Source organism: Acomys russatus, chromosome 16 (assembly GCF_903995435.1).
Source record: "Acomys russatus chromosome 16, mAcoRus1.1, whole genome shotgun sequence".
Taxonomy (NCBI): domain Eukaryota; kingdom Metazoa; phylum Chordata; class Mammalia; order Rodentia; family Muridae; genus Acomys; species Acomys russatus.
This window is the reverse complement of record NC_067152.1, coordinates 24,862,796-24,933,629: the sequence shown is the minus strand read 5'-3', so window position 1 is coordinate 24,933,629 and position 70,834 is coordinate 24,862,796. Positions and strand designations below refer to the sequence as shown.

The 70,834-nt window shown below is 46.6% G+C and overlaps 1 protein-coding gene, 1 long non-coding RNA gene and 1 other non-coding gene across 3 annotated transcripts in view; all 3 read left to right on the top strand.

Moving 5' to 3' along the window:
- Window positions 1–5,224, top strand: part of LOC127200323 (uncharacterized) — a 28,093-nt gene extending 22,869 nt beyond the window's left edge. Inside the window, exons 2-3 of the long non-coding RNA XR_007832034.1 lie at window positions 2,629–2,682; window positions 5,118–5,224. This is a non-coding gene — a long non-coding RNA (uncharacterized LOC127200323). The remainder of the gene's footprint in view (window positions 1–2,628; window positions 2,683–5,117) is intronic.
- Window positions 5,225–35,668: 30,444 nt separating this feature from the next.
- Window positions 35,669–62,787, top strand: Ikzf3 (IKAROS family zinc finger 3). The gene is made up of 5 exons (XM_051158503.1): window positions 35,669–35,918; window positions 37,081–37,248; window positions 41,431–41,547; window positions 51,043–51,159; window positions 62,059–62,787. The coding sequence occupies exons 1-5, from the start codon at window positions 35,669–35,671 to the stop codon at window positions 62,760–62,762; spliced, it is 1,356 nt and encodes a 451-aa protein (XP_051014460.1). The 3' UTR covers window positions 62,763–62,787.
- On the top strand, window positions 54,557–54,749 carry LOC127200918 (U2 spliceosomal RNA). The gene has a single exon (XR_007832135.1). It is a non-coding gene; the product is annotated as a U2 spliceosomal RNA (small nuclear RNA).
- Window positions 62,788–70,834: the final 8,047 nt, after the last annotated feature.

The following is a 70,834-nucleotide window of genomic DNA, read 5'->3' as shown; positions in this document are numbered from 1 at the left end:
AATTTAACATGGTAGTTTTGTTTAAAATAGCCAGAACCAGAACTAGAAATGGCCGGATATGGTGGTACACACCTTTAATCCCACGAGGCAGAAGCAGGTGAATTTCTATGAGTTCAAGGTTAGCCTGGTGTATGTAGTAAGTTCCAAGCCAGCCAGGACTACATAGTGAGACCCAACAAACAAGAAAACAAACAATAGCAAATGATAAACCGTTTACATGTTTCTCAACAGGAAAGTAGAGGAGTGGTGGGTCCGTATAGCGGGTTACCACGGAGTAAGAAAAGAGCGAACTACTGGGAAGCTCCATCGAATGCACGGATCCCACAGCATTATGTTAAAAGAAGCCTTAGACAAAAGAATTTGTATTAGCCGGGCGTGGTGGCGCACGCCTTTAATCCCAGCACTCAGGAGGCAGAGGCAGGCGGATCCCTGCGAGTTCGAGGCCAGCCTGGTCTACAGAGTGAGTCCAGCACAGCCAACCTTGTCTTGAAAAACCAAAATAAATAAATAAATAAATAAAAAGAAAAAGAAAGAAAAGAATTTGTATCATCTGTCTATATGATTTCATTTTCACAAAGTTCTAGAATCAGCTAAACTAGCTACAATGCCAACAGAAGTTTCTGGAGCGCCCAAGTGAGTGAGGACTAGACATTGCTGGGAAACTGCATTGCTCAGGGCTATGGTTTTGTTTGTTTGTTTGTTTGCTTGCTTGCTTGCTTTTTGGTTTGTTTGTTTGTTTTTTTTCTGAGACAGAGTTTCTCTGTGTGGCCTTGCCTGTCCTGGACTCACCCTGTAGACCAGGCTGGCCTCGAACCCACAGAGATCCGCCTGCCTCTGAGATTAAAGGTGGGTGCCACCACACCCAGTGGAACACGCACTTTTAAAAAGTCGTTAAATGGCACTCTTAAAGTAGGGACTATTCTCTGCATATAAATTTTACCTTCTTATAAAAATATAGACTGTTAGTAATGTGTATGATAGCATGTTATAGGGGTGAAATGTACTGATATCCCTAACTTTTTTTTTTTTTTTTTGGAAATTTATGTGAATTGATGAATGAATAGAGTGATGAATATGAGGAGTGATGTGTGAGGAAATAAAAATAGTGTCACAAAATTATAGAATCCGGTTAACAGTTAATGAGTGCTCACCGTATAGTCTCTGCCCTCTCTCCCTTCCCTCCCCATTACCCCTCATTTCTCTTATAAACTCATTTATTTATTTATTTATTTATTTATTTATTTATTTATTATTGCCCTTCCATAAACTCCTTATTTTTAATCATGTAAATGTTTGCATCTCTGTATGGGTATACACACATGAGTGCAGGTGTTCTTGGAGGCCACAAGAGGGCACTAGATCCTCCAGAGCTGGAGTTATAGGTAGTTGTGAGCCACCTGACTTGGGTGCTGGGAACTGAACTCAGGTCCTCTGCAAGAGCAGCTGTGTTCTTAACCACTGAGCCATTTCTCTAGCCTTGTTGTTAGCTCTGTAGCCTTTTCTGACTAGAGCTCACTATGTAGCCCACGCTGGGCTCAAACCCACAGCAACCCGCTGCATCATCCTCCTCGGTGCTGAGGTTACAGCCGTGCCCCACTTTGCTATAGTTCCTTTTCTTTTGGAAATGGTCTGAATAAAATATTTGACGGAAAACTGGCCAAGAGGGCGTAGGTTTGTAATATAGCTCCCCAGGATTGTGAGGCAAGAAAACATTGAGTTTAGGACCAGCCCAAGTAACATAGCAAGAATCTCTCTCTCCATCCCTTTCTTTCTCTCTCCCAGCTTCCCTCCAGTCTCAGAAAGATCATGTAGACGGCATAAATTCTAATATTTATAATTTTTTTTTAGCCTTTTTCAACTGACTGGTTTTGATAAAAGATAACAACAACAAATAATGAATAATATAGCCTGGATTTGAAGAACATGGCTTCACTCTACAGCAGTGATCAGCAAAATTTTATATAGACGTATATAGTGAAAAGAATAAAGGATATCTAAAGTCCTTTCTGTAGCAACCTACTTTTAAATTTTATTTAGTGTAATTTTTTTAAAAACAGTGCCTCATTATGTTGCTGTGGCTGGTCTCGAACTCACTGAGATCCACTCTGCCTCCCCGAGTGCTGGAGTTAAAGGTGTGCTCTCTCATGCCTTTCAGGACCCACTTTCCTCACTGTTCTTTTCTTTTCTTTTTTTTTTTAAGACTTATTTATTTATTATATACACAGTGTTCTGCCTACATGTATGCCTGCGCACCAGAAGAGGGCCATGAGATCACATTATAGATGGTTGTGAGCCACCGTGTGGTTGCTGGGAGTTGAACTCAGGACCTATGGAAGAGCAGACAGTGCTCTTAACCTCTGAGCCATCTCTGCAGCCCCCCTCATTGTTCTTAGTATAAGCAGGTCCCTTAAAAAGTTCTTAGAGTGATGCCGCTGCCCAGATGATCCTTCCCATCCTCCTTGCAGCGCCATTAGGGGGAGCATGGAGGAACCTCGCTCTGCCCTGCATGAGGGATTCTGCTGCGGGGAGGTGGGGGCGGGGGAGGGGGGTGGTGTCCTCAGATTCACAACACTCAAACCTGTGGAAAGGTGTCCTGTGTAGCTAACACACATAACCCTTTCTTTTTAGATACACAGCCAAATGCGGAGCTGAAAAGCACGGAGGAGCGGCCTCTGCCCACAGGTAATGCTGGGTCTTTGCTGTAGAAGCTCCCTTTAAACCAAGAGCACCAAAGAAAAGGGAGGGTGCTCTTATGCAGGTTACAGTAAAAGGCAATGGGAAACTGAATACACTGCCTCTGCTGGTAAGATACCTTCTCCATTAACATCCTAAAGGTGCGATAGGGGGTAAAGTGCTTACACACGAGGGCCGAAAGCTGGAGCCCCAGCACTGTATAAAGCCAGCTGTGGGTGCGTGTGTCCAGAAGCCCCAGCGAACTCTGGGTTCAAGTGGAAGGCAATAAAGGAAGACACGGAAACTGATATCCGGCCTCCACACACTTAGGCACACACATGTAAGTGCACACACACACACACACACACACACACACTCACACACTCACACACACACTTCAGTACCACAGGGTCAAACTACATTCCAGCTAATGCTGATCGTTGGGTTTTTGTTCACTTGATTTATTTTTTTTTCAATTAATTGATTTTTATAAATACACTAGCTTGAATTTGAATTCTTTAGGTTTCACTTAACTTTATTATTATTATTATTACTTTTTTCAATATAGGGTTTCTCTGTGTAACAACCTGCTTTGTAGCTCAGGCTGACCTTGAACTCACAGAGATCTGCATGCACTGCCTGGCTAAGCTTCACTTTAACCCTTTTTAAAAATTTTATTTACCTTTACTTTATGTGCATTGATGCTTTGTCTGCATGCATAGACATGCATGTGAGAGTGTCAGATACAGTTGTGAGCTGCCATGCGGGTGCAGGGATTTGAACCCCGATCCTCTGGAAGAGCAGTCAGTGCTCTTAACCTCTGAGCCATCTCTCCAGGCCCTAAACATCATTTTAGATCAGTGGTCAGCAACAATTTCTGGAAAAGGGACAGAAATTCATTACATTATCTGTTTCCCAGGCCTTTTGTTGTTGTTTTTTATAAGCTTTGAAAATGTTGGAACCAAAAAATGAAAAGAATAAAGAAAATGTTGGAGCTTTTCTTGCCCCTGAACTCACACTAAGCAGGTATGATCTTCGACCATGGTTTGCTGATCCCTGTTCTAGACTTAGGCAGAAGGATCTTGACTTGCTTCAGGCTGGCATAGACTATAGAGTGAGTTTGAGTCTAGCCTGGGCTACATAGGGAAACCCAGTTACTAAAGCACGCACACATAAAAATGAATGAACCAACTTCCATTGTTTCTTGTATAGAATTATGATAAAAACAGGAGAAAATAGGTTTGGCACACAGAAATTTCTAGGTTTCCTTTTAGGAAATCATTTTTTCTCAAACTGTGTCCGGGCTCAGTATCTCTTGACACTACGACATGCCAGCCCAGGTCTGCATCTGCTCTCAGGGTGCGCAGACACCATGGTGCACTGGGCTGGACTTGAAGGCAGGAAGCTTAGCTGGGAGGGTGGGTTACGCAGGACCTTGGTCCCGCAGTGAGTTCGGGGAGAAAAAGCCTTCTCAGAGACGGTTCTCAGTAACAGCTCTCCTTTACTGGGGGTGGCATAAGGGTTATATAAACCTTGGGGAAGAGGGTAGGGGGTTTTGGGGTGAGCGTACATCATTGGCTGGGGCCTGAGGTGCTGGGAATGCTTCGTTTGCACGGAGAGGCATTCCAGGTGCGAGCTGGACATGTCCTCATAAGGAAATAGGAAGTTTTAACCTGAAACCTGGTCACCAAGCTACATGACTACCTCAAGGGTGGCAAAGGTGGGGGGGGGGCGGTTTACAAGGCTATGAGCGCCAGCACATGCAGGCCCAGGACAGGGGTGGGGGGAAGCAATCCTTACTTCCGCCAATGTCAAGATGAGATTTTCAGGTTTGGACACATCTGGACCTCAGTCTTGCTCTGGGCTGGCTCCCTCGGTCACATCAATACTTGTTAGGCATAAACAGCAATAGCATCCTACTGGATATTGTGAGATATATACCAATGAGGAAAGAATTTCTGTCTAGATCAGTGGTTCTCAACCTGTGGGTTAGAACCCCTTTGGGGGGGAGTGTCAAAGGGCCCTTTCCCAGGGGTCCCATATCAATTATCCTTCATATCAGACATTTATATTCTGATTCAGAAGAGCAGCAAAATTACAGTAGCAACACATTAATGTTGGGGTTGGGGGTTGGTATGAAGGACGGTATTAAAGGGTCGCAGCATTAAGAAGGCTGAGAACCACTGCTCTAGACAGAGTATGATTTCATTTTGACACGGGTGAAAGAAATATTCACAAGAGTGCAAATGGCCGACGGATGCGTGCGTCCCATTCACAGTCCTAGACTTTGAGAGTTTCCACATCCACTCCTTCTGGGTGAGGCCGAGCGCCACATGGGGGGAATCCCGGCTGCCGCTGATGGCCGTGAAATCGAACTCCATGCCTAGATTTTTGCGAAGCTCCTCAAGTTTGACGTCATCCTTAAGACTCCCTTTGCCTTTTAGAAAGCCCAGAAGCTCTGAGTGACTACAGTTTAACCAAACCCCATGAAATAGAAAATGTGGACAGTACAGAAGGCCCAGCCAACGAAGATGAAGACACAGGAGGTAAAACCACGCTGTACAGCTAAAGCCTCATGGTTACAGATAGAGTTAAGGTTGAGTGTGAAATCAGCTCAGATTCGTTCGCTTCGTATATATTTGCATTTAATATGTTGTTTCCCGATCGCACCGATATTGGGGTGGGGGAGATGACTCAGCAGTTAAGCACCCCTGCTGCTCTCCCAGAGGGTCCTAGGTTGGTTCCCACCACCCAAGTTGGGTGGCTCACTACAACCAGTAACTCCAGGTGACCTTACTGCCTTTGTGGGCAGGTGTGCACGTTTGGCATATATATACAGGCACTCACATGCGTATTACACCAATGTTTTGAGAATTTAAGATACTTATTCATTGTTCACGTTATAGCGACTTTTGTTTAAGACTATTAATTCGCCGGATTTGGTGGTTCATGTCTATGATCATAGTTCTTGTGTAGCTGAGGCAGGAGGATCATAATTTAAGGCCGTTCCGGGCTACATAGCCAAAGCAGTATATTGAGACCCTGTCTCAAACAGGCAAACTGAAACATGCTTGTTTTACCATTTCCCATTTGTAAAAGATAACACACGTTTCTAGTTTGTGGTATTTTCCAACAGCCAGTTCTCCAGACATTACTGATTGGCCAGCGGTCCGAATATTTTTAAATTTCTATTTTTGTTACTATTGTGGGTAGAGGTGTATATGAAAGTCAGAAGAACCTGGAGGAGTCAGTTCTCTCACCATCAAACTCAGGCTGTGAGGCTTTAGCTCTGAGCCAGCTTGCTGCAACCCACATCCCTGTCTGTCTGTCTGTCTGTCTGTCTGTCTCAGTCGCTGACACTAAAGGTGTGTAGCACCACTGCCAGCCCCCTATTTTTATTCTTGCTTCCAGCTTTTGAAACAGCGTCTCACTTCTCCCCCATAGAGCCCTTGAACTTGTGATCTTACTGCCTCAGCTTCCCACGCATTGTGCACACGCTCACAACACTGAAGCCATCCCGTTCCCTGATAAACTCCAGAAAACCAGGCTCTTGACTCTCACCCCCTGTTCCCTCTTTGCTTCAACCATCAAAGTTCCTTTTTAACTCAGCTTTTTTTTTCCTCTTTAATATACTCTGAATGTGTGTGTGCTTGAGTTATATGCATCACATGCATTTGGGTACCCGCAGAGGCCAGCAGAGGGCGTCGGTTCCTTTGGATCAGTTACAGGCAGCTGTGCCTCTGCTGATGTCGGTGCAGGGAGCTGACCCCGGGGGTCTCCTGCGAGCTCAGTAAGCACTCTTAACGGCACTATTTTTAAATAGCCATTAACAACTGCCTACCTTGATGAGATGAAATCATTTGGCCCTCCCTTCTGTCTTTCCTCATTTTCTTGTTAACTAATGGAACATTTTTGTTAGCAACTGTGAGACCTACGAGGGGAAGCTGAGGCAGCAAATTCAATGAAGCGCCTTGGACGGCTACTGTGGTTTTTTGTTTTTTGTTTTTTGTTTTTTTTTTTTTTTTGGTTTTTCGAGACAGGGTTTCTCTGTGTAGCCTTGGCCATCATGGACTCGCTTTGTAGACCAGGCTGGCCTCGAACTCACAGCGATCCGCCTGCCTCTGCCTCCCGAGTGCTGGGATTAAAGGCGTGCGCCACCACGCCCGGCTGCTACTGTGGTTTCTCAGCAGTGAAGATGTATGACTGTCCCCCGAGAAAGGGTTCCGTGTATCAGATGCATCTTCTTAGTCTCTGTGTTTCTGCTTGGTATCCGTTCATTGCATGGCCAGTTCAACTGCCTGTGTTTTCATATTTCCTGCGTCCTGGATGCTCTGGCATTAGGGGGCCTTACAGACTCAGGGAGAGACCAACCTTCTCAGGGCTAGGCAAGTCTGGGAAATTAAAATGGTATTAACTGGGAGTAATTTTTTTTTTTTTTTCATACTCCCAACTACTCCTGAGTCCACACCAACAATTACAGCCTTATTTCTAGCTCCTACGCTAAAGCCTTGAATAATCAACCCAAGGCCTCGGGTTAGACAACTAGAAAGCCTTCCTATGAGCCCAGCCCAAAAGGCATAGTCCAACCAGCCTAGCCTAAACGTCTTGCTCCTCTTTGCCTTGTCTTTCTCACGGACACTCCAGTGAAGAGTTTAACACTGTGCGTCTTAACACTAATGCGACATTCCTCGTGACGATGTGCAGAAAGACACTGGCCTCTGCCTTCCAATTCTCATCTTCAATTTCTCTGTTCATTTCAATGTACATGCTTTGGCATTTACTGTGGCCTGGTAATGGGCATTGTCAGCGGGTGCTGTGAGGTATACACGGTGAGGTATACCCCCTGTTTTATCTGGATCGTTTCCCCTTGGCATCTGTAAAGGGAGTTAGGCAGGTCAGTTAAACGGGCCTTACGGTGGCTCGTATCCCATCTTCCAGGCTGGTAGCTGCCTCAGGGATAATCCGTGACTGTTCACTGGTGAGCTCTGGGTCCTGCGCCAGCCCACATATGCCTGAGTACTGCGCAGCATCTGGACAGGAAGACTTGGGTGCTGGGGGGTGGGGAAGGGGGCCTTGGCTCCGGGTACAGTGTGTACTTATCACATGGAAGGTCCTGGCCTCCGTCCCCAACTGGAAAGGAAAAGAAGAATCAAAATACTACCCCTGACTAAGGCCAGAATCTGTTCTAGTGATCGGTTTTCAAGAAGTTAATGACACGGTCTTACAAAAAAAAAAAAAGGCCACTCTGTCCACGCTCTACTCTGGCATCATTTCTTGGTCTTGCCTTTCCATACCTGGACCACTTTCTTGGCATCCCAAGTGCGCTGGGATGTTTGCGTGCACGTGGGAACCCTGCATATGCAGAAGCACATTGGTTGATTGGAGGGCAGGGGTTGATATTGAGCGTTTTTATCGATTGCTCTACAGCTCAGATCCTGAGGCAGGTTCTCCCACTGAACCCAGAGCTTGCCCGTTTGCTAGTCTAGGTGGTCAGTTTGCTGGGGAGACGACCCCCCCATCTCTGCCTCCTGGTGAGAGGGTTACAGTTGGGCTACCACACCTGCCTGACATGTACATGGGGGCTGGAGATTTGAACTCCGGTCCTTTGCTTGTGCAGCGGGTGCTTTAGGCACTGATCTGTCTCCTTAGCCTGTGCCCAGATATGTCAGAAGTGGTATTTCGTTCCTGTGTAGTTTTTTTTTTTTTTTCCTTCTAAGGACAGCTTGGACTCTAGCATCCAAAGCTCAGGCCAGATGTGGTCTGAGCGTGGTCCAGCTTCAGGACCTGGTCCAATACATTCTTCTATGCCTATAACTTAGCTATTACAGATTCAGTCAAAGGGTTGTACATCTTACTCCTTGTCTTCTTAGTTTGCACTTCCTTGGACATCCCAGCTCCTTGAGAGTTGTGTCCATTGGTAGCTTTGACCTTTGGTAGCTGGTCAGGACAGCACCGCTGTGGCTCTGTGCCATGAGTAACAATATGGCCACTCAGGAATCAGGGTTTTGGTACTCTCCTCTCTTCCCTTGCTTTTCTTTTCTTCCTCTTCCCCAAGCCACGTGCTTCTGTGAACCCCAGCTGAGATGTCAAATCTGGCTCCTGACACCAGTTCTGGGGTGTTTTCCACACTTGACAACCAAAGACAGCGGTTCAGTTGTTGCGTGTCTATTTAGTTCTGGCATTAATTCCCCGGGTTTGGGCAGGCACCATGGGTTAAGGCTTCCGTCTTGTAAGGGGTCTCGTGTTTCACACATCAGCCGCAACACAGGGCTCCCCGGGCAGCCTGGACAAACGCACAGACACTGCCTGACTTACTGCTAATGGTTTACGATAAGTGATTTGACTCAGAAGCGGTCAGATGGAAGAGAGCACAGGACAAAGCAGGTGGGGCTTGCGTGCTTTCTCCAGGTGTGCCCTCCTCCCTGCGCCTCTGAGTGGTTCCCAGCCCGGAAGCTCTCAAGCTCGCTGTCTGAGATTTTATTGGGATCTCCAGTTCTTCAGGGCTTTTCCCAGAGATCAGTGGTGAGGCTGAAAGTTCTCACTGGTCTCTCTGTACCGAGGGGTCCCAAAGTAAGTCACCTCATTAGCATAAACTCATGAATATTGAAAGGGTTTTGTTGTGAATCACCACACTTAGTTATCACTAAGAGGACACAAGGAGTTGTGTGCCTAGAAAAAAGAACAAAGACCAAATACATCTTTGCACTGCACTGTAGTCTGTAAGGTTTGTGGAAACGGGAAGCAAAAAGAAAAATGTTCTAAACAAAACAAAAAACAAGGGAAAAAAATCTGTATTCCACTGTTCAAACATAATAGAATATGAACTTTAGGCCCTGTGTGTGTGTGTGTGGTATATGCTTGCTGACAATGCTCTCATAGAATGCTGGTGATTACGATGACAAATTTCATCTGCTGTTCTTTATGAATGTCACTCAGATATCATCTAAAATATCATTTCTTTAGAGAAGGTTTCCATGACCACCCAGTCAACGTTTTAACACAGTGCTGCCTCTCACTGTGCCGTGATGCCCGTCACAGATAACTCTTTACTTGTTCATTAATTGTCACCCTCCTTCCATTCTTTATTGGCTGGCATTTAGGGTATCTTTTTCATGAGTAGGTACTCACCCAGAGTAGATGTGCAATAAATGTTTGTTGTATGACTAAATGAAAGTCCTGGGGTAATTATCAGTGTGTCTGAATATTTCCCTGAAGGAAAATATTTTTATCTCAGACCCTGTTTCTTTTGCCTGATTGCTCAAGACCAAGAAATTGAGTTTCTTGTCTAAAAGTTCTGAGATTCAAATCACAGCTTTAGCTTATATCCCTGATCTGCCGAGCTATACATTAATTTGTGCCAGTTTTTAACCACAGAGTCAGCAAATGCTGCTGTGCAGGATGTGGTCATATGTGCTGAGGAAAGGCACATGGTGTCTCTGATTCGACAGCTTCTCGGTGGTGACATCCATCGAGTCACAGTCAGGATGAGGCAAAGCAGTAGCAACTGCGCCCGTGTTTTTCTAGGTTAGGGCTTCTGAGTTCAGGTAGTCACCGCACTAGGTCTGTGTTTGGGATAACAGCAACCTCTGTACAGCCACTGGGGTGGGAATTGATAATTCATGAAAATTCATGTTAGGTTTCCCTCTGGGTTCAGAAAGACCTCTGAGTTAGTATTCCCACATAAACAGGAAAACTGATAAACCCCATGCAACAATGAGAATTTAAAACACACCAGCACAGGCCTGTAATCCCAGGGCTCATAAGGCAGAGGCAGGAGGATCTATGTGAGTCCGAGGCTAGTTTCAGCTAATAGAGAGTTCTAGACCAGCCTGGGATATAGAGAGAGACTTTGTCTCAAAACACAGATAACAAAATAACCCACCCAAATGCTGTAAACAGTCAACTTTCCAAGTTGATGGCATCTGGAAATATGCAGTTCTGGTAGAGACTCAAAGATGTATCAGTTACTTTAAACAACTTAGGAACAGAGAAGAAACAAGGTAACCCTGCCCACCTCCCCGGTAAAACTGTCTTAGAAATAAATTAGTAACAAAACATCTATGTTGAAAGATTACTCCATTTGTTTATGGTTGACTTTCAAACTGACTAAGACACTATTAATGTCAATATCATGAATAATTTGCCTTAAAAATGTTTTGCAGGGCACACTGCTTTAAACAGGAAGGTGATCAGTGTGTTCAAATTATACGTGCCAAGTTATAAGAATTATAAAATAGAAAAGGAACATTAGCTGAACATGGTGGCATAGGCCTTAACCACAGAATTTAGGGAGTGCAGGGAGGATTAAGGCCAGCCTGGGCCACATGATACATGTCTCAAATTCATTGTTGCCGTCGTCGTCATCATCATCATCATCATCGTCATCAACAAAAACAGTGCATGACAGGCCAATGAGGCTAGAGTTAGGATTGCATTTATAAAGTTCAATTAGAGAGACGTAGCAGCTATAATGTAACGATTATAGAAAACATACCTTAGAGCATCCTTTATACTTAAGTGTAATGGAAACATTCTTTTAAATGTTCTTTGAAAGGTAGGAGAAGCTAAGACCTGTCTGGAGTGTATTAGATTCAGACCAATTAGAATTGTGCTTAATTTGGAATTTAAAAAATGAAAAGAAACATTCACCTTAGTGTACAACCTCACAGACACTTGTTTCTCACGTGACAAACAACACACATTTTTTTCAACAATATATTCTCAGGAACCTAGTGCAGAGGTTGGCAAAGTTTTTATCTGTAAAGGGCCAGATAATAAATATATAAATATCATAGGTTTTGTGGGCCATAAAGCCTCTGCTATAGACTTCTCAACTCTGCTGATACGGAGAAAGTCAATCAGAGAAGATAAATAAAGGAAGAGGCATGGGTGTGCAACCAATAAAACTTTATTTATAAAGACAGATTGTGGGTGGGATTTGACTGCAATCATAATCTATAAGAAACTTCATGTAAACATTTTAAAGCGATATCATAATGATTGTGAGTGTTATCATTTCTAAAATTAGAGAAATATACATTCCTAATAACTATAGCTCATGCCGCTGTAACTTCCTTAATTAAGCAGAAATAAAATCGCATGTAGATTAAATGTTATGTTAATACTTAGCTACTTCCTCCTTTATTCCCGAAGACATAAGTTTATCGGCTCATGCACTAGAGCTGTTTACACCAACTCAAGTTACTTCCCCTGTGAGGCCTTCTTACACTGCCCAGCTCTCCGCAGTGTGGGCTTAGAGCTGAGCTTTGTGGAGTGTGTTTGATTAGTAATTGTTTACACACCTAATTATGTTTTATCTGGAACTGTTTGACATATAGCAAAGCTTAACCCATCACATCATAGACAAAAAAAAAAAAAAAAAAAAAACCAAAAAACTGAGGCCTAGAGCCTAAGGAGATGATGGCTCAGTGGTTAAGAACATTGGCTGCTCTTCCAGAAGACCTGGGTTCCATTCCCAGTACTGGTGTGGTAAGTAGCTCATGACTTCCACGCTCACCTTCTAGCCTCCAAAGATACCAGGCATGCACGGGATACACAGGTGTACATGCAGGCAAAACACATAAAAAAAATTTTTTTTTAAAGAAGCTTAGTTTCCAAACTTACTTTTTTTTTTTTTTTTAAAAAAGATAGTGTCTCACTGTGTACCCCTGGCTAGCTCACAGAGATCCATCCACTTATGCTTCTTGAGTGCTGGAATTAAAGGTGTGTGCCACCATGTCCAGCCATTCAAATCCCTATGAAATGGTGTGATCCAACTGGGTTGAAACACACAAAGAATGAAAAGGCTCCGAGTTATTTTCGCAGCGTGGCCATTAGTACATGAGAATTGTTGTTGCCTCTCTCCTCCTGATGTCTAGTTGCAGCTGCCATCAAACTCAGCTTGGGCAGTAGAAACAGCCCTGGTTGGCATCCAATGAATATATCTTAGCCACCTCTCTGAACAAAACAGATATTAGGATGTTCCTTTTAGACCTGAAATGCCAGCAAGCTATTATGATGACATAGGGCCATGGTGGGTGTTCTTAATTAAGAATACACTGGGATGCCAGGCACGGTGACACACATCTTTAATCCCAGCACTCGGAAGGCAGAGGCAGGTAGATCGCTGTGGGCTCAAGGCCAGCCTGGTCTACAGAGTGAGTCCAGGACAACCAAGGCTACACAGAGAAACCCTGTCTCGAAAAACCAAAAAACAACAACAACAAAGAGAGAGAGAGAGAGAGAGAGAGAGAGAGAGAGAGAGAGAGAGAGATGAGAGAGCGGAGAGAGAGAGAGGGGAGCGGAGAGAGAGAGATGGGAGAGGCAAGAGAGAGAGAGAGAGAGAGAGAGAGAATACACTGGGAGGGGCCTAGAGAGTTGGTTCAGTGGTTAAGAGCACTGGCTGCTCTTCCAAGGGATCTAGGTTCAATTCCCAGTACTTATATGGCAGCTCACAACTGTCTGTATCTCCAGTTCCAGAGGATCTGACACCCTCTCACATATACAAACAGGCAGAACACCAGTGTACATAAAATAAATAATAGCCTGCAGCAGTGGTGCATGCCTTTAATCTCAGCCTTGGGAGGCAGAGGCAGGTGAATCTCTGTGAGTTTGAGGTTAGCCTGGTCTACAGAGTTCCAGGACAGACAGGATTATACAGAGAAACCCTGTCACGGAAAACCAAATAAATAAATAAATAATAAAACACACTGGGAGAGGCCTGCATAGCTCAATTGATAAGGCTTCAGATCTGAATCTGCAAGTCCAGGGCTCAGTTCGCCACTAGCTCTCTTTGCCAGGCCTGGCAGCTTCAATGTCAGCATTCAGGGAGGCAGAGGCAGGGGGATCACTATGAGTTTGAGGCCAGCCTGGTCTACAAAATGGGCCAAGGCTACAAAGAGAAACCCTGTGTCAAGAAAATCAAAAAGAAAACAAAAACAAAAGCAAAAACCACCACCACCACCACAACAACAAAAACCCCATCACCCTGGATTAGTGTGGCCCTAAGTCCCATGGCAGGTGTTTTTGAAAGAGGAGAGGAAGTGACATAGAAAAGAAAGTCATGTGACAAGAGGCAGAGATTGGAGTTGTGTGGCTATGATCAAGGAATGCCAAGGATTGCTGGAGCCTTCAGAGGGACCGTGGTCCTTCCAACACCTTCCGGTCTGTAACGGAGGACATTTCCGCTGTAATTTGGTACGAAAGCCCTGGGAATCGGACTCGAAGCATAAATGTGCAAGTGGGGCAGGGTGACTAGCTGTTGGGACAGGTGCTGAGGTCCATTGTGACTGTCCACTAGAGCAAATGACTAGTGTGTGCAGAAAGAGCTGTGTTAGTCAGCTCTCCGTCGCTGCGACAAAAGTATCCGAGAAAAACAACTTTAAAGGAGTTCTCTCTTTTAACCCCGCAGGTCCTTTGGGTTTGTATTATGGCTTCCAGTTGTGTGACTCCTAGGTGTGCAACCGAGTCCGTCTCTGCTTCTTGTGCCTTCTCTTGGGCTCTTTTCATTCTGTTTGTTTGTTCTGTCCTATTCTGATGTGTTCATTTTTAAGATGAATCTTATTAGATTTTATTATTATCCCTTTAAAAAGCTTGTTTGTGGTCTAGTGAGAGACAGAAAGGGGGTGGATCGAGATGAGAAGGGGATGCAGGGAGGAACTGGGAGGAGGAAAGGAGGGAAGACTGTGATCAGGATAGAGTAGGTGTGATTGAAGCATGTCTTTTCGCCAGGCGTGGTGTTGCACGCCTTTAATCCCAGCACTCAGGAGGCAGGGGCAGGCAGATCGCTGTGAGTTCGAGGCCAACCTGGTCTACAAAGCGAGTCCAGGACAGCCAAGACTAACACAGAGAGACCCTGTCTCAAAAAACCATATGTATATCTTTTCACCGAAAGAGGAAAAAGGAAAAGAAAAGAAAATTAAAAATAAAAAGAGGAAAAATAGTACATGCCTATAACCTCACCACTTAGGAGGCAGAACCAGGAGGATCGGGAGTTCAAGGCCAGCCTTGTCAACAAAATAAGTTTGAGGCCATCTGGCTAAATAAGACCCTGTGCCAAAAAAAAAAAAAAAAAAAAAAAAGAAGAAGAAGAAGAAGAAGAAGAAGAAGGAGGAGGAGGAGGAGGAACTGGGACCCCATTAAACCCTTCAAGGACTCCTCAGTGACCCACTTCCTCCAAGTAGGCCCCACGCCTTAAAGTTTCCACTACCTCCTAGTAATGCTGACAGGCTAGCAGAGAAAATTTAGCACCAGGTCTTTGGGGGGTACATTTTGCTTCCTAATCACAGCAGTGGCTGATAAAGACTGCAAAAACCAGGGGGCCAGTAAGACAGGAAATGCAGGACATTAGTGGCCTAACTCTGGCTCCCAAAATTTTCAAAGACAGGAATTGATTCTATTGGTAAGTGCACGTAGCATCATGTCCCCTAACATGCATGGCCGTGGCAGACTCCCTTCTGTTTCTTACTTGAGAACTGGTGAGGGTGAGAATCCAGTTTCTGATGAGGAATGCCTGAGGGAATTCTGTCTTGGCCTCTCCACCCTTCCTTCCAAATTTTTGTTTCTATGCAGCTTTGTTGGGAGGGCGCTCCATCACTTCATGGTCTCTGTCCGCTGGTGTCCCTGGGCATGCTGACATCAAATGTGTCCCTGTTCTAACCCGAGTTCTCAGAGACTTTTGTCGTTTGTGGTAGTCAGTTCTCTCCCTTCACCATGGGGATCCCGGGGATTGAACCCAGGTTCCTCAGCCTTGTCAGAAAGTGCCCTTGCCTGCTAAGCCAATTCTCCAGCCCTCCGTGTATTTATTTAGGTCTTGCCTGGTTCCAAGAGAAGAATCTGAATTTGATACTTTGTTGCAAGGCCTTAAATGGTCTCTATAGTGACACCTGGAGTGGAATAGTTTAAAATAAAGATTAGAACGAAGACAGTTTGCTGGGGGAAAACATAATCCTTTCTTCTGTAGAAAACATAGCTTCATGCCTCAGTAGCTTTCCATAGCGTAGTTTTCTGTTTGGAGGGGTGAAGGATTGGAAAAGGAGCTCTCATTGTAGTTCAGGCCAGCCTGTAGTTCACTGTGTAACAAAAGTTAGCTCTGTGCTTGTGGCAATCCTCCTGTCTCAGGCTCCTGAGTGCTGAGATTACAGGCCTACGGCACACACATCTGACACCAGTGCCACAGTCTTGACCCCCTTTGATAGCTACAACCATCTTGTGCTTATGCGAAGCATTAATACAAGCTGCTCTGTTGCTGCCAAAGAGAGAAAAAACAAGCCACCCTTGTGGCTTATGGATGCTAATTATACTGTGCTTAGATGTGTGGGAGGGGTTGGAGCAGCTGGGAGAGACCAAGGCAGCTTCGCCTCTGTTCACCAAACTCCAGCGGTATAGCTCAGTGGACACACATACCTGCTTGGAAAGGAAGTGCCACGTTTTATCAAAATATTACATCTCTTGAGCCCAGAACAAGTCCCACCGCTTATGGGATGCAGGAGTCATCTGACAACACCAGCAGTGAGCCACTGCAGACTTCACTCTTTCTGTTGTGATGGGCTGAGAGTCACAGCTTCCACCTTGTCAATTGGTGGTTGTTAGTGGTAAAACCAAGGTGTTTCTCCTTGAATCTTCTTGACAAAAGAAAAAAGAAAAAAAAAATCATCTCTGGGTTTTCTTTCTTTTTTTAGCCAACCCATGAAACACAGTGAAATTAAAGGGTAGGCAAGCATTTAGTGTCTGCAGAAGAACAGACAGTTGGAGCCGGGCAATGATGGCGCACGCCTTTAATCCTAGCGCTCGGGAGGCAGAGGCAGGTGGATCACTACAGTTTGAGGCCAGCCTGGTCTACAAAGTGAGTCCAGGACAGAGAAACCCTGTCCTGAAAAACAAAAACAAACAAACAAACAAAATCCCAGACAGTTGAAATGGTTTAAAGAATACAAGTCTGCCCACTGTTTCTAATGGCTTACTGAAAAGAATGCTGCCTCTTTTCACAGTGGTCTTTGTGGTGTGCCGGTGTTGGCATCTCTTCTTAGACAGCCTGATGGACACATGACACCCACATCACCCTGCATCACACAACAGCTGCTCCTGCCAAACGAATTCTGGACTCAGATGAAGTGGTGGCATTAACTAGGGCAACTGGGCCATGATGGTACCTGGTGCCGTTTGCTACCATGTGAGAACACCCTGCTGAGAGGCAGAGGGAATCCCAGTGGTGTGCCAGAGCCAGGATGTAAGTCACTCGTGAAATCTTCAGGAATTTTGTGAGCTGGCAGACTTGGCATTGGTAGCTTGAAACTGGCCGTGGTGGAGTGTTTATAGCGCTGAAATCATCCAGCTACAAGGAAGCCTTTCCCCGGCCCCTGTTAACTATTCAGAATCACTAGCTCATTACTAGACTAGACATTCACTCCTCTCTGCCTCACAAGGCTGTGTGTGTGTGTGTGTGTGTGTGTGTGTGTGTGTGTGTGTGTGTGTACGCAGTGGGGGGTGGGTGGAGTTAGTAATTCTTTTTTTTTTTTTTTTTTTTTTTTTTTTTTTTTTGGTTTTTCGAGGCAGGGTTTCTCTGTGTAGCCTTGGCTGTCCTGGACTCGGTTTGTAGACCAGGCTGGCCTCGAACTCACAGCGATCCTCCTGCCTCTGCCTCCCAAGTGCTGGGATTAAAGGCATGTGCCACCACGCCCGGCTGAGTTAGTCATTCTTAGTTATTGCCAGAGCCAGGCTGAAAGCATTGAGCACACCTAAAATCTTTATACCTCTTTTTATAATCTGTTGAATCAGACGGAACACCGTGAATTGAGGCCAGCCTGGGCTACATAGTGAGTTCCAGGACACTCAGGACTAAAGAGAGAGACTCTGCCTCAACAATAATACAAAATACAAAATTTAATCCATAGGGTTTTTTTTTGTTTTTGTTTTTTTTTTACATGTGGCACCTCATTGCAACAAAAAAATAAGTGAAAAAAATATTTTCTTATGTGACTTTAATGAAGAAGAAAACACAACAAGATGCTTATCATGTGTAGGGACAGCAATAGAAAATTACAGCATGTAAGAGCAGAATAGTAAGATAAGATCTTATAGGGAAAGCAAACTGGAAACAGAAGTTTATGGGAATTTCTATAATTTTTTTCCCCCAAGAGAAGGTTTCTCTGTGTAGCCCTGGCTGTACTGGAACTTACTCTTTAGACCAGGCTGGCCTCAAACTCAGAGATCCACCTGCCTCTGCCTCCTGGGTGCTGGGATTAAAGGTGTGCACCACTACTGTCTGGCTTCCTATAATTTTTTTAAAAGCTTATTTATATGCTTGTTAACTGATGGTGGGATGAATCTCATAATTCTGGTGCCTGTGAGATACCTTTTTACATCTATTTATTCTGATTAGTTTATTATGTCTGATCAGAAGTTAACTTGCTGAGGCTGACTCTTTCCACCTTGTGGGTCCCAAGGATTGAACTCAGATCCTCAACCTTGCTGACAATTCCCTTTCCACACTGAGCTGTTTCACTAGCCTGAATGCTTTGAAAAAAATGTAGTAACAGCTCCAGGTGTGTTCCATCTGTGGCCAATGGGCCACCTGTGCCCCTGGATAGCTGTGGGTGGGGCCCGACACAATGTTTACATAAACCGTTGAAACAGTTTTCAACTTTTTTTTCCCCCCGGTAGCCCAATTCTTTTAATTCTCAAATGTGAACTTTGTAGGTGACAAAATTGATACTCTCAGAACCACCAGTACTTAACAAAGAAATATTTCTGGTTTTGTTTAAGAACAAACTGGTATGAAAATTGTAAATGTCAACCTAGTACCCTCTTAATGTCTCAATGTGTAAGGCAGAAACATAATATTTTCAATTTCTTTTGTGGGCACTAGAGAAAAAAATTTGAAGCCAAACCACTGTTTGTACAAGGCACAATGTAGAGACGCCTTTCACTTAAGCCTGGTCTTGTTTAAAGGTCTAGGGCTGAAATTTGCAGCTTTATATCTCAAAGTTTGAAGAAAAAAAAACTCTGGGTAGCATGTTTGTTTCATGTTGATAAGTATGTGTACATTTTAAGAGGCCTACAGCTCAGAAAAGAGTAACAAGATTTGACCAAATTATGTAAAGTCTTAGGGCTCATTATTTTAAAATAAAAATGTGTGTGTGTGTGTGTGTGTGTGTGTGTGTGTGTGTGTGTTTTGTGGATGCCCATGGGTGCCAAAAGAGGACTCATATCCCCTAGAACTAGGGCTGCAGGCGACTGTGAGCCCCTAGTGTGGGTGCTGAGAACTGAACCCTGGACCTCAGCAAGTCTTGTTAATTTTTGAACCATCTCTCCAGGGCTCTTGACCTCAGTGTTTTACTTCAATTTTTAATGATGTTTTCTTGTTGTAATTCCAACATAAACAATCTTGGTTTCTGCTTAGAGAATAATATACGCTAATTGTAAAAAAATCACGAGATAGACTCAGATAGACCTATCCCTCTTTCTTGCTTCCCTCCCTGCACCCTCCCTCCCTCCCTCCCACCCTCCTTCCCTCCCTCTGTGTGTTTGTGACTGACCCCAGGTAGGCATTCTACCCCTGAGCGACATCCCCAGCCTGGCCCTTTTCTTCTAAAATCCCTGAGTCTTTCCCAGGACAAACTTCTAATTTGATCTCTCGCTGACCAAGACTGTACATTTTTCTTGATTTTGACGGAGGAATGCTTTGAGTGTTTTACCCATACCAAAATGGTGGCTGGAAATCTGGGGGAAAATTTTTTTTTTTTTTTTTTTTTTGTTTTTCCAAGACAGGGTCTCTCTGTGTAGCCTTGACTGTTCTGGACTTGCTTTGTAGATCAGGCTAGCCTCGAACTCAGCGATCTGCCTGCCTCTGCGTCCCAAGTGCTGGAATTAAAGGCGTGCGCCACCACTGCCTGGCTTGGAAAATAATTTTTAAGAGAATAGCTTTCCTGCCCTGGGTGTTTTGTTATGTGGCCTTTTCTAGCATTTAATCGACGGCCCAGCGACAGGTTGTCAGAGTGCGCCCACTCAGAGTTAGCAAAATTACACTTAGAAGTGAGTGACTTCTAGGGCTTTGGATTTTCAAGTCTCTCACACACAGCGGAGTGAATAAAGATGTCAGAGCCAGGCCTGAAGGAGGACCCTGGTAATCCAGCCCTTGGTGAATAACCTTCAAACACCAATAAACAAGATTAACTGGGTTTAACATGTGACCTTTCTCGGCTTGACTGGTAAGCACAGATGTTTTCTCATCTAGCTGCGTAGTTGGAATCTGCCCTCGCTGGTTGCAGTCGGAGCTGGATTTGAGGTTGCAGGAATGACAGTCTTGAAAATGGTACTTTTCAGCAAGTGACGCTGTCTAAACAGTAACATATGGAGACCCGCGGTTTAATAATTAAAAATAATGTGTGACCTTACCCATAATAAATGTGTTAATTATGTCAACTGAAGAAGTTAAAAAAAAAACGGGATCATGATAGATATTTCGCTATTTTCGTCGGTCTGGTGGCATTAAAGACAGTGACAAGATTTGTTAGAGCTAGCCCTTCCGCACCTGCGCCTGCAGGAAGCAGAAATCCCAGCCAAGCCTTTGTTACCCTTTGGTATTCCTCAAGGAAGTGTAGAGCAAGCCAGGAGAAAATAGGAAAGGCTGTGGTGAGCTTCTCCTAAGTCAGCCTTGGCTTTTGGCCATACTTTCTCCCCACCAAACTGTGGCGACAAGTGTGCGGTCCTTTATGACCTCTTTATTGTTTGAGTCCCAGAACCATCTCTGGCATTTTCCGGTGACCTGTTCCTTACCTGCTCAGCCAGCTCTTCGGGTCTTTCAGGCTGCGCAGGCTCCCCTTCTGAGGCCTTCCAGAAAAGATAACTCTATCTCCTTCTTCTGTCTTCTGAGGGCACTAAGCCAACATCCCTGGATGTGTGTGTGTCAGGACCTCCTCACATGGGTTTGTCTCTCTGCCGCCTCGGAGGCTGGGGCTCTCCATACAGTCTAGCAGAGCTGGTCATACAGTCTAGCAGAGCACACTAATTTATTAACGAGACAGAAAGCAAGCGAGGTGGAGAAGCTGTGTGTGCCTGTGGGCTCTGGCATAACTTAGAGGTTAAGCATCAGTCTAGAATCCATGATAACACAACTAAGGGGTGGAGAGTGTCCTGTCAACTATTTGGATAGATTGCTTCTGTCTATGGTCCTATTGCCAACGGAGGGGTGTGCTCTGTGGCTGTTAATGGGGGTATACAATTCATTTTATTGAAAAGGACAGGAAATCGACCCTATAGAAACAAAAGGTGTTATGGATGGTGTCCTGGGGACTTGTCATATGGGTCTGATCATAGCTCCAAAGAAAACAAAGTAAGACCTCCCGTCACGACGCTTCTTGTAAACATTGAGAAACTGAGCTTTTCTCCCCTTCTCAGCAGACATATCAAGGCAGCAAGCTTTCAGGTTAGCTTTCCTTAACCATAGAGATTTCTTACTTAATGTATTTGCTTATTCATTCTTGTGGGGAGGGGACATGCCACACCATGTGGAGGTCAAAGGGCAACTTTACCAAGCCAGGTCCCCACTCCCGCCTTTTCCAAGGTTCTGGGGTGGAATTCAGGCTGTCAGGTGTGTGCAGCCAGCACATTTACTGGGGGAGCTGTCATACTGGCCCAAGAGTTCTTTTTTTCAAGCAGTCTTAGTTTAGTTATAACTTATCTTCCTTTATGTGTTCAGTGGGTGTTCTTTCCGTGAGCCTAGAGTGTTACAACCACCGCCATGTTTATGGCTGTGTCTGCTGTCCTCAAAGGCTCCCTGTTTGCAGCCAATTGTCATTCTTGCGTGCAGCCCCAGGAAGCCACTAATCTGAACTTCATCTCCATAGCGTCACCATTTCTGGACTTCTCACACAAATAAAATAATACAAATTGTAGTCTTTTACCTCTGCCTTCTCCTTCTTTCTTTCTTTTCTGTTTTTTGTTTTGTTTTTTGAGACAGGGGTTCTCTGTGTAGCCCTGGCTGTCTCAGACTTGCTTTGTAGACCAGGCTGGCCTTAAACTCACAGAGATCTGCCTCCCACGTGCTGGGATTAAAGGCATGCGCCACTACACCCAGCTCTGCCTTCTATTTCTTTAAATAATGCTTTGGAAGTTCACTTGTGTTGTTGTATGTCCCATTGGTTGCTTCTTTTTAATTTAGTATTTTATCTTAGTCAAGCTAGCCTTGAATTTGTGATCTTCCTGTCCCAGACTCCTGAGTGCTGGGATTAGAGCCTTGTGACATCATTCCTGGCTTCATGCTTGCTTCTTTGTATATCTGAGTAGGATTCCATCACCGATAGAAAACATTTTGTTCGGTCCACAAACTGACGAACATCATGCTACTGTGACCAGTTTGATATAGGTCTTAGTGAGCATACGCTTCCACTTCAAGAAAATAATTAGGAGTGGAGTCCCAAGGCTGTTTGGTATATTTGTGTTTAATTTTACAAGCAACCGCCGTGTAAGAAGTTACCACAAACCTGATCAATTTGAAGACAGTGTGAATGGGTTGTCTCAGAAGTACAGACGTAGCATCTCTGGGTCCTCCCCTTCATAGTCTCTCCCAAGATCCTGATGGAGATGCTGACCTGGACTGTCATCTCCTCTGAAGACTTGACAAAGGAAGCGACAACCCCAAACTCACGAAATGGTGTGGTCAGGAGTCAATCTTAGGAGTTGTTAGACTGAAGGCCTCATTTTTCGCCCAGAGGTTGGCCGGGCACTGGCTCCACTTCCTTGCCACTTGAGCTATCCAGCTCCCTCACCACAGAAGCCCGAAACATCAGGAAGGGAGCTGAAGCGAGAACCGAGTCACCAAATTTTTATAACCGAATCACAGAAGTAACACCTCCAACCGCTTCTGCTCACTGGAAACAAACCATGTCGGTCCAACCCACATTAAGGGGAGAGTAGACTCCAAAGTTAGAGGTATTAGGAAGCAGAGATCACTGGGAACCACATGGGAGGCTGCTTGCCACAGTGCCCAGTGCTTCTCCCAATGGCTACACCACTTTGTATGTGTGCCCCCCCGACCCGTGCATGTGAGGATTATGCTTTCTTGTGGCCACGTGTGTCTTTTTCATCTTTCCAGCAGGTGTGAAGAGGCATCTGGTAGTTTTAACTGCATTTCTCTAATAAATGAGGATGAGGCCTGTGGTCATTGGCCCACCGTTCACTTGTACAGTCTCTTAAGTGAGATGTCAATGCAAATATCCCATGTGTTTTTTAAGAAAAATCTGCTCTGATAGTGTTAACAACGGAATCTAAGGTCTTGTACATGCCAGGACAGCACTGTATTACTCGAGCGATATTCCTACCCATTTGTGTACGTTCTACTGGGCTGTTTGTCTTATTGTTGAATTATGAGACACTTCTGTTTAGGAATCAGGATCTTAGTATCATGTCTAAGAAATCTTTGCCTGACTCAAGGCCATGAATATAACACAATCGGACTGTGCGATATCGTGATTAATCTCATTAACTGCAAAGACCCTGTGAGATGTAGCTATTATCTTTGCACAAATGAGAAAAAGGACAGAAGTCAAATTCCCATTAAAGTCATAAACTGGTTAAGGCGAGACGTCCGACATATTTTCTGTTGGGGAAAAGATATATAGATTCCATATTGTCCTTTTCCTGTAGCCGTTGGCGCCTGCTCGGTTCTGTGGGTATGAACAGTCGACACCATCTCTATTTGTGATCGTTAGGGATCTCCATAGGAACCAGGGGAGATGTGGACTCAGGCTGCTGGCTAGGCTCTGCTTTCCTTTCTTTCAGACTGCGTCCCCTCCCCAGTTTCTGGTTGAGCTGGGATGTAACTTTGCTTGCAGCCCTCTGGTGTGTGACTGGGCAGCTGTTAAGCAGTTGTACTTCCCCCCTCTGGGGATGAGCACGTTCCGGTGACAAGATAGCGTATTCCCTGGTGTGCTTTGATGGTGCGCGTTCACCTAGAAGACCATAGAGTCTCCCCGGTTCCTTATGCTCTCATCCCGTTATCTGAATGTCAGAAAGGGAAGGGGGAGCAAGAACGAGGGCTGAAAGTTCAAGTCATATGTTACATCTGGTCAACTTCATATTCTTTTTGTTGTTGTTACATCTCTTATTTTAATTAATTTAATGTTAAAAAGAAAAATAATCTCCGCAATTTTAATCTTTGTTCTCTCTCCCCTCCCCCGACCCCCCCACCCCGAGAGTTCTTCATATGCTTTGGGTCTGATTGCTGGTACCTTTACTTAGAAGCAATTTTATTGTTTCTACTCCCTGCTAATGTGCTAGCTTTAGGCAAAACTGCAATCTGTGCAATTTTTTAAAAAAAACACCATCAACCTTAATTTTGTACTTCAGGCGAAGAACGAAACAATCGTTCACCCTTCCTCCCTTCTCACCTCTTCCCTTGGCTGCTTTCTGTTGGCTTGGTAAGCAGCCGCAGATCTGCACCAAGCCCAGAATTCAGCGTTGGAGGTGCAAGGAGAGCAATACGCCTGTAACCCCAGCGCTCGGGAGGCTGAGCAGGAGGACAGCCTGAGCTGCGAGGCGAAAACCCTGTCAAGGGCTAGGAGTGCAGGAGAATGGGATCCAGCGGGCAGAATGCGTGCCCACGTGCGCAAAGCTCTAGGTTTGATTTCCCCAGCCCTACATGGACTGGATGGGTGTTACACCCCTAATAATCCCAGCACTGAGGAAGTAGGAGCAGGAGGATTAGAAGTTCAAGGTCAAAGAAAATGCAGAGTTGGAGAAGAAGAAGAAGAAGAAGAAGAAGAAGAAGAAGAAGAAGAAGAAGAAGAAGAGGAAGAAGAAGAAGAAGTTCAAGGTCATCCTGGCTACAGAGGGAGTCCAAAGCTGGTCTGGGATGAGATCTTTTAAAAAAAAAAAAGGAAGGGATAGCAGAGAATGGGATATATATATATGCAACAAGTAATACTATATAGAGGGAGAGAGGAGAGTTTAGGATGGGTAGAGCTGGAAGAAGGGGGAAGCTAATGCACTAGTCTGTTGAGTGTGAATTGAGTGTAGAAAAGCAGAAAGTGACTAACCGTGTCCCTGGGCTCAGCAGGGAGATGCACTAGCAGCAGACTTGGCAGCCAGCAGCAGTTGGCGGTTGAGTCCCGAGAGAATATAAAATAAAAAAGGAAAAAGTTTGGAAGACAGCCCTCTCCCCTCCTTGACCTGGCTGTTGTCAGCAGTTTGGTTCAAGTTGCTTGAGGGATTCACTGATTTGTGTAGTTCTTAGAGTGACTGAGGTCTGCGGGTTCAGGGACAGCCTCGACACCACCCCTAGTCTGTAAGAGAACAAATGTGTTATCCGTCCACACACACACTACACACACCAGGAGCTGTGGTGTGCTGTGTCATGGAAGACATTTTGGTCCACATGCAACCCTGAGTTTGCTATTGTGATGATCAGAAGGTTTTTAGCTAACTCAATTACATTTGGGTAACAACTTTTGAATTTTTCTAATAATTATATTTTAACATGCTTTACACTTTTGACACAAATGTTCTGTGTGTGTGTGTGTGTGTGTGTGTGTGTGTAGATGTTTGTATATGTCTGTCTGCATGTGTGTGGGGGAGGGTTTGACATATGTGTGTGCTTATGTCAGATGGCGTCTTCTATTGCTCGTCACCTTAGTTTGTGAGGCACGGTCCCTCACTGGGACCTGATGCAAACTGATTCAGCAAAACTGCCTGGCCTGGGAGCTCCAGGAATCCTTTCCCACCACCACCCCAGTGCAAGGATTATAGGTACCACCACCATACCCGGCCCTTCACTTGGATGCTAGGGGTCCCAGCTCCCACAGTAAGCATCTCACCAACAGAGCATCTCCATAGCCTCTACTAGCCTGGACTACACAAGACCCTGTCTCCATCCCAGCACTCAGGAGGCAGAGGCAGGTGGATCTCTGTGAGGCTAGCCTGGTCTACCTAGTGAGTTCCAGGACAACCAGAGCTACAAAGTAAGATCCTGTCTCAAAAAAGGGAGAGGGTGTCCCCTAATACTGGAGTTTTGGATGGTTGAGAGCCACCATGTGGGTGCTGGGGTTAAGCCCTGTCCTCTACAAGAGCAGCACGTGCTCCAAGCCACCGTGTCATCACTCCACGAGGCATTTTTCAGTCATTTTTATGCATGGCAGTTACCGATCAGAACTACACATGCCAAATAACATATAGATTAAAACATTGGATAAAAGTAATCTTTTTAGATTTACTTGCTTTATGTGTAGGGGTGTTTTGCCTATGTGTGTGTATATGTACCACCTTCATGCCTGGTGCCCTTGCAGGCCAGAAGAGGGCATCAGATGCCCTGGAACTTGAGTTACAAGAAGGCTGTGAACCACCTACCACGTGGGTGCTGGGAAGTGAACCCAGCTGCTCTGTAAACCCAAGACGTGCTCTGAATTGCCGTGCCAAGTGAAGACGATCTTTATGATGGGCAGAAATGAAACGATGTTTTAGACTTACAATGCTTTGTGGCTCAGAAGGAACCTCGGTGACTCTGCCCTGTCCCGTGATATCTGAAAAGCTTAGTCGAACCGGGTCACTGGAGCCTCACCTACTGTTGTTGGGTGCAGTGTATTCCTGATGTTGGAAATAGCCAGTCTCTTCTCTTTTACATGGGAAGCCAAGACATGTACTGAAATAGTTGAACAAAATTATTATTAAAATCATTATCAATATCATGTGGATGAACTGCATCAAAGGTTAGATAACGAGGAAAAAATTGATGCCGTTGGTGAAATTGAGGGGGGTCTCTTATAATTTTGGGGGAGATTGTCAATCCTCTAGCATCTGAAGTGGCATGCAGGAGTCACCCAGCCAGTGTATAGATTCTTTTTTTTTTTTTTAAGATTTACTTATTTATTATGTACCCAGTGCTCTGCCGGCATTGTATGTACACCTGCACACTAGAAGAAGGCACCAGATCTCACTATAGATGGCTGTGAGCCACCGTGTGGTTGCTGGGAATTGAACTCAGGACCTTCAGAAGAGCAGCCAGTGCTCTTAACCTCTGAGCCATCTCTCCAGCCCCAGCGTGTAAATTCTTGATGGTGAAACTTGAAAGGCCGATGAGAACGTGTTCTAGTGAGAACCTAAACCAATCAAATAGACCCAAGCCTGCTTTCTCTTCCTTCCATGTCGTTGAGGTAGTGGGATCTTATCGCTTCATAGATTGATTCACCTTTTCCAGATCTTAAAAAATGGGCATTTTAGAGTTTAATAACTGCCCATCGTTTTGTCTTTAAAGACAAGAAAAGAGAAATCGTAACCGATCCTGAACACCATTGATCAGAAGTTTAATTTGCATTGAGACTTTATAGTTTTAGTAATTAAATAACCAAACCACCTCCTTGTTCTTTAGTTCTCAAAGTATCAGGGTTTTTTTTTTTTTTTCTCTCTCTCTCAAATTCCTTCATACATAAAATTGTGAGCTAGAAGATGAAAATGGCCCACGACTTCAGTGTTTTCATTCCTGATGCATAGAGGCCATTCTGGGAAAGGATGTGCAGACATTAACTTTATAAGGGCTCTGTCTGTTCTAGGTTGCCAGTGTGTGTGGACCGGGCAGCAGCAAACAGACTCTGTAGACGAGACACCTAGCGAACCCGCATCTCCCATTCTTTCCCACATCAGGCTTCTAAATCCTATTAACAGCTGTCAAAACCTGGTAAACTATTTAGGTGCTTTCACAATTTGTTTAATTGGATAGTTAGGAAATGGCATGCTAGGAAATCCCCCCCACCCCCACCCCTTTCTCTTAGCCTAGATGAACATCTGTAGCATTAGGGCCTCATTATCTCTGAATTGGCATAGCAGATCAGTGGCATCATTAAAATGCCACATTAAGATGATTAAGCGTCTTTGTTACCCAGTTGACTTTTGCATGTGCGGAGGATTTCATGGTTATGACCCTCCATCCTTGTAAAACACTTGAACAATAGCATCCCTTTTCTGTCCCTCCCGGCCTAACAGCCTCCGGTTTGTTTTGTCCCCTCTGGCCGAACCACCGGCCACCTTGAGGCTATTATTTCACATACACACCCACTCCCCACCCCCGCCCCCACCCCCCCACCTCCCACCCCCCATCCCCCCTCCCCGACCCCTATCCTTCTTGTTGGGTTTTGAGATCTCACGGTCTGGAGTGGAAATCCAGCACCCCCTTGTATTTTCCTTCTAGCAACATGCCACCCGAGGAACCCAAGTTGCCTGTTCCGTGTTTTTTTTTTTTTTTTTTTTTTTTTTTTTTGATAGGGTCTGCTCTCCAGCCGAGCATTTTATGTGCCTGTAAAAACAAAACTGAGGCACAGTTGGCTGAGGCTGCTATTGCCCCTGCAGGATTTAGAGGCTGGATCCTTTCCAGGACCCATTGTTTTTGCAGCGTCTCAGGTGAAACCAAAAATGTCTACTGTGGAGTGCAAGCCTTTCAAGTGATAACCATCACCCCAGGAAGTGAAACCATGTGCATCAGCCCCAGTGAGCCAAAGCTTTGTTCTCCTCAGCCTACAAAATTCTCTCCAGGGGGTGTGTGTGTCAGTGTGTGCCATCTTCCTCGGCGGCCTCCTGAACACAGACAGAGACAGGAACAATGGTCCCCCAGAGCAGCTCCTTCAGAAACTTTAATCTAATTTCCTATGGGTTAGATTCAATTTAGACAACCCCTCCTCCCTCTGGGAATGTATAGCAATTACGTTTATCAGCAATTTGTGGTTTGCTGTGTTCTTTTCTCTGCGAGTTCAATTATACGAAATTTACTTAGGAAGCCTTTAATATTTTTATTATGAAATAGATCATACACACACAAAAAAGGCAGATTATAATTAAATTTACAGCTTAAAGAGCACTAATAAAGCGAGCGGCTAGAGACCCATCGCCTGACTTAAGAAATAAACTCTTGCTAGTGCCTAAGAAGCTTCTCGGGGCTGTTTAAAGAGTCAATCCCAATTGCGGAACTCAGTAGGTCAGCTGCCTCCTGCCTAGCTTGGACCAAGCCCTGGGTTCATCCCTGGCACCCACAGGGTCGGCCGGCTCTCCAGCACCCACACCTACACCAGGTGCGGTTGCACATGCCTCTAAACCTAGCTCAGGTGATGGAGGCCCTTCTCCCCAATTAATACATCAAAGTGAGACTCCCAAAATATCCAGGTCTTATTTTGTCCTATTCTTGGTGGGACATGGGGAGTAAAGGAACACATACCCTACCGTGCCCACGTGGAGGTCAGAGGAAAACTTGCAGGAGACAGTTCTCTCCTTCCCCCAAGAGATCCAGGAATGGAACTGGGGTCATCAAGCACTTGCATAGCAAATGTGTTTACCCGTGGGGTCACCTCACTGGTGCCACAATATCTGTTTTAAAACCACGCAAACACACGGGGCCATGGTAGTGCACGCCTTTAATCCCAGCACTCAGGAAGCAGAGGCCGATGGATCTCTTTGAGTACGAGGCCAACCTGGTCTATAAATCGAGCCCAGGACAGCCAGGGCTCTGTTACACAGAGAAACCCTGTTTCTGGTGGTACTACATTAGGCCCAGGGCGCTATGAATGCTACGCAAATGTACAGAGATTACTGACCCATAGCACCATGCCTGGCTAGTTTGATTGTTGTTATTATTTGATTTTGGGAGCCTTAAAGGGGAATTTGGGACCGGGAGAGGTGGTTCAGCAGTTAAGAGGATGAGCTAGCTATTCTTCCAGAGGACCTAGGTTTGATTCCCAGCACCTATTTGATGGCTCACTCCTATTTGTAACTCCAGTTCCAGGAGATCTGATACCCTCTTCTGACACCTACAGGCACCTGGCATGTAAATAGTGCACAGACACACATGCCTACAAAATGTCCATACACACGAAATAAAATAGTTTTTTTATTTTGTTGTTGTTGTTTGGGGGACAGGATCTCTTTATACCCTGGATGCCCTGGAACTAACTCTGGAGATCAGGCTGACCATAAACTCACAGAAATCTACTTACCTCTGCCTCCCAAGTGCTGAAATTAAAGGCAATTGCTACCACAGCCAGCTACAAAATAAAATGATTTTAAAAAAAAAATTAAAAAGGAGTATTCTATTTGGTTTTATTGTTGTTATTGTTTTGTTTGTTTTTTGCTTGGTTGGTTTGGTTTTTGTTTCTGTTTTGCTTTTGGAGACAGGATCTCTCTGTGTAGCTTTGGCTGTCCTGGACTCCCTTTGTAGACCAAGCTGGTCTCGAACTCACAGCGATCCACCTGCCTCCGCCTCCTGAGTGCTGGGATTAAAGGCGTGCGCCATCACGCCCGGCTTATATATCTTCTAAAACCAAGTTATTACATCATTTCCTTCAGTATGTCTTCCCTTTTCCCTGTTCTTTCTTCTGTTCTTTCTTTCTACAGCTGTTCTTTCTTCTACATCTAGACTCTCTCTTATTTGAGGCCAGCCTGGTCTACAAAATGAGTCCAGGACAGCCAAGGCTACACAGAGAGACTCTGTCTTGAAAAACCAAAAAAAGAAAGAAAGAAAGAAAAGAAAAGAAAGAAAGAAGATACATATATAGGATTTGGGCTTGTAGCAACATTAGAGAAAGACCATCTAGTCAATGGAAATAATGTGAATAAACCAAGGATGCTTGGATGTTTAGTTAGATAAAAATGTCGGAGTAGGAAAAGCCAACATCCTAAGGATAAGCTTGGCTCAGTTCTGAAAAGACCCTTTTAGTTTTATTTCTGCCTTTTGGATTTCATTTTGTTGGCCATGGAGAATATTCAAGAGTTTTGGCAGAGCCACGCCATGACCAGAGCGTATAGTCTTAGGACAAGCAATGGTACCCAAGATGAGCTGGAAAGGTGAACGGTATGGAGGCTACAGATCACAGGAGAGGACATGGGGCATGGGGAATGGTGAGTGAGGTTAGGTGTAGACGAAACTGGAGAGTCCTGGAATGTGGGGCCCAAACAAGAAAAACAGAAGACGACGTGAGGCTTGTAGCTTGAGGACTGGGAGGAGATGCTTTGACTTTAGAAGGTTTGCAAAGAGAACGGAAAAGGAGAAAAGAGTCGCATTTGGAGCTGTATACGTTTGGGGATTCTCCTAGGAGGCTGTGGTTGGAGCCTTAAGAACAGATGAAATGGCCATAGGGAAGTATTCAGAGGGAAGAAAACAGAGGGTTGGCAACAGTAACTCGGAGGTTAATGTGGGGAAAGGAACTGTCAGAAAAGAGGTACAGTCTCATTGAAGAAATAGGAGCACAGAAGAACAAGAAACAAGAAACAGTGGCCTGTGCTCGGGAGTAGTAAGAAATGCAGGGAACGGCGTGCCAGAACGCACTGTATTTATGAATGAGTAGGTTATTACGGCAGACAGGGTCCATGGCAGGTATGGGGCAGAAGCCAGATTACAGGGAATTGTGAGGAGCTAGAAGCAATGGGTGTAAATCTGACTAGAAAGCAGTTAGAGAGGATGGGCTTCGGTTCTCTGTGATGAGAGGCTTGTAGGCGGCAAAGAACATGGAGGCTGGGCATGGTGGCACACGCTTTTAATCCCAGCACTCGGGAGGCAGAGCCAGGAGGATCAATGTGAGTTCGAGGCCAGCCTGGTCTACAATGCGAGTCCAGGACAGCCAAGGCTACACAGAGAAACCCTGTCTTGAAAAACCAAAAACCAAAAACCGAAGAGGAGGAGGAGGAGGAGGAGGAGGAGGAGGAGGAGGAGGAGGAGGAGGAAGAAGAAGAAGAAGAAGAAGAAGAAGAAGAAGAAGAAGAAGAAGAAGAAGAAGAAGAAAGAAAGAAGAAGAAGAAGAAGAAGAAGGAAAAGTGAGTTTGCCCCAGAGGATTCTGAAGCCTGAATGACTGACTCAGTGTGGAGTTTCCACACCACAGTGTCCAGAGTTGGAGACTAGAAGAAGCGAGCACCCCCTCTTAGGAATAAATCAGTTTGGAGTTAAAGATTGCTAGTTGGATTGTAGGCAATCTGGGCAGTATTCCCTAGAGCATTAATAGATTGCATTCCTTTCTTTGGCTCCAACAAATCTTTTTTTCCCAAAGTAGGGAAGGGAGCTCTTCGTTCAGGGAACCGAGTACCTTTCCTGGTTTGGGTCTCTCAGGAATCCTAGTCAGGCCTTTGCTTCTCGCATTTTTGAGTTTGCACCTCTGTTTGCCTTTCCATGATCACCTGTAAAGTTGCAGAGCCCCAGTAACCGTTGCAGAGAATCACTTAGGTCGTTCATGGCAGGAGACGAGAACTTCCCTGGTGCGGCCATTGGGTACGCTTATCCAATGCCCCATCTTAGGCTTTCCTTCCCTTCCCATCTTAAATAGTGTCTTCCTGGCTCTGCAGCTGAGGACTGAAAAGCCAGGCTCTGACCATGAGCCGGGCTGGCGTGCTACTGAGTTCCAGGTCAGGCCTCAAAATCGTGCCAAACGAAGCAGCTGTCCTCAGTCCTCTGCCGAAAGATCCCACACATTGTAACAACTTTGTCACTTTGTAACTATTTTGTAACAATGTCACTTGGTGGCCTGAGTGTAGTCATGCCCATGTTTCCTTCCTTCCTTCCTTCCTCCCTTCCTTCCTTCCTTCTTTCTTTCTTCTCAAGACAGGGTTTCTCTGTGTAGCCCTGGACGTCCTGGAATTCACTCTGTAGCCCAGGCTGGCCTCAAACTCAGAGATCCCCCTGCCTCTGCCTCCCAAGTGCTGGGACTAAAAGTGTGCACCACCTCTGCACGTGCACATTTTCTAACCAAAGTGAAAAGGGTTCTTTTCAGCTGGCCCTTTCAACCTGCTGTTTTTGGTTCTCGGTAGAAGACTGTTTTCCGTTGAGGTTCTTTTAAACGCCTACATGCAAACTGAAGTGCACTCAAGCTTTGGTGGGACATCGCCCACAGCTGGAAAGACAGAGACAAAGAGGAGGACACCAGCCTTGGGTGCACACTTCCCTTAAATAGTTAAGAAACGACACTCAAGGAAACAGATTACATATGAAAATAGGCAAGATCCATCCAGGAAGAAAAGAAGGGAGGGAGGGAGGGAAGGAGGGAAGGAAGAAGGGAGGGAGGGAGGGAGAGAGAGAGAAGGAGAAAGGGAGGGAGGGAGAGAGGGAGGGAGGGAGGGAGGGAGAAAGAGGGAGGGAGGGAGAGAGAGACAGAGAGAGAGAGAGAGAGAGACAGAGAGAGAGAGAGAGAGAGAGAGTGTGTGTGTGCAGGACACAGAAATCAACTCCTATCCAACTGGGATGCACAGGGAGGCAAATATGGCCTGGGTTGGGCTTATTCTGCACCGTCCATTGCAGCAGTCAAGAGGTTGTGAACCGTGGCCTGTGGTGAGCAGTGGAACATCGTGGCGGCCGTGGCTCTGCCAGCGGTGGTTAGGCCTTTTCTCGCTCTATTAAGCAAACACAGTTAATATAGATGAAAGGTAACCTTGATAGAAGTGAAAATTGAAACTGGGGTGGAAGGCAGCAAGCCCCGTGCAGCAGCTGCTGCTGTACTTCCGCCTGTGGCAGCAGGATCAACACTTCTGATGTGTTTTGGAAGGGATGTAGTTTTTAAAAATATCATGATTTTTTTTTTTTTCAGAGTGTTTTGGGTTTTTACATCTACCCCAGTGAAGGAAGGGTGTGGAATGAGCTGTTAAACAGCCACTTAGACTTTTTTTTTTTTTTTTTAATGTGAGTGTATGGGGTCAAATCCAACTAACACACTTTATGTTTAGTTTCTTCTTCTTCTTCTTCTTCTTCTTCTTCTTCTTCTTCTGCTTCTTCTTCTTCTTCTTCTTTTTCTTTCTTTCTTTCTTCCTTTAGATTTCTTCATTTTCTTTTATGTGCATGGATGTTTTGACTGATAGTATGTTTGTGACCATCTGTGTTTCTGTGGAAGTTAAGAGAGGCCTTCAGATCCCTTGGAACTGATGCTATGGGTGCTTGTGAGCCACCATGTGGGTGCTGGGAGTTGAACCCAGGTCCTCTGCAAGAGGAGCAAGTGCGCTTAACCACTGAGCCATCTCTCCACCTCGTGTCCAGAACTGGCTATGTACAATTGGGAAAATGACTGAAGCCTCTTTGCTTCCACATTTCCTGTCCGAGGGGGGGAAAAATGGTTGGAATAGCTGATCTTGAAATCCTCTTTTGCTCTAAATTGTCTTGATTGGAATTTCTTTGTGGAGAAGTAAAGCTTCCAGTGTCTAAAAACTCAGAGTTTGAAAGAGTAAGCGCTCACATAGCACATTTCATGTATGAGAATCTCTTACAAATGCTGGTCTCGTGAGGCAACTTTTTAAGAGGGTTTTTTTCCCCTTGGGGGGGGGGGAAGGTTAATATATAAACTTGCCCTCTCCGTTTCTTTTGTTGTTGTTTGATTTTATTTTTTTTGAGACAGGATCTCACTTCGTAGCCCAGGCTGTCCTGGGACTCACTGTGGAGACCAGGCTGGCCTCGAACTCACAGAGATGTGCCTGCCTGGGCCTCCAGCGTGCTGGCACTAAAGGTGCGTGCCACCATGTCCTGCTCGCCTTCCACATGTCTTATGTTCTTCTTAAAAGGGTCCTAGAGGGCTTAAGCAGTGTCTCAGCTGGCAAAGTGTTGGCCACACACACATGAAAACCTGAGTTTGGGGCTGGAGAGATGGCTCAGAGGTTAAGAGCACCGTCTGCTCTTCTGAGGTCCTGAGTTCGATTCCCAGCAACCACATGGTGGCTTACAACCACCTGTAATGAGATCTGATGTCTTCTTGTTGTGGGCAGGCACACATGTGGGCAGAATACTGTATAAATAATAAATCTTAAAAAAAAAAAAAAAAAAGAAAAGAAAAAGAAAAGAAAAAAGAAAACCTGAGTTTGATCTCCAGCACCCAAGGAAAGTGGCGGGTATCACGACAGGCACTTGTAATACCAGCACTGGGTGGGAGGGTGGGGGGAGAGGGGGAGACAAGAGGGACCCTGGTGCTCACTGGCAGGCTTGGCTTGATCAGGGAACTTCAGGTCCCAGAGAGAGAGAGAGAGAGAGAGAGAGAGAGAGAGACTCAAAAGACAAGGTTAAAAAAAGAACAGCTCTTGAGAAGTGACATCAGAGCTGACTTTGGCCTACACACACACACACACACACACACACACACACACACACACACACACTGATGTGTGTAATACAGCATGGCTGACAAGGCCCTGGGAAGCAGAATGCTTGTCTAGACTTGAGTCCCATTCCCCGTCTCTGTACCCACCTGCAAAAAGCATGCCTAACAGGGCAACAGCCCTTCAAAGAGCGGTGCTGTGTCATCCAACTTACATGGGCCAGCTCTCTCTCAAGTCCAGTTCCATAATTAATGCATCTAGGGTCTTGAGTTTTGTCCTACTTAGATTAGGTCTATATATATATGTCTTCCCCTGATTGGGTCGACCCCCAGCTCACGCAGATCAATGGAAACGGTTATTTCTCTTTTTGTCTTCCTCAACGCTCTTCACCAGCACTGCCTCTGATTTCAGTGCCGTCTCTATCGCTTCCAAGAGAGACAAACAGATAAGAGAATTTGTCTGCAGTTCACACAGAAGGAAAGAGGCAAAGCCTGCTTTCAACTCAGAAGAACGGTCTCACTATTTAGCTCTCAACCTTAGTGGTCGGCACGGTGGCCTTTGTAGCGTCAAAATATGCTCATCTTGAAACTAAGAAGATCTGAGAATCTTTTTTCTCTCCAAGGGCTAGGGACAGGCTCTTCAAAATGTTTGTTTCGTGGACTCTTTGGGTTGTCTCAGCTAAAAACGTGTTATCTCTAATCTTCAGGATGGCCTAGGACTCTGTCATCTGTGTGTGTGTGTGTGTGTGTGTGTGTGTGTGTGTGTGTGTGTTGCTCTACATGTGATTCTGAAATCAAATAGTGAATAATCACCCTCATGGCGCTTCCTTGCTTTTCTATGCACACGCTATCCCATGAGCGTCCTCTGCGTCTAGTTGTCAGCTGTGGGTCCTGTTCTCCGAGCTGCTCACAGCTTTCAGATCCAGTCATTTGTTCACTTCGTGCCTTTGTGTCCCCTGCAGAAGAACCGATGAAAGTGAAAGATGAGTACAGCGGAAGAGATGAGAGCATCCTGAAGCCGGAGCCCGGAGGAAACGCAGAAGAGGGTGACATTCCTTACAGCTACACAAGGGAATATAACGAATATGAAAACATTAAGCTGGAGAGACACGTCCCGTACGACAGCAGCAGGCCACCCGGTGGCAAGATGAACTGCGACGTGTGCGGGTTGTCCTGCATCAGCTTCAATGTCCTGATGGTCCATAAGAGAAGCCATACCGGTAAACAGGTCTCCTCTGCTCGCTCTCAAACCCGCCCTCGTGCAGCTATGTGAGGAAGGAGGTGGTGGGGTTTGACTCTCTTCTTGGATTTCCCCATTGCCTTCCGCTTAACTCTGATGTCTCTCGCCCTCTTTGCATTGTCCCTGCTTTGCCCGGGCCTTTGGCGACCACATTGCAAATACTGAGGATTAAAAAAAAAAAAAAAAAATGAGACTAGCGAAGGCCTGGCGTCCTGGCACACATCTTTAATCCCAACACCCAGGAGGCAGAGGCAGGTAGACCTCTGAGTTCAAGGCCAGCCCAGTCTACTTAGCAAGTTCCAGAACAGCCAGAGATATATTGTGAGACCCTGGAGATGGAGAGAGATGGCGACACAGACACAGACACAGAGAGACACACAGAGAGAAATAGAGTCCATAGGAAGGCCCGCCAGCAAGTCACACTCAGTCAGGAGGGTCCATACGATACAGGGACACTATAAAAAGACTGGTGCCTTGACACCTTCTTACACCTTGCACCTCAGCCCTGGTACTCAGGAGGCTGTAACAGGAGGATGACCCTGAGTTCCATGCCATCCTGGGATACAGAGGAAAACCCTGTCAGAAAGAAAGGAGAGAGAGAGAGAGAGAGAGAGAGAGAGAGAGAGAGAGAGAGAGAGAGAGAGAGAGAGTCAAAACCACCAAACAAAACAAAGACTTTAATCCCAGCACTCAGGAGACAGAGACAGGTGGATCTCTGAGTTTGGGGCCAGCTTGGTCTACATAGTGAGTTCCAGGGCAAGGCTACATAGTGAGGCTGTGCCTCAAAAATACCAAAAAAAAAAAAAAAAAAAAAAAAAGCTTGAATGTGTGAGTTCTTTTTCAAAGGCAACTGCATTCAGATGTCAAGAAATAGAGAAACCTTTAGCCTGGCCCATGTCCCTTGGTGCTGACTCAGAGCAAGATGACAGCTACAGGAGTTGCTCTGAGCGGGAGCACTCATTTCTTCAAGGGGGAAGATTCCACAAGGCTCTTGCCTCAAAACGCAGCTCCCGCGTGAGTGACCTATGTCACTGTGGGCAGAAGCACCCACAGACGGGTGTTTGCCCTAGGCCTCTAAGCTGTGCACACGTGTTTCCACTTTACCTTGTGCTCAGAGATCTCCTTTTCCATCCTTTCTGAAGGTGAGCGCCCGTTCCAGTGTAATCAGTGTGGGGCATCTTTTACTCAGAAAGGTAACCTCCTCCGCCACATTAAGCTGCACACAGGGGAAAAACCTTTTAAGTGTCACCTCTGCAACTACGCATGCCAAAGGAGAGACGCGCTCACGGGACACCTTAGGACACATTCTGGTAAGTGAGGAACACGAGCGAGCGGTCCATATAGCAACTGTGGAAACAAGAAAGAGTTAAGCGTGGAGGCTCCAATCTGTCAACCCTCCTTCCCTTGCCCCCACCCCCACTCCAAGAGTTAACATCAGCAGAGACCTCTAGGGCTAACTGCACTTCCATTAAGGCATTAATTGCTCTCCGTCTGCCTCAGTGGAGACCGTTCCTTCAGCGCTCTTGTGTCTGAAGAATGGCAGTCAAACAAATTACAGCTCCTTTGCAATTTTTTTGTGAGAGGAAAAAAAAAAAAGAAAGGCCGCAATCAGTATTTTTATGGTATACTTTATTAAAGGATGGTTTTCTTTTCTTTTTTGTTTTTGAGACAGGGTTTCTCTCTGTAGCCTTGGCTGTCCTGGGCTCACTTTGTAGACCAGGCTGGCCTCGAACTCATAGCAATCCACTTCCCTGAGTGCTGGGATTACATACATGCGCCACCCTACCCGGCTAAGGATTATTTTCTTAATGTGTGTGCCTGTGCGTGCACACCCACCCACCCACCCACATTTTCCAGTGTTCTATTCACAAAACTACACGAAAAAACTTGGTACAGTTTGTAAATTATTGTAAAATGTAAATACAGGAGATGGCTGAGTGGTTAAGAGCACATATTGCTCTTCTAGAGGACCAGAGTTCCATTCCTGACACCCATATCTGTTGTCAGCCAACTTCAACTCCATTTCCAGGAGTTCTGACACCTCTGGCCATGCAAACACTTGTTCTTACATGCATGTACTCAAACAAACAAAATTGCATAATTGTTTGAAAAAAAGAAAAATGTAAATAAGATATAAATTATTATTTGAGGTTCTTTTTTGTTGTTCTGGGCTAAATTTCTTTTCTTTCTTTCTTTCTTTCTTTTTTTTTTTTTTTTTTGTTTTTTCGAGACAGGGTTTTTCTGTGTAGCCTTGGGTGTGCTGGACTCACTTTGCAGACCAGGCTGGCCTTGAACTCACAGTAATCCGCCTGCTTCTGCCTCCCAAGTGCTGGGATTAAAGGCGTGAGCCCGGCAAATGGTATTTCTTCTTCTTCTTCTTCTTTTTTTTTCACCAGAGCTGAGAACCGAACCCAGGGCCTTGCGCTTGCTAGGCAAGCGCTCTACCACTGAGCTAAATCCCCAACCCCTGGGCTAAATTTCTTATTCATTTTATTTCTCTTTTGAGATAAGAGTCCTTTGTAGTCCTGGTTGAATTGAAACTCACTGTGTAGACCAGGCTAGCCTCAAAGTTGTAGCCATCTTCCTGCTTTTATCTTCCGAGTGCTGTAACTGCAGGCATGCACCACCCTACCCAGTTTCTGGCTAAATTTCCTAACCCCAGCTTTTCCCTTCTCGGCCCACTTATTTTTAAGCACTAGGAGCACCTTAGAATTCTTAAAAAGCCACGCGCCGCCTTGATCTCTTAAGTCCTTATTTTGAACAAGCAAGATGACACTTTTTTTTTTTTTTTTTAACATTTAGAATTTCCCTTGTAGAAAAATAAAGCTAGTCTTATTTTCAAAACTGGGACCTTGTGTTCTTGATGTTATCTGTCAAAATTTTAATTTGAGAGAGAGAGAGGTTTGTTTTTATGTCAGTCCACATTACTGCTTTGACTAAACCCCAGCCCCAATCTCAAAACTCCTCTTAATTCAGAGTAAGATTAAAGAAGCCAACCTCAGCAAACCCACAACAGGTCATATGGGGTTTCTTTTTCTCCTCTCTCTCTCTCTCTCTTCTCTCTCTCTCTCTCTTTCTCTCTTTCTCTCTCTCTTTCCTTTTAGCTCATTTGTCAATGTAACAAATTAGGAATGGGTATGATGGAGGGAAAAAAAAAAAAAGAATATCTCTCTCCTTTCCCGCATTTTCAAACATAGAACCAATGGATATTTTGAGACAGACTCCAGAGCACCCAAGTTATGCAGAAATATAACGTGTTTAGCCATTGCAAACCTGTACTTTATTTCGGTTTGGGGTTTCACCAGGATCTTTTGAGGATGCTTTTACTCCCAAAGCTATAGGCATTGGGAAATGAAACATCCCACGATGGAGCCCCGAGACTCAGGGTAGCACTGAGGCCTGGCATCCACAGGCACCAGGTTAGATCCATGCATAACAAAAGGAAAACAGGAAAAACACACTTCAGCCTCTAAAACAATGGCAATGTTTTTTAAGTTACGTTTTTATCAACAGACCAGATAAAAATAACCTTGCTTCCATGTAGGCAGACTTATGAGGAAACTTTTGATTGGTTTTTCAAGACAGGATTTCACTGTCTAGACCAGGCTGGCCTCGAACTCACAGAGATCCGCCTGTCTCTGCCTCCTGAGTGCTGGGATTAAAGGCGTGCGCCACCATGTCTGCCTATTGCAATTCACTCTTAATTCTACTATTAAAAATATTCTATGAGGAGAGCTGGAGAGCTGGCTCAGTGGTTAAGAGCACTGTCTGCTCTTCCAGAGGTCCTGAGTTCAATTCCCAGCAACCACATGGTGGCTCATAACCATCTATAATGAGATCTGGTGCCCTCTTCTTGTGTGCCGGTGTACATGCAAGCAGAACATTATATATGTAATAAACAAATAAATATTTTTAAAACATTCTTTGTGGACTGGAGCGATAGCTCAGTGGTTAAGGGCACTGACTGCTCTTTCAGAGGACCTGAGTTCAAATCCCAGCACCCACATGGCAGTGCACAACTGTCTGTAACTCCAAGATCTGACATTCTCACATAAACACACATTCAGGCAAGAAACCAATGCACATAAAACAAAGGTGAATAAATAAAAGAGAAAAAGAAATCTTTGCGGGATGGGGGGGGGGTGGGTTTCGAGACAAGGTTTCTCTGTGTAATAACCCTGTTCCTCAAACTCTTTGTAGACCAGGCTGGCCTCGAACTCACAAAGATCCACCTGCCCCTGCCTCCAAATGCTGGGATTAAAGGTGTGTACCACCCTGCCCGGCGAAAAATAATTCTTTGTTGGGACTGGAGAGGTGACCCAATGGTTAAGAGCACTGGCTGTTCTTCCAGAAGAGCTGGGTTCAATCTCCAGCACCACACAGCAGCTCACAACTCTCTGTAACTCCAGTTCCAAGGGATCTAACCCCTGCAGACCAATGCACATAAAATAAAATTAAAAAAAAAAAATTCTTTGTTACTTAACCTGTTTTGGCTGTACTTGTTTGAAGCCACTTGGAGAGAATGGTGCCACACTCCCAGCATGCGGGTGTTTGGTGGGTCTCTAGCCCGACCACAATGCCTACAGACCATGTTGTTCCTTACAGTTGGGTGGATGTCATAAAATAAGAAGGATGGCAGGCACCCTACTCTAATTAATTTTATGTGAGTGAGTGTTTTCCCTACATAAGTGCCCAAGGATGTCAGAAGAGGGCACCAGAGCCCCTGGATGCTGGAGTTACTACGGATGGTGATGAGCTGAGCTGCCAAGTGGGTGCTGGGAACCAAACCCAGATCCTCTGCCCTAACCGCTTAGCAATCACTCAAGCCCAAGTAGTAAGGCTCTCAAATAATTTGCTTTGTTTTCCTTTTGAGATTGGGTCTCACTATGTAGACAAGGCTAGGCTCAAACTCACAAAAAGCCTCATGTCTCTGCTGGAGTAAAAGGTGCCTGTCACCACACCTGTCACCACACCTGTCACCACACCTGGCCCCATTTTATTCTTATACCACACTACCCTCCTTGAAGAATAAATGATCCTGTGTCCCCCCCCCTCCCTCTTTCTCTCTCTCTCCCCCTCTCTTCTTCCCTCCCCCTGGGACTAGAGTTACAGCTGGCATGAACCCACTGTGGGTGCTGGGAACCAAAGCCCAGTCCTCTGGAAGAGCAGCCAGTGCTCTTAACTGCTGAGCCATCTTTCCAGCCCTTGAAGCCTGTTTTTGTTAATTAAAAAAAAAACAAAAACAAAAACACAAAATCTAACTCGTAATCCAGACACTGAGTGAAACGGCAGTCATCAACTCCAGAGCCTTCCCTCTGCAGAAGACCACCTTCCATCTACTGTTCTAGCAGTCCCTCCTAGGTTGTAGCCTTGTTTCAGCCGAACAGATTTGACAGCAACACAGACTTGGTCCTGGTTGGGCCAGCAGCCTCATTCTCAGAGAACATCCTTCTCAGAGCCACGGTCCCTGAGTGCCTGTGTCTTCCTTCTAGTGGAGAAACCCTACAAGTGTGAGTTCTGTGGAAGGAGCTACAAGCAGAGAAGCTCCCTGGAGGAGCATAAGGAGCGATGCCGATCATATCTTCAGAACTCTGACCTGGGGGACGCCGGTGAGTTGCACAGTGCTCGTTCCCCCGTTCCCCCCCCCCCCGCCCCTCCCTACCCACCCGCCCCTCTCCCATCCCCGCCCCCTCGCCAGTGGTGGAGATTATAGACAGAACAAATGAGCAAGGTGGAGAGACAGGAGGCGCTTCTGAGAAAAATAAAGCAGGAAGTGAAGGGAAAGGGTCAACCAGGAAAGACGTCAAACCACGCAACATTTTAATGGACTGGAAGGCATGGCTGTGAGCCCCACCATTCACTGGGGATCAGTACACACAACGGTCTTGAGACTCCAACTTGAAGAAATGTAAAGTTAGCCCTGTGAGAGCCAGGTGGTGGTGGCGCTCGCCTTTAACCTCAGCCCTTGGGAGGCAGAGGCAGGTGGGTCACTGCGAGTTCGAGGCCAGCCTGGTCTACAAAGCGAGTTCAGGACAACCACGGGACATGAAGCCAGAGGGGAAAAGGGAAGCCAGATCTCATCAGGCCTTGGAGGCGAGTGTAAAGACCTTTGAGTGAAACTGAGAATCTTTGAGCACAGACAGGTGACGTCATCAGGCTTCCCATTTGAAAGTCATCACCCTAATTAGTTCCTGGGAGTCAATTGTGTGTGGGACGAGGTTAGATAGATCTTGGGTGATCCAGTTAGGAATCTGTGGCAAGTCTTGGCAGTGATGGGGGTTGACATTGCTCTGAGTCCGTAAACAACATTTTTCAGGGGTACAGCCAGCAGAATTTCCTAATAGCGTTGGAATAGTAGTATCAGAGTCAGAGGTACAGGCTGGGGAGTGCTTCGGAAAGCATCAGTTACAAAGTGCAAGGGTTTTCTTTGTACGGGGCCCAAAGGTGATGTCTTTGTCTGCACTTGGCTTTGAGGAGTTTCCTGGTCTCTCCAGAGGGTTGACTTGTATAGCTCTTGGGCACAGGCTGAAATATTACACTTGTCCTCCGTGTCCAGTGTGGCTTTCTTTCCTTTTCATCTTTTGGTTGGATCAGCCTAAAGCTTTTCCTGTACGGCCCTCAACCTGGTACTTCAGCTAGGCGTGGGGACTCGGTTATTTGCTTTTAGAATGGGAAGCAAGTCCCTGTGGACTTCAGCGTTTGGCAGCTGTAATTGCACGGGGAAGACTCTGAGCACCCTAAAGTGGAGCAATAGATGAGAGTGTGACGGCAGTGTGAGGGTTAGGAAAAGAGTGGAGACCCCTGAGTGGGTTCACCCCTGTGGAGTGGAAGGAAATGTGTGCGCTTCGGTGTAACCCTGATTCAGGCGCTGGCCAACGGAAGCCCGTGCGTCTGCGCTCACCTCTACTTCTCACTCTGATGGCATCTTGGGGCTTATCAAGGGCTCTCATTTCCTTCTCGCTGCTAGAGGGCTTGCTGCTTGCTGCCTTAATAAAAAACAGCTAAAGCTGGGTGTTTGCCATCTTAAGCGGAAACATAAAAGAGACATCTAATCCTACCTTCTCGCTTTAGAGGTGGGAAAGGAAAGACTTGTCAAAATCCGGTGACTATCTTTAAAAAAATCACTAGAACTTTAGTTTGCTTGTTTGGTTTGGTTTAGTTTGTGTGTGTATGTGCACACCTGAGTGTGCACATGTGCACGCATGCATATATCTGGCTGAGTTTTTTGTTATTAAAGTACAACTTGGAGCCGGGCATGGTGGCACATGCCTTTAGTCCCAGCACTCGGGAGGCAGAGGCAGGTGGATCTCTGGGAGTTCGAGGCCAGCCTGGTCTACAAAGTGAGTCCAGGACAGGCAAGGTTACACAGAGAAACCCTGTCTCAAAAAATACAACTTAGTTTTTTTGAGATAGGGTTTCTCTGTGTAATAGCCCTGGCTGTCCTAGACTTGCTTAGTAGACCAGGCTGGCCTCAAACTCCCAGAGATCCACCTGCCTCTGCCTCCCTGAGTGCTGGGATTAAAGGCATGATGGCCACGCATTGCTTGCGGTTCATATTTTATAGCAGCCAGACATAGTGGCACTTGCCTTTAATCTCAGCATTCAGGAGGCAGAGGTTGGTAGATAGCTGAGTGTCAGGCCAGCCTGGACTACAGAGGGAGTTCCAGGAAAGGTAGGACTATGTAGAGAGACTCTGTCTCAAAAAAAAAAAAAAAAAGAAAGAAAGGAAAAGAAAAGGAAAAAAAAAGATAAATAAATAAAGCTGGGCATTTTACAACTCCCAAGAGAGACTGTCTGCCCACATGTAGTTATTTTCCTCCATCTCACCTAATTTTGGCCTCTACTGATTTCCCTTACCAGATACTTCACATAAGTGCAATCAAATCATGAGGCCTTCCCCTACCCACCCCCAAGAGAGGGTTTCTCTATGTAGTCCTGGCTGCCCTGGACTTGCCCTGTAGACCAGGCTGGTCTAGAACTCTGCCTTCCAAGTGCTGAGATTAAAGGCGTGCACCACCACCGCCCAGTTATGTGAGGCCTTTTAAGTCTTACTTTTTCTAATAAATGTGGAGCTTTGGGGTTCGCGTATTTGCAGCTGAGAAAGAGTCCAATATTGTATGCACTTACCACATTGGGCTTTTCTACTCATCAATCAATAGATAATAGATTTATCTTCCACTTTGGGGAATAATAAGCTATATTTCAGTGATCATATACTGTCTAGAGAGCAAAAGAAATACAGCAACATATGTGCATACTAGTCTGTGTGTCTGTCTCTGTCTGTCTGTCTGTCTGTCTGTCTGTTTCTCTCTCTCTCTGTGGTGTGTGTGTGTGTGTGTGTTGTCCCGATTCTCCTGGAAATATGAGAGAGAATCAGCAAGTTCTGTCCCTATGCAGTATGTTCGAGATGATCATTTGTAAAGTAACTTTTACTTTACATCCCCATGCCATTTTAGGAAGTTGAAGTTTTAAAAGTTACCAAAAGAAGTATTTAGGCCGTTCAGAAGCGCTAGATGGCTCAGAAAGTGCTGAGCTACAGGCTAATTTGCATTCATAGGGCTATTTGATAGGTGTATGCAACATATTTTAAGTCTCAGCAAAAAGTAAAGGGTTAACCAAGTCAGCAAGTTTTGATTTTTTGTTTTGTTTTGTTTTGTTCTTTTGAGATAGGGCCTCTTTATGTAGCCCGGGGTGGCCTTGAACCTGCAGAGAGTCACCTGCCTCTGCTTTTGAATGCTGGGCTTAAAAGGTGTGTGTACCACCATGCCCGCCTTTGATTTTTTTTTTTTTTTTTTTTTTTGAATCACAAAATGGGTAAAGTCAGCTGTATCCCTGAGTCTCTTGGGTTTTAAACGATGCTCATACACTTCCCCCTGAGATCCAGCCCCTCACTGACGCCACTCCTCCTGTGCCTTTCGTTTCCTTCCTGCAACTAGGAGTCCAGTATGAGTCCAGTGTTCTATCTGACCTCTGACCAACACAGTGAATTCTTTCCCTAAACCTGAACTCCTGGTTTCCGCCTCCACCTCTCTCCGTACTGAGGTTACAAGCGTGTGCCACCCAGTTAGATGCGGTGCGGGGAAGAGAAGCCAGGGCTCTGTACGGACTAAGCACTCAAGTAGCTATATGTGTCTCCAACCCCAGTGCGGTACATCCTAAGCCTTCATTCCTAGTGTCTCTTCTAAAAGGCTACTCCAAGGCTCCAGTGCATGGAGCACTCGTGCAGCAAGCACATGCTTAAGTCAGAGTGCAGCTAAGTGTGGCAACTACTCAGGATACCCAAGAGGCGGAGGCAGGAGGATTTTAAGTTGGAGGGTAGGATAGCCAAGACCCTGTATGAGAGCCCAGCTAGGGATAGCGCTGCCTGTCCTGGAAGGGGCCTCGGAGTAAAGACCAGCCCTGAAGGAATGCCAGTGCAAAGTGGCAGGCCCTTTCTTCAAGACACCTCCGGTTCAGTTCTGTGTGCCACAACGCGTGCCAGAACTGTTTGCAAGGATGAGGAAGACTAGGCCCCCCCGGCCCTGAAGAGCGCACCATGCACTAAGGCACCAATCTAATAACAGACACACATGAATTATTTCAGCCCAGATGCTGTGAGTGACAGTGTCACTGTACTCCGGTCCTGCTGCCTAGTGGAGTGCAGATGACCATGGGCCCCTTGAGGTTTATGATGCTCACGGGACCTCATTTCACACAAATTATACCTGGAGCCAAACTTGCTATGAATAATCAGCAGTTCCAGCAAGAACAAGCCTTTTTGTCTGCAGCGTTGACACTCAAACCCAGGGCCGAGCGCATTCCAGACAAGCACTCTGCCACCGAAAATGACACTTAGAAAAAAAAAAAAAAAGAAAATGACACTTAGAAAATAATGAGCTAAAACAGGACCTGATGACCCACACCTTTAATCCCAGCACTCAGGAGGCAGAGACAGGAGGATCGCTGTGAGTTCAAAGCCGTCTTGGTCTACAATGTATATTCTACATAAGCAGTTCCAGGGCTATATAGGAAGACCCTGTCAAAAAGACAGAGAAAAAAAAACCCTAAGTGAATAAGTAATTATGTCTATTTGTGAGTCCAGGAGTTCATTTTTGTTTTCTTCTTTCTCTTTGTTTTAGTTGAGCAAATGCAAGCACAAGGGTTTTGCAATGAAGTTGGATTTTTAACAATGTAACACACTTTTTCTTCTAAAAGTTAAAAAAAAAAAGCAAAAACAAAAATCAAGTCCGTTTCCCTAGCAGCCTTCTTCATATTGCTTGCTCCACAGGGCAACAGTTTCATGTGACCTTTTTGTTTGAAGCTGCCTTGTCTTTGATAGCAATCTGTTGTTAGACAATCTTGTTGCACAAGGGCTCCACTTTGTTCCCGTCTCTATTAGCTGCTGACCACACCATAGAAGAGACAGGAAGCAATGGCTGCTTTAAGCTCCATTTAACACTTCAAGCCCTAATGAAGGATTCTGCAAAAAACAAAAGCAAAACATGATCGCGTAGTCAAAGCTACAATTACTTTGAAATTTTTTTGAAAAGCATCGTTAAAGCTCGTGGGGTGATTAAAGGCAGTAGATTACTTCTGTAATTGTGACTTTCAATGATGTTTTATTTTTTCCCAATATGTCTTTTAAAATCTGTTGCTAAAAAAAAAACATTGACACTTACCTACTATATTGTAGACAAATAATGTAAAGAGAAATTGATCTAGCATTGCAGTCCTGCCCCGTGCCCACTCAGGAACCAAATACGCCACTAACTACCATCCCGGACTCCCCACCCCCAACCCTGGCAACATTAAACTGCCAAACACCACCTAGGAACGGATTTCCTGTTTCATCATTTAAACCCATATCTTCCTCCCTTGCTATCTTGCCAAACTCATTTTCCTCCACTTAACAAGTCTAGACTGCGTGAATAGACGGTGGCGTCCTAAAGTTAGAGGAAGGACCAGAAGTCAGAAGGCCTCTTCTTTCGTCTTTTGAGCATGATTTCTAAATAATTCCCCGAGGCCAGCTAACTCAGACTTCTGACTTGGTGTTTGGAAGGTGGCCGTTTGGTGGTTTTGCTCATCAGCTGTCTGATGCTTCAGAGGTAAAAAAAAAAAAAAAGGCACGCAGTCTAGGAAAGAGAGTATGAGTGTACTCTATTTTGTCATCTACTTGGCAGTTTGAAGGCAGCTGAGTCTGAATGTAAACTCAGTCCCTAGGGTATGTTCCCCTGGTTGGGAGAGCTGGGATCTGAGAGTCAGTGTTCTGAATAGCAGATCTGGGGAGGGGTGCAGTGAGGGAGGAGCCTCTTGATTTCTTGCAGGAGGTATGTCCCCCTAAGCCGAGCTGTGGAAAGCCTCCATTATCTTTCCACCTATGAACCCTCCAGAATGTTACTTTGTTAAATGTCAGCCGTTTGGTCACTGCCTGACACGGTGAGACTTAATCTGGAAATGACTGTTAAGACCAGCTTGGTGGGTTAACCAGGAATGAGAAAAGGTGATGCTATCTCAGAAGGCTGCCATTTAGTGACATGCCCTAATTACAGCTATTTAGGTCAATGGGTCCATGCATCAGCGTCTTCCCAAACATAGAGGATGTTGCTTGCGTGTGCCCACAGAACTGTTGATGCTGATGGTGACTTTGGTAAAACACAGAGCGGGGACTCCTAAGAGATAAGTGGGGGATCTAAGGCATCACGCTCAGGGTGGGTCCTGGGTTGTGATTTGACTGTGAGAAGACGGACCGCAAGGGACAAGGCACAATGGTAAAGTGAGGTCAAAAGTAAAAATTCCCCCAAATATTTTTTTTTTTAATCCTCATTTCAATCGAAATCATTTCAATAACAGGTACAGGAGTGGTGGCGCTAATCCTCTCAGAGTGACGCTCCTAGCGTACAGACATGGCTAGGCCACCTTTTCCCCTGCTTCTAAGTTCAAGGCCAGCCAGGTCTACAAAGTGAGTCCAGGACAGCCAAGGTTGCACAGAGAAGCCCTGTCTCGAAAAACCAAAGGGCGGGCGGGGGGGTGGCGGGGGGGGGGGGGGGAGAAAAAGGGAGAATCAATAATCACTTGGCTTGGAAACCGGCTTCAAGTTCCAGGTTCTGCCTTTCATCTCTCTGCTCAAGGGGCTTTGGGTAGCGCCACATCTGGCGGTGGTTACCACGAAGGAAATAATATGTGTGATCATTTCCTGTCTGGTCACTTGAACCTGTCCCTGGCCTGAACAGAATTTGACCCACTTCACTCAGTAGCAGTGTTCTGTCACCAAGTGCCGGAGTCCAAAGATCCTACCAAGTCTGAATGCTCTTAGGCCCCTGGTCCTGAACACAGTGTTTTCATTTACATAAACCGTTGTTGACGGCTGGACCAGAAGTAAGGATGTGCTTCTTTAGAGCCAAGACTTACTTTATGACAAGAAGCAAAGTTCAAGTAATGTTACTGTTGTCTCTATACTTGTTTGTTTGTTTGTTTTCACTTTTGGAGACAGGTTTCCTTTTATTACTTATTTTAAGAATCACAAGGAGTCTTATACGGACAGTTCTTTTGAGGACAGTAAGAAAGCTGAAAGAGGCCGGGCGTGGTGGCACACACCTTTAATCCCAGCACTCGGGAGTCAGAGGCAGGAGGATCTCTGTGAGTTTGAGGCCAACCTGGTCTACAAAGCAAGTCCAGGACAGCCAAGGCTACACAGAGAAACCCCATCTCGAAAAACCAAAAAAAAATCTGGCACTGACTCCCTCAGGCCCAGTCTGACTGTCCCGCCCTGCAGATCTTTCTCTGCCAGTCATTTTCTGCGAAGGTAGCCAGAGTCCTTTTCTCTGATCATGTGTCGGACAGACCATGGAGGGGTGACGTTTCTGTATGCTGGAATCTCTTCTTCACACAGCACATGTCTCTCCAACTACACAACAAGTGCTGACCAGTCCCAAATCTGTACATGCACTAAGCCTGGGGACGTCTCATTCTGCAGCTATCATTTGCTTTTTAACTCTTGTTTCTTAAGCTAATGACATTTTCTTTTTCCTTAGACACATTAGAAGTGCACGGGCTTTTAGTTCAGGTCTTCTGCAGCACTAAGAAAAGACAGAAGCATGTTCATCGTATCACAGTGTTTGCTAAGTTAGAAGGGGTTGCATATTCCATGGCTCTTGGGCCAAACACAGCCAGCGATGTGTTTGTACAGAGGGCTTTTGCTGTTTACTTACTGCGCATGCGTATGTCCGTGTGGTCTACGAACGTGTCCATGTTTGTGTGTACAGGTGTGCCTAGAGGCCCGAAGTCAAATTTGACTGTCTTCCTCCATCACGGTCCACCTTATTTCCTGGGACGTGGTCTCTCGTTGGACCTGGGCTTGCTGGTTCAGCTGGATTGCCTGGCCAGCAAGCCTCCAGGACCCTGCTGTCCCAGCTGCCCGCACCGCCCCCCTACCCCGTGCCAGCATTACAGGCTTGGGCCACAGCACGGACCTTTTTAGGTGGGTTCTGGGCATCTAAATTGAGGTTCCCATGCTTCTGCGGCAGGCACGTCACTGGCATGTCCATCTTTGCATTTTGTTTTGTTTTTTGTTTTATACTACACACAGCCTTGCTTTCAATAAAGTTTTGTTTTGTTTTGTTTCATCTTTGCATTTTTGAAGAGCTCTAGAGTAGGAAACACAGTATACAATCCCACAAACTTAAAAATATTTATTACCAACATGAGCATAGGAGCGTGCATGTGCAGTCCACCAGAGGGTCCCGCACTTGAGGGCAGGCAGCCTCGGAGCTATGTGACAGAAAGACCCTGCAACAAAAAGAATAATGGTAAATAATCGTACGCAATGTTTATTATTTGGTCTTTTGCTGAAATGATCTACTGATCCTCGATTCGGGGCCCGTGTTATAAAGTCTTAGGCCTTGTGTTTCTAGCAGATGTCATAGCAGTTTTCACTCTTTAGGCATGACGTCTCATTGGGTACTGCTATGTCAAAGGATATTATATTTGTTCCACTTTATTTACTATTTGGCACTCTTTTTATATTCTTCTAGTGGACTGAAATTCTGGCTGCTTTCCCTCTCCGGAGTTTCACATGGTAGCCTAGGATGGCCTACAACACACTGGGTAGCCCAGGCTAGTCTCAAACTCATGGCAATCCTCTTGCCTCAGCCCCCCCCCCCCAAGGATTGGGATTACAGGATCGAGCTGTTGTTGTAGCTGCCTTTTAAAATCATCCAGTGAGCTTTGAAAGCACCGTAGTCCTGGCTCCTCTGCAGGGTAAAAGGAAGCCTACCTATAAATATTCCTTACGTGTGTATCAGGCAATTAGGCGACACTCCTGCACAGCCAGGCCTGAAAACCCCAGCCTCTGCCACTCAGATGTCAGCAGGCAGCTCCTAGTCTCCTTTTTCATTAGAAATATAGTATGTGGATTTCTCTTTAATGTCAAGACAGCAGTGTGGCTCGGGGACACTTTAGTGGAAACAATTTCGAGAGGTGAAGAGCACGTGAAGAGAACCCAGAGAAACGGAATTCGAAAGATTAAAAACTGAGAGAAACGTAGCAAAGAAGAGGAAAATGACTCAGTACCTCAGTACCCAAATCACTGGGCAGATTTCTTACTATCTGCGTGAGTGTATCTGTTTTTCAGAGGTACCATTAACATAAACAGAGCAGTAAATCTGGGGCACCGTGCCTTTTTTTTTTTTTTTTTTCTTTCTTTCTTCTTTCAAAGTTGTTAAGAAGAATTACACCAGTGTGCAGGTGTCACATGCAGTTACTCAGAACCAGAAAGAAGTCTGGTGGGGGGGGGGGTCAGAGGACCTCCATCTCTCTTTCTCTCTGCAACCAACCACGTCCAAGCTGTTTCTTCAACACTTCCTCTTGCTAATGAAGGTGCTTGCAGGGGATAGGCCAGGCTTTCCCATATCAGCATAAGACTGCAAGATTTGAATGTGCTCAGAGTCAGCCTCACTGACCACAGCAGGTACCCAGGGCAGGAAATCTGAGCAGAAACAACAGGTAATGAGCACCCAGTGCACCAATACCACCTCCCACCCACCCCCACCCCCCACCCCCCACCCCCGTTTCCCTCCTCTCCTCATCCTTTACTTACCAAGGCTATCTTCTCCCCTCTTCCCAAGCAGCAAGTACGGAGGCCAGACACATCAAAGCAGAGATGGGAAGTGAAAGAGCTCTCGTTCTGGACAGATTAGCGAGCAATGTGGCAAAACGAAAAAGCTCCATGCCTCAGAAGTTCGTTGGTAAGAATGCATGGCCCTTTCTTGTCGCTGCTAGCAGATAACTCCAAGGAGGTGATGTACAGATGCTTGCTGCGCAGGCCCGGCTGCCTCCCCTAGTTCAGTGTGTTGAAACAAGGTTTCTATTGTGTTCTTAACCTTTGTGATCAGTTCAGTTTGACGGCTCTGGTATATAGAATTGAAAATATTAACTGAGGAGCCTTAGCTACAGAACAGGAGGGGCGTTTGATACTGTCTCTTAATGTTAAACATGCTGTTCCTTCCTCTTCGCTCTGAACAACATCTGTTGCACGGATTTATGCAATTTACACCAGTTAAATGTTCCAGATAGCATCTTGGTAAAATTTTGCAATGACATGTTACAAGTTGGTTCTGTTAGTATGCTGTAACTTTTTTTCTTTAATGTTCTAAAGCATGTCGCCATATTTTCTTGAGTTTGATTGAGAGCTGGCTTTAACAGAAAATAGATGGAGGGAAAACGCGGATTTAAGTGACTCAAGTTGATTCGATCACTTGTCTTATCAAAGTTAATTTTTAATATCGTTGGTTTTCACATTGTCAAAAGCCACAGCAGAGTGAGATGGCTGAGAGACAATTATGTTCATTGAAGTGTTGGGACTTACAAAGTGGTGGAGCTGTTTCTTTATTGGCCCAGATGTTTACATATTTGTGACCATAGTACTTAAAATAGACTTGTAGCTGGGAAGAGAGCAGCTAAGTCGGATGTGTCAGTTTTATTATAAATTGAAAGTGATAGTTATCACATGGGTAAAAATCTTCCTCCATGCTGGTGATATTTTAAATTTTATCAACATCTTTCTGTAAAGCTGCTTTACTGCTTCTGACTTTTTTTTTTTTTTTTTTTTTTTTTTTTTACTGCTTCTGACTTTAACCTTCCCTTACTTACTGATTTCAGTGGCTTTTACACATACCAAGTGCCTGTCTATTCTTGTTTTTTTCTCCATCCGCACCCCCCCTTGTTTTTTTTTTTTTTTAATTTAATTTTATTTTTTTGTTTTTTGTTTTTTTTCAAGACAGAGTTTCTCTGTGTAGCCCAAATTCAGAGATCCCCCTGCCTCTGCACATCCCCCACACCCCTTCCAGAGCTGAGATGAGAGGCATGTGCCATCACCACCTGCCTAGCATGTCTACTTTTAACTCTAAGATTAATTCGACATTCTGCTTAATTATATGTTGAGAGATATTTAGAACTCACTGAAGTTGGTATTTCTGCTTATTTATTTTATGTTGTTAGCTAAATACCTTTTGTGTGCTTTCAGTCACTTCAGTAATAAATTGTAGCACATGTCTTTGATCCCAGCACTCAGAAGGCACAGATGGGTAGGTCTCTGTGAGTTTTAGACCACTCTGGTCTACATAGGGAATTCCAGGTCAGCCAGGGCTATACAGAGAGACTCTGTCTCCAAAAGAAAGGGGTAGGCCAGGCGTGGTGGCGCACGCCTTTAATCCCAGGGGGATTAAAATTGGGAGGCAGAGGCAGGTGGATCACTGTGAGTTTGAGGCCAGCCTGGTCTACAAAGTGAGTCTAGGACAGCCAAGGCTAGCACAGAGAGACCCTGTCTCAAAAAACAAAAACAAAAACAAAACAAAACAAAACAAAAAAAGAAAAGAAATCAGTTAGTCAGTCACTGAACCCGTTAATAAATCATGTCAGAGTGAAGTTGGTATGTTTTGGAGCTCTCCCTCTCCTTGGGGAGACATGGCAGGGGCCTGCGGGGATGCCACAGAGACTAGCTCCAGTGGATCAATCCAGATGCCAGAGCACTATCTGTACATCTTCTGACCTTGTGTGACTAGAGTCTAACAAATGCAAAAGAAAGCTTGGACCACCAGTCTCTACGTGTGGACCTTAACTAGAGGACCGTTTTGACTCTATGGAACATGGGATGAGAGCAGCAAGGAAACCCAAGTAAAGACTCTTCACTCCAGTCCAGATTTAATCAGTGCACTTGGATCGAAGAGAACAAAGAGGGTACCCAGTCCTCACAGTTGCCTTAAACCTATGGCAGAAGTTGCTGTGTTTTGTTGCTGTTTTCGTGTTTTCTGTGTCCAGATCTGCTTGGCTCCTCTGTTGCCTCAGCGAGCCACCCAGTGGTTTCTGACTATGGGATTTCAGACCACTTCCAGACTCACTGCAGATGTGGACGCTGGAAGGTCTGGTTTCTCTCATCTCTCAGCCATCCCATCTTCTGGGTGCTAGGATCAGGAACTTGGCAGGATTAACTCTTTTTGCCTATCAGTAAAGCTTGTTCTTTGACAATTCAGTGTTCATTTTCGTACCTAAGGCATTCTGGGTACTCCTCTCTGCTCTCTCTTATGCCCACCCCCACCCCCTGCCAGCTACTCACCCCCCTTGCAGACCTCTTACCCATATTTACTAGTTGGATTTTGTTTAGTGTCCCGTATATTCATTTGGGGTTGTCTGTGTGGCCCTAAGCTTAGAACTAGGCTCACCAGTGTATAACAACTGGACAAGGTTGCTCTTGATTTTAGCTGAAGTAACAGCTCCGGGGCCCAGAGTAATTGAGGCTTTTTTTTTAATCTTTGTGTGTGTGTGTGTGTGTGTGTGTGTGTGTGTGTGTGTGTGTGTGTGTGTATGATAATATAGCACAGTTAAGAGACCTCAAACGTTTAGAGAAATTACATAATCCTTTCTTTCTGGGTCTCTGTTTGGTTTGTTTTTTTTTTTAAAGATTTATTTATTTTTTATTATGTATACAGTGCTCTGCCTGCATGAACATCTGCAGGCCAGAAGAGGGCATCAGATCACATTACAGATGGTTGTGAGCCACCATGTGGTTGCTGGGAATTGAACTCAGGACCTTTGGAAGAGCAGGTGGCGCTCTTAACCACTGAGCCATCTCTCCAGCCCCCTCTGGGTCTCTGTTTAATGATCTGTGAATGAGAAAAATAAATAGACTGAATGACCAGGAAGGCCTCTCACATCCACGGGAAATGAATGTGAGGAGTCAGGCAGAGGCAGCTTGTGCGAAAGAGAGCCTGACTGTGCAACTTCAGCAGCCCCTTCTCAAGGCTCTAACGATAGAGTACTTGTGTCACACGCCCATGTTAAAGGTCAGGCTCATTGAGTTGGGTTCTTATTTCCCACCCATCCCCCCTTGAGGAAACTATCATTAAAGCTGACCTCACATCCATATATTTGCTCAGCACAGCACTGTGCAGTCTGCTCGTTTCTCTTATGTCTGTTCATTCATCATGAAAATAGTAACCATAACCTGGGGGTGGGGTGGGGTGGGGTATCGTGTTGTCTGCCACCCCAGCACTTGAGAGGTGGAGGGAAAAGGATTTGGAGGTCAAGGTCATCTTCTCAATATCAAGGATGGCCTACCTGAGATCCTGCCTCAGAAAGTAAAGAAACGATGCTTCTCGGCCTTTTGCCTAAGATCAAGTGTAGTATCTGTTTTTATCAGTTTAATATCTGATACGCCCTCTATCCGAGGACAATATAGTAAATGGATTTTTGGAAGTAGGAGTTGGAATAGGAGCTTGCTCCGTCCACTCCACGCATCGACCTGGTATTGCAGTACCCCCAGGAAAAGAGAGCACACTCTTCTTCTGGGGCACACTCTTCTTCTGGGGCACACTCTTCTTCTGGGGCACACTCTTCTTCTGGGGCACACTCTTCTTCTGGGGCACACTCTTCTTCTGGGGCACACTCTTCTTCTGGGGCACACTCTTCTTCTGGGGCACACTCTTCTTCTGGGGCACACTCTTCTTCTGGGGCACACTCTTCTTCTGGGGCACACTCTTCTTCTGGGGCACACTCTTAATCCTCCAGCATCAACTTGCACTCTAAGCCTTTGTCTATGAGATTTGTTTTTAGGGCACTCTGGAGGCAGAGCTCTGTGAGTTCTAGGCCAACTTGTTCTGTACAAAGAGTTCTGGGCCAGGTAGAACTAGATAGTGGGACCCTGTCACTGGTGGGGGTGGAGGGTACTGCACAAGCGTGAGGCCATACTTTATCCCTCTCCCAGAACCCACATAAAAGCTCTTGTAAAACCATCTCGGAGCTTGCTGGCCAGCCTCTCCAGCCAAACTGGAAACGCTAGGTTCGGTAAGAGACTCTGTCTCAAAAAATTAGAAGGGGCAGGTGCAGTGGTGCATGCCTGCAATCCCAGCACTCAGGAGGCAGAGGCAGGCGGATCTCTGTGAATTCGAGGCCAGCCTGGTCTACAGAGTGAGTCCAGGACAGCCAAGGCTACACAGAGAAACCCTGTTTCAAAAACAAAACAAAACAAAAAGAAAATGATTAAGGAACCAAAATAGACCTCTGGCCACCATTTGCACATAGGTGTACACACACACACACACACACACACACACACAAACACCACAATTTAAAAAAGAAGGGGAAAGTCGTTGGATCTTTTAGCTGAATGGACCTCTGCGCCTGAAAGTGGTGAAGTTAAGGCATGGAAAACAGAACATCCCTGGTGGCACTGCAGCAAGTGGGATGCAGTGGCCCAAGCCCAGCTAGTGCTCCCCGCCTCCTGTTCTCTCTCCTCCTTCTCCTCTTCTCCCTCCTTCTCCTCTCTCTCCTTCTCCTTCTCCTGTTCTCCCTCCTCCCTCTCCTCTCTCTCCCTCCCTCTTCTCTTCTCCCTCCTCCCTCTCCTGTTCTCCCTCCTCCCTCTCCTCTTCTCCCTCCTCCCTCTCCTGTTCTCCTTCCTCCCTCTCCTGTTCTCCTCCTTCCCTCTCCTCTTCTCCTTCCTCCCTCTCCTGTTCTCCCTCCTCCCTCTCCTCTTCTCCCTCCTCCCTCTCCTGTTCTCCTTCCTCCCTCTCCTGTTCTCCTCCTTCCCTCTCCTCTTCTCCCTCCTCCCTCTCCTCTTCTCCATCCTCTCTCTCCTGTTCTCTCTCCTCCTTCTCCTCTTCTCACTCCTTCTCCTCTCCTCCCTCTCCTCTTCTCCCTCCTCTCCCTCTTCTCTTCTCCCTCCTCCTCCTCTTCTCCTTCCTCCCTCTCTTCTCCAAGGCCTCACTTTCTGAAGACCTTTGGCTGCCAGGAAAATGGCACTGAGTGGGCTGTGAAGAATGAGTCACCCCCTTTAATCTGTACTTAGACTGCACAGCTCTCATACCAGCCCTTGCTACCCTGACCTCTTGAACTGTAAGGGCAAAGTCAGGTTAGATGACCCCTTCCCCAGCACCGGCAGCGTCCTAACCTGAAGCTTGTCCTGTTACAAACAGGGTTTGGCCAGGACTTCAGAGTCAGGCTAGCCTCAAATAGTTAAGCTAAAATAGAGAGAAGATCCTTCTCCCACAAGGAGGAAAAGATAACTTATTTCTGAGTTTTTCTTTTTCCTGGTTTTCATCCTCACACCCCCCACCCCCCCCACCCCTTACACACACACCTTGGGAACAAGACTCACCACATCTCCTTTTGAGAGAAGTTTATGTATCATTTTATTAATGAAAGTTTTCATGTGGAAAACAACATTTAAAAAAAAAAAAACACAGAGCTCTGTCACTGGCAGCAAGCATGTGAGTGAGGTTTTGACACTTCTGCAAGTACCATCAGCCTTCCCTCCCTGCCAAGTGCCAAACGAGAACTCACCTACTTTGGTTAGCAGGGCAGCAGGAAGCAGTTTTCACACCTGTTAGAGAGCAGCAAGCAGCTTTTCTTGCTTCCCACAACCTGCCCAAAAGTCTCAGTGTCCCTGCTTCCATAACAGCCCCAGAGCAGGCACATTTAAGGATGTTGGGACCCCAGACTCAGGAAGGAAAAAGGACCAGAGCATTGGAGGGGTGGGGGAGGCGTGAACACAGGTAGACAGAGCAAGGCCAGATCCGGGTCTGCTAGATACCACAGCCTGGGGGGAGGGGTCCCTCCTTGCCCAGAACGTCACTAGAGCAGCTTATGGCACGTCTTCTGATGGAGCTTTGACCAGCCAGAAGTCTGGTCCCTGAGAACTGGTAGCAGGGAAGTCTTGAAAGCTGTTGTCCTATGGCCAAAGTCTGTCTCCTTGAGAGAAGGACTGTCTTAGCCTGTAATTCCTTGAGGACAGATAACATCCAAGCAGCGTGTCACAGGTGACAAAGGCCTCTGCAGCAACACAATGTGGCTTCCAGCCCAGGCCTCCTCCCTGTCAGAGGGTTTTTGTTTCCTCCCCTATCCTGCTGCTGCCTGACTCCCTCTCCTGAAGGGACTGTTAGTAATTCTAATCTTCCTTAAATTGAGATCAGAATCATCACAACCATCGGGCACCCCACTTTCCTTGCTTATCTGCCCACCCTCTCCCCCCTTCCCTCCCCCTCCCGCCTTTCTTTTTGGCTTGTGCTTGCAGTAAAGAGAAAGAAAATACCTGTGGGACAATACAGGAAGCAGCAAGGATCACACTTGACTCGGATAAAATCTGTGTGTTTCCATTACCCCACGTTGACTGTAATACTGGCTTTGCATTGCTTTTCTGGAGAGCACATCAATTTTTTCCCTTTTTCTTTTGATGATAAAAGCCTTGTAAATTGCTCCCAGGAGGCTGACATCCCAGCCCACCTAGCCTCTGAGCTGTCCCTCCACCCACCTCCATACAGTCCTTTCCAGGTTCCCAGTCTGGATGCCCTCCCTCCCACAGCCCCACCCCTCCCCCCTGCCCGGCCTCCCCATGCCTGTGCGTAGATTCCTATGCACCCATGCTTTTGTAGCACATCTTTAAAGTGTCCCTACGGTTCCGCCCCTCCCCCACTCTCTTTTCTGCGGCACACTAGGTTCCTACATGCAGCCACTGTGGAGGATGCTGCCTCAGAGAGAAGTAATGTACCTGCTGCATCTAGCCTGTGGGTTGCAGTGATGCCTGTGTTTCTCAGAGCATAAGTAACAACGGTGACAGGCCAACAGGCCACCGCCTCACGAGAGCCCGTGTGTGCCAGGCGCTCTGCTAAGCACTCTGTGGACACCATGGCGGTGCATCGCAGATGCTTCTCAAATGCGGTGCACTGATATATGCTGATGATTGTGGGAAGGAATAAAATAAAATAAAATTGCTGCCATTGCTGCCGTTAAATGCCCAATGCCATGCCTATGGGAACTATTCCAAAGTCACTGTCTGCGCAGGGCTGAGCCAGCACGAGCAAGAATGTGCTCACATGTGACTCTTGGAGTGCAACCTGGTTCTCCCTTCACCATGGACAACCTTGGCAAAGTGAAGCAACTTGTTTGGGCTCTAAGTCCCTCATCTGTCAGGGATGGAAGTCCACCTTATTAGCTTTAAAAGTGTGGTAGCAAGCCAAGTCGGTAGCACAATGCTCAGAACCCTAGGGCTGCAATAAAAGCGGCTTTTATCATTAGCATCTTTTTTTTTTTTTTTTTTTTAAAGACAGGGTTGCTCTGTGTTAGCCCTTGGCTGTCCTGGAGTCACTTTGTAGACCAGGCTGGCCTTGGACTCACAGCAATCCCCCTGCCTCAGTCTCTCTTGGTGCTGGGATAACAGGCTTACACCACCACGCCCAGCTCTTATCATTAACATCTTGTATATAAGACATAGTGTGGAGTGTGAGGACCGGAAGTGACTCGTTCTACACTGGATCTTGACCTTAGACCCTGAAGTCAGAGATCTAAGTCTGCACATGCCCAGCCTGTGATTCTAGGTTTCCAACAACCACGTCCCCTCACTCCACTGCATCAGTACGCGTGGGCAGGTTACTTAGTTGAGAATTACCAAAGTATAGGTTAACCACCTTTAAGAAGGTTCACAAGGAAGGAGTAGCCGAACCAGGCGACCTCCTGGGCTTTTGCATTTAGGATTCACTGTTGCCATTTGTGTTTTCATCAGAAGACAACCTCTATTCCGCCTGAATCTGCTATCCTGAATCATTCAAAGGCGTAATTTGACTAGAATCTGGACCCAAGGCTCGGAGCTGCCTTGGAAGCAGTTACACTCTTGTTTGTGGGTTTGCCTAATTTTTTTTTCTTTTTTTATGAGTATGCTACTAAAGAAACGTGAGCTACTGGCGTTTCAATTACTGTAGCCTACCCCTTCTGAGTTTCATACACATTGAGTCATCCGGTCTGCAGGCGACTGATAGCCATCTTCAGCGATCAGGGTTACGGTAACTCAGAGATGAGGGGATCTGATCAGAGGGAGCTGGAGTGCACGTGAAGATCTGAGGTGCTCCCCTTGCCTCCACCGTGAACAATGCTCTGCCTTCACTGCACAACTCAGTCACCTGTTTCCATCCTTACAGGGGCTTGCTTTTCCCTTCCCGCCTCTTTCCACTTGTAGCGCCCCAGCTGCTTGCTGAGAGGTGCTGCCCATGGTGTGGGCTGTGAATATCGAAAGCTTAGGTAAGGAGAAAGCACACTCCTGGGGAGGAAGATGGAGGCTGAGGTGGTGATGTGCCTGGAAACCTCCCAGAGCCTCTCTGTCACAGGGAAAGAGGCAGGAGATTGGAGATCTCCTGGTATTCAGGGAGTTTGGCAGAGCCAGCCACACTGAGAAACCAGCAGTGACCTTGAAAAGATTAAGAAACCAGATTTCATCAACCCTGTGTTGTTTCCAGGGGTATGAGTGTGTGTGAACTCGGTGTTTCCTGTTCTCCGTGTCATTGCTGCAGACAGTCGTCAAGGAGCCAGAAATAAAACCCATTGGTTACTTTGGCAAGCACCTACATTTCTGTTGCTTCCTAATGAGTTGCCAAGTTAGGACATTGTTTTTTTTTGTTTGTTTGTTTTTTTGGGTTTTTTTGTTTGTTTGTTTTTTTCTGTTTTCTTTTGGTCTCTCAGACATTAGCTTAGGAAGTAACATGTCTGTGTGGTGGTGGGGATGCAGGGTAAATGAGCCTCACAGATCTCCTGGCTGGCCTTTCTGCCTCCAGCCGTGTCCTGACACAGCTCACACATTGCTGTTCACTGACCACAGGCTCCTTTCCTCAAAGGCATGTAGACACTTGCTCTGTATTGGAATCCAACCAAACACTATGGGAGGTTATTCCAGATGCCTACCTTTTGGCCCTACTGTGCGTTTTCCCAAGGTCGTCTGTTTGACTGTGGCACTGGGATTGAACCTAGGGCCTCACACAGATTAACAAGCACTCTGCCATTGAGTTATATCCACAAACGTGTTTTTAACCTTTGGAGACAAAGATTCACCAAGTTGCCCAGGGAGAATTTGAACTCCCTCTGTCTTCAACCCGATCCTCTTCCCTCAGCCTCAGGAGAAGCTGGGATTCTAGACCTATCTCTTTCTTTTTCCAGGTCTTTCTTTCTTTCCCACAATATGGGATACAACCCTGTCTGGAGGCACACAGGACATTTATAACTTTTGATCCCCATGAAGAGAAAGCGAGGGCCGGTGAGCGGCTCAGCAGATAAGGGTGCTTGATACCAAGCTTGGCAACCTTAACACAAAGCTGAGGTCCTACATGGTAGAAAGAGAGAACTGACTTCCACGGGTTGGTCTTTGACCTCAATAAGCATACAGTGGCATACGTGTGCGCCTCCTTATACACAAAACAATAAATAAACACTAGAAAGGAAAGAGAAAATGTTAGCATCTCCCAAGTGTCGTGTTTGTCCCTGGCACTGTCTCGAGTGCTTTCCAGTGACTCTGCGAGGAGTTACTGTGTTTGTTTCACAAAAGGTCACACAACTAGTAGCCAATGGAACCAGAATCAAACCAGTACTAACTAGTCCACGTGACTGAAGCACGTCTCAACCACCACAGCTACCCCAGCGTGCGGGCTTACATGTGTGCGAGGCTATGGGAAGTTTGCGAAGCCCCTGTGGAGCTCTCTCTCTTCCTGCGCATGTCCTTTCAGCTGCCATCTCTTCTCCCTCCCTCAGTCAGAGCAACCCAGGTCCCACCAGTTCACCTTCTCAAGGGTTAGATTTAAGCCGGGCGTGATGTGCACGCCTTTAATCCCAGCACTCAGGAGGCAGAGAGGATAAAAATCACAGGTCTGCATAGATGATGTCCACACTATAGTTTATCTCCAGTTTTATAAAGTCTTGTTCCTGCCCTGCTAGAATGGAGACTCAAGAACAGAGACAGAAACCACTGTGATCCTATGTTCTCTTATGGTGCCATTTTCTTTTTTCTTTTCTTTTCTTTTCTTTTTTTTTGGGTTTTTTTTTTTTTTTTTTTTTTTTTTTTTTTGGTTTTTTGAGACAGAGTTTCTCTGTGTAGCCTTGGTTGTCCTGGACTCGCTTTGTAGACCAGGCTGGCCTCAAACTCACAGCGATCCACCTGCCTCTGCCTCCCGAGTGCTGGGATTAAAGGCGTGCGCCACCACGCCTGGCTATGGCGCCATTTTCTTCCTTAGGTTTCTGAACCCTTTTCTCTGAGGCGGTGACAAATTTTGGAACACTGGGATGCCTCGGGACACACAGCAAACCTCTCTAGAATCCAAGGACAACATAGTGAAAGTGCAGAGGCCCTAGTCCCCAGGAGCCCCCACTCCCACCTTGTCCTGCTGTCTTTGTTTCATTCCCTCTACCCCGCTTTCTCCAGTGGGCACACCTCACAAACATGGCCTCACCTATTGGCATCTCTGCCCCTCTCCTTTATCCTGTGGTTTAAAATTGACAGTTCAAACATGCGAGGGATGTACAGCGCCCCCTGAGACTTTCTCTCCCCAGCCTTCCCACGCCCACATCTGGGTGCCAGTGAGCAGCAACCACAGCTTGCCCTTTCCCAGTTTTGGAAGACTCTGGATTTTTTCCCCCTACTCTCTCTTCCAGCTATTTCTTTGTTTTCTTTTTTTTTCTTTTTTCTTGGTGTTTTGTTTTTTATTTGTTTGTTTTTCGAGACAGGGTTTCTCTGTGTAACCTCGGCTGTTCTGGACTCGCTTTGTAGACCAGGCTGGCCTAAAACTCACAGTGATCTGGCTTCCAGCTATTTCTTCTATAACCTCCCCTCTCGCTTGTTCCAGGTGAGAAGCGGCACTGTTTTGATGTCAACTACAATCCCAGCTACATGTATGAGAAGGAGAGTGAGATCATGCAGAGCCGAATGATGGACCAAGCCATCAACAACGCCATCAGCTATCTCGGGGCTGAAGCCCTCCGCCCCTTAGTCCAGACCCCACCTGCTCCCACCTCTGAGATGGCCCCAGTCATCACTAGCATGTACCCCATAGCACTCACCCGGCCTGATATGCCTAATGGCGCCCCACAGGAGCTGGAAAAGAAAAGGATCGCCCTGCCAGACAAGAGCTTGCCTTCTGAACGAGGCCTGTCCCCCAATAACAGTGCCCATGACTCCACAGACACTGACAGCAACCACGAGGACCGCCAGAATCACATCTACCAGCAAAGCCACATGGTCCTTCCCCAGGCCCGCAACGGGATGCCGCTCCTGAAGGAGGTCCCTCGCTCTTTTGAACTCTTCAAGGCCCCTCCCATATGCCTGAGAGACTCCATCAAAGTGATCAGCAAAGAAGGCGAGGTGATGGATGTGTTCCGGTGTGACCACTGCCATGTCCTCTTCCTAGACTACGTGATGTTCACCATCCACATGGGGTGCCACGGCTTCCGTGACCCCTTCGAGTGTAACATGTGCGGATATCGAAGCCACGATCGCTATGAATTTTCCTCTCACATCGCCCGAGGAGAGCACAGAGCCATGTTGAAGTGAGCAGTCAGTCTCTAAGCTCTTATGTCTCAGGGTCAATGTTGTTTCTTAAAAACCGATGATGGCCTCGCCCGGTAGACTGAACCCAAACCCACAGCCCTGCCCAGTCGTGTTAGCTCTCAGTCACGTTCTCGTGAGCAGTCGCGGCGGGGAAACACTGTCCTCGTTCAGAAACTGTTCGCAGAGCTGTCGAGTTACTTTGTGAAACCTCCCTTTCCCATCAGTTGAATTTGATGGGATTTAAAAGCCAAAGAAGTATCCGGTCCATTATCTTTTGTAGCAATAGACAGCCGTCCGCTGGAGCTGGCTGCCAGTTGGACCGGTCCTCTGTGGGCTGCAGGAGACATTTGCTGGGCTACAGCAGCCATATGTGGAAATGCCTTTTGATCCTGTGCCCAGATCCACACAGTGGAAGAGCTGACCAGCCACCCTTGCCCTTGGGCAGCTCCACAAGGCAACGGGGGTTAGGCTATGGTCTCCCTCTCCCTCCCTTCACAGTCTAACAGTAAGGAAGAGGCGGGTCCTGTAGAGTAAGTACCTGCCGCCAGCAATGCAAGATTCTAGTCTCGGAGCTTCAATCCACCTCTTTTCACACAAGAAAAACAAAACCAAAGCCAGCTTGAGGACCCTTCTGCCTCACTTGCTCTTCACCAGAGAAAACCTGAAATGATTTGGCCCAAGCCAGCTGTCTAGAGGAAAATTCTATGCCAGAAGAACCAATATTGAGTTTAAATATTGAGTGTCACTGAAACCAAAGTCATCTACTGAAGGGACGGTGGTAGAGCAAGCGGGGGACACGCGTTTGCCAAGTTCAGCCCTCAGCACCAGGGGACAAAAGGGAAAGAAAAAAAAGGGGGAGGAAGAGAAAGGTCGGCAGAGCAGAGAGTGTAGGGACACAGTTGGCTGGTAGTCCTTGTCAACTTGGTGGAGTGCCGCGTGAAAACCCAAGGACCATTCCCCACAGGAGTGAGATCAGGCACGAAGCCGCAGCTGTTGTGCTCTCCGGGATGGTGTGAGAGCACGTTCTCCTGGGGGCCACGCGGGTGGCTTTTGTCTTATTGTTTTAAACAGTGTCTCCTGCTGCCCAGGCACACCTCATGCTCACTACTAGCTGAGGCTGCCCAGAACCCGGGATCCTCCTGCCTCAGCCTGCTGAGTGCTGGGGTTAGAGGTGATCACTCTCAGCGTTTGAGGGTTTTGCTGTCTTAAATAGGAGCCGCCACATTCCACTAAAAAGTCTTGGAAGTCTGTTTGTGTCCTGTAGATGGACCAGTCACCTTTGTCACTACACACACAGGCACCAAGACATCAAGATTCTTGTGAAATTCTCCATAAAACCAGCACTGGAATAGAGGTCACAGAACATGCTTGCCGAGCTCATCTTTGCTACTAATTAGTGTGTGCTTTTGTACAAATCATTTAACTCCAAAAACTAAATTTCCTCACCCATAAAATAAGAGTTGGATTTAGACCTTTTTGATAGCCCCTTCCGGCTTTGATTCAGTAACTACGGGTTATTTTTTTTTTTTAAACCTCTTGATGTGAGGCTATTAAGCAGAGGAGGCTGCACGTGAAAATACGTTTCATATTTCTTTGGTGTGAAAATGTGAGCACGTTAAGTTTTTCCTTCAGCCACTGAGTCATGAACATGCAGGGGACGTGAGGAGGAACAAAGAACAGGAAGGTGGTTTGATCTTGTCAACGTGTGCGCACGAGTTGGCATCTACAGCTGCTCCCCAGGGCCCGCTTCTTTCTGTCCTTCTTAAGGACTTGTGCTAGGGAAAATAAGTTCTGCTTACAGGGACAGCTTTGTGGGGCCTATTTTACAAAGTTAAGAGATAGCTTTTTATGAATATTTCTGCCTCAGCCAAGAACCCTGAATTCTTGATAGATTAACATCTTCCTTCCAAAGGGTTTATGGATTCGGCACTCGCTCAGGGCCGGTAATGAAAACGTTCCACCTCAAACACACAAATGGCTTAGCCTGCTAGGCAGCATGGCGTCTGGGTAAAAGGCAGCAGGGTAAAAGGGGGTGTGGGTGCGTGTATAAAATTCCATGGCGACAGTCCCGTGTGTCTGAAGCTTCAGCTTAAAGGCTGGTGTCTTCAGCACATTGCTGTCTCTCAGCGGAATCAGATCGGAGCTAGGCCCCGTTGTTCATGCCCATTGTGGAAAAAAGACCTGCCTACTCTATGCTTGAGATATTTCACATCCTGTTGTCTTGGAGGGCGGGGGCTGCGGGGGGCATACAAAGAGAAGGAGTTGGAAAGCAGGGACTAGAAGGAAGAGGCACAAAGATGGGCATTTTCACCAGAGTGCTGTTGAAGTTGGCTACAGGGGCTTGCACTTGCACACGCATGCACACGCGCGCGCACACACACACACACACTTTGTCATCTCAAGGTGGTGAACTACCATTTCTACCAGTCCAGAAACCTCTACAGATCAGACTCTGTGACTGTGGGCCTGCTGGATGGCTTCCATCTCCTGAGGTTCGTTTTCTGAGTGATGTGCACGGCCTTGACCTTCACATGGGGCACACTGACGCTGAAGAGCTCGAGATGGGCAGTTGAGCCTGGTGGGCTGCGTGGCTAGCACCGCCCCTGCACATCATCCTTGCACTACCTAAAGGCCCCCCTTGATGGAAATGGGGGGGGGGGTGAAGTGAGAAGGGGCAGAGATTTGCATCCTCCATGGGGCTGTAAAGTCCCAGGGGTAGCTTCGGCTTCCTCATACAGAGGCCCCTGCCCTACGCCCTGTGGATTTCTCTTTCCTACTCCACCAGTCTTATAATCAGACTTCCACCACACACAGGAGGTGGGGTGAGGGGTGGGGGAAGGGGGGAGGAGCGGCTGCAATTTGGAGACCAACCAAACCCACAAGAAGTTCATTGCAGCCAAGGTGACAGAGTTGGGGTGAGGGTGGAGGAAAGTCAGAAATGGCAAAGTGGCTCTCCAAAGGTTCCTGAGCGTGATCTGAAGTGCTGCACAGAGCTCAACAGACGTGTCTTTCCCATCACCGTCCAACAGTACTACCAGAAGAGGGGAAAAGCCACTAGTCTTCACGTGCCTTCAACCATTCCCCTAAAGAAACAATGCCCTGGCTCTGACAAGACAGCTAGCCTTCTCTCTGGTGCCCATTCTCAGCTCTTCCTGACTTTGTCTTTGAGTTCATCCATCTCTATTCACAGCGCACGCGAGCACACACACACACACACACCGAAGAAAGTGGCCCCAGGTGTCTTTTGCAAAGAGGAATATTTTTAAAGCACAAAATCTTACTCAATTGAAATATTATATAACCAACAAATGTCACATTGATGTAAACGTTTTCCAAGTAGGTCTGCGTCGCTCTTCTCCTCAGCGTCTTTGTCCCCCTTGGTGAACGTGAAGGTTGGTCTGTTATAAGGGGAAAAGCCTTACTTCCAGGCTAGGGTGTAGCTCAGCATTTCTTGCCTAGTGCTAGCATGAGAGAGGCCCTGGGTTCCAAGTTCGACTGGAAGAGAAAGGGATAGATAAATGATAGATGGGGGGGGGGGGAGAGAAACAAGCACAAAATTGTACTTTTGAAGCACACCCCAGGGCAGGCAGGAAGACCACAGGAACAAAGTTGGTTCATGGGCCTCGCTGTGAGGTGCACCCTCTGGAAGGTATGCCAGTCTTCGGTAAAGCTTAGGAATCTCTGTGACAGCTCAGACTTGTAATAGCTTGGGCATCTTTAAGGATGCAGACTTCCGCAGCCAGGAAGGAAAAAGAAAGAGTAGTGAAACGTCTCACCTAAAATTCAGCACCAAGAGCCTCCGTGGAAGATTATTTATATATATTTCAAAGGCTAAAGAAGCTATTTCATGCAGAAGGCTGTCCAGGAAAGTGATTTGGGCCACCGTGACTGGGGATGTACATTCTACCAGAGTGTAAACCTGGGGCACCCCAGGACTGACCAGCCAAGGCAATCATCAGTGTACAGAGCACAGGCTTGGGACTGTGGGCTCTAATGGTCTTGGAAAAGCCTAGAAGACAGGTGTGAGCTTTGACCTAGTGTGGCCTCAGAGCGTAACAGAAGATTGTGCCTTACTGGAGCTGTTACCCCCACAACCCACCAAGCCTCCAATATGCTGAAGGCCTTTGCACTGTGAAGAAATTAGGTGACCTGCTCCCTCTAGACATTCTGACAGCGGCAGCAGGCCGTCTTATCCGCCGATACCAAATGAGTGTTATCTGCAACTGGAACCTCAACTGTTATGATTAAAAATGTAAAGTCCCATCGTCATCATCATCTACCTTCCAGAGTGTTTTGAGGTTTGCTGTAGTCTTGTCCATAAAGTTTTTTTGGGGAGGGGGCGTTCTGCTTTGTAGTTATAGATTTTCTGCTGTCAATCCTGTGTCTGGTTAGAAGGACATGAAAGACTAGCCATGTCCCCCACCCCCACCCCCATCACACTGGAGCCAGTGCCACTGAAGACGGAGGCCACAGATGCCTAACTAACAGTTCCTTTATGGTGCTGCATAAGGCTAAAGAATAGGCTGGACCTTGGAGCCTATGTAAGGGAGCCACAGAGAATATGTCTCGGCCTTTCACCAGGACAGTAGAACAGCTTTGCTCCCTATCTGTCAGGGAGGATGGCTGTGGCTGCCAAGTCTGTGAGTTCTCCCAGATGGCCCGCAACCTCCATCACTCCAGTGAGCCCATTCCCGAAAGCCAGAGAGAGAGCCCCAGCAGGCTCCTCACTTTGTCTCAGAGCTTTGTTTTCTTTGCTTCCCCCCAAAAAGACACACACACTTTTTTTTTTTTTAACATGTTAGGGAAATGGAGCAGCCTTTAAAAACGACTCTATGGCAGCCAGTGACTCATCGACTATGAGGACTTTTCCAGGCTGGTTTGGTAAGGCTCTTCCTGCTGGGCCTGCTTCCGTGGATTCACGGAAACCAAGTTACTGTGGGTTGCAAAGACTTAGCAGGTCATGTTAAAAGCAGACATGCCTTCACCCAGACTGTGGTTTTGCATGCTCAGGTTCTCAGTCTGTGAGCCCTGGGGAAGGATCATTTTTGGCTACTGGAAAAAACCATAGCTTATTTTTAATTTCTGGTTGTCAAAGCCACCACACGTGTGGTCTGTGGATGACCCTCGTCTGCAGAGTTGATATGGGAAGGAACAAAAGATGGTTTGGGGCTCAGGGAACCCTTACCTAGAAGTTACCACAAGGCCTGTGTTATTGACCCCCCCTCCCGTACCCCCACCCCACCCCGCCTGTTTCTCAGAAACATCCCCTGCCAGCAGTGTCTCTCTTTTCTCCTCTGGAGTTTTACCTGAGCCCCACCATTGGGAGCACTGTGCAGTAGAGTTCCCCACCTCATACCCTTTGTCCAAAGTTCACCTTGAGGGAAAAGCCATGCTAACTTTTGCCAGCACATAAGGAAGCCATCTCCTGTATGAAACAGCTTTGCTGATATTGTCAAGTTTTCTTTACTGTGTTTGATTTTTTTTTACACTGATAAATAGAAATTTAAAATAAATAAATAAAATCCTGGTGTGTTTAAAATTAGTCCTGTGGCATGCCTATCATTTGTCAGGGTTTCTGTCAGAAAATGGAGGGGTTTCATTCTGCCCTGAGGGATAGTTCCATAATTTTGTCTTGGCTTTTTCTTAAAGTCAAATTATCAAAATCAGTGGAATTACCACAGAAGCCTCTCCCCAGCCACACTACAGGGTCCGCCTGTGGTGCCCTACTGGTCCCTGGGGCCATAGCAGAATTCTGGGTCCACATGTCCCTTTATAGCTTATTAGGGATTCCAGCGGACCGGGATCTGGACATAACAGGATGGACATGCACACACGCCATCACCACCAGAACAGTCCCCCCTGTTCCACAACACTTCAGCACACTCCCCTCCAACGTTAGAGATAGGCAGGTAAGTAACTCTAGGTGTTTCTCAACTGTGGGTCTCTGAAACAGTGAGAACCCCGAGTTGCAGTCATTAAACTCAGCCAAGTTACATGCAGTCTGTAGATACTTGTGGACCCAAACAAGGTGAAATGGGGCAAAGGCGACTCCCAAAAGAATGACACATCCTGGTCTTGTCTATCTGGGGTTCACTCCAAGACAACTGGAGGGCTACCAGAGGGCTAGCTTTCTGCCAACTTCATGTTAAGGCAAGGATGTCCCATGGATCACATATGGCCATGGATATCCGTGAACACAGCCCAGCACACAAGTCATCAACCTAACCGTTAAGATGTTGTTTGATCCACCTGTGCAGTTCTTGGATGTGACGGTTTGTGGATGGTAACATTGTGTCAGAAGGTTGGACACACGTGTGTCCCTGACCCTGACTTGGGGCTTCTGCAATTCAGATTTAGCAAGCTGGGTCCCAAGCAGGTTGGTGCTGGGGTCCCCCTCCACAGCTCTGCTGGAGCACTATCCCCTACCTTTTGCTTTGAGGACTTTCTGCAAGTCCTCCCAGGGCAGGAGATGGAAATGGTAAAACAGCCTGCCCTTGGATTTTAGCATAAATCACTCAAAAGCGACTTTCCCAGATGTGTAGGTGACCTTCCCCAAGCTCACTCCCAGTCAGAAGCAACTTGGGGGGTTTGCGGGGGGGAGGGGAGCAGGGGAGAAAGGGGAGATGAGGAGGCCTTGAACCCTTTGCAAGGAGGTGGGGAAAGCACTTTACTTTTCTAGCTCTGGTGCCCAGTGTTGCTTTAGGGAGGTGGTGGGCCCAGCAAGAGAGGCCACCCTCGCACCTGCAGCCTCCCCACCCCCACCCCCACATCACTCCTCACCCCAGGCCACCTGCAAGGCTGAAGGACCCAAATCTCCACCTGCAGGCAACTGCTACCTGAGGGTAGGGAGACAAAGGAACAAGTTCATTTCTCTCCCACCTGTCCTTAAAATGCTGGGGATGGGGGCGGTGCGGGGTGGGGGGGAGTGGAGGGTGATGTGCTGTGTGTGGAGCATTAGACACCACAACTCCAGACTGCCAGGAGTGGCCCGAGGGAGAGAGTGAGGCGCGACGCTTCACGCGGGGCAGGGGGCGGAGGGGGGCTAAATTCTGCCCCTGGAGCATTCCCAGTCAGACGGTTTTTGCATAAAAGCCAAAAGCCACTGCACCTGGGTTGGGGAGGCCCTCTAGGGAGTTACTCCTTGGCTTGGGGGGGGGGGGGAGGGGGGGGAAGGGGGAAGGAAGGTGTCATGGAAAGTCCCTGAAGGACACGGGTGTTGAGTTTGCTGCGGTTTTGTTTTTAACTCTGTCTTGACCTGTGAACTACGCAGCTGCCTCCCTGCCCCCAAATAACAGAGCCCTCTCCCGCTCCCCATATTGAACAAGCACACACCCAAGGAACAAGGTCTGCAGTGGAAAGAACGGAGGTTAGAGGCTTGATAGAGAGTGATGAAACGTGCCGCCGCAGCCACCGCCACCCGCCCCCTACCCAGGAGTGAGGGGGCAGGAGGCCCCAGGATATTTTTCCCAACCTCCCCCCAGCCCCCGCACCGCCTGGCCCAGAAGAGCACCCCTAGTCAAATAATCCACAGTCCTGGGGGAGGCTGATTGAGCGGGACGGGAGGGCGGGCAGGTGCTACCTCCCCAGGTTTGTCCCACCACCAACTCAAGCCCCGTCCCACCCCCACTGGAATTACATTCTCAGACTTTCCTGAGTGTGTTGGGGTGGGGGCGGGGCGGGGCAGGGGAGTTCAGCCAAGCTCAGGACAATTTGGTGCTCATTCTGGTCTCAGCCTCGCGATTCTCTGGGTGACTGACTTCCAGTCCTTCCCTTTCTGGACCTTAATTTTCCCTGGAGTCAAGCATCTTTCAGATTTCTCTGGGCTGGGACTCTAAGCCCAACTTCAACCCCATTGCTCCAGACCTGTCCTCTAATAGCAAAAGCAAAACCAGGCATATGGAATTCCCACTCCCTTCTCTTGACTTTTGGGGCCGGTGGGCACAGGAGGTGACGGATGTGGCCTTAGAGTCTCCCAAGAGGTCACTTTCTCAACTGTAAGATTCTGGGACAAAGAAGTGTGGGACAGAAAGGCACCTATGGGACGCTCTGGATGTGGGTGTACACCCCTTCTCAGG

Bases quoted from the DNA above. Each gene is read 5' to 3' on its own strand.
- Ikzf3 (XM_051158503.1), top strand. From the start codon at position 35,669: ATGAAAGTGAAAGATGAGTACAGCGGAAGAGATGAGAGCATCCTGAAG. The intron at 41,548-51,042 runs GTGAGTTGCACA...CTTCCCAAGCAG, and splicing joins CTCTGACCTGGGGGACGCCG to CAAGTACGGAGGCCAGACAC. The intron at 51,160-62,058 runs GTAAGAATGCAT...CGCTTGTTCCAG, and splicing joins CATGCCTCAGAAGTTCGTTG to GTGAGAAGCGGCACTGTTTT.